This window comes from Rhinoderma darwinii, chromosome 2 (assembly GCF_050947455.1).
Source record: "Rhinoderma darwinii isolate aRhiDar2 chromosome 2, aRhiDar2.hap1, whole genome shotgun sequence".
NCBI lineage: Eukaryota > Metazoa > Chordata > Amphibia > Anura > Rhinodermatidae > Rhinoderma > Rhinoderma darwinii.
Window position 1 is genome coordinate 79,614,829 of NC_134688.1, and position 72,089 is coordinate 79,686,917.

Genomic DNA, 72,089 nt, shown 5'->3' on the forward strand with positions numbered 1-72,089 from the left:
GATCGGCAGCCCCCCACATGTATTTGCGGGGGCTGGCGATCCTTATCATGGCAACCAGTGGCCAGACAATGACCTCCGAGTTGCCATGTACGGAAGCCTCGGAGGGTCAGCCTCCGGCCGGTCCTCCGAGGCTTCCTGTCAGTGTGACTGTCACGTCACAATGACAGTTAGAACACATTACACTACGTGTGTAGTGTAATGTGTTCCAGCAGCGATCAGAGCTGCAAGTCTAAGTGTCCCCTAGTCGGACAAGTAAAAAATGTAAAAAAAAGATAATAAGAATGTTTTTAAAAAGTGTAAAAATAAAAGTTAGAAGTGACATAAACAAAGAATGCTTTTTTTACTATAATAAGTCTTTTATTATAGGAAAAAAATTAACATGTTAAAAAAAGTACACATATTTGGTATCGCCGCGTTCGTAACGACCCCAACTATAAAACTGTAATATTATTTTTCCCACACGGTGAACACCGCGAAAAAAATAAATGAAAAACAGTGCCCGAATCACAATTTTTTGGTTACCAACCCTCCCAAAATATACAATAAAAAGTGATCAAAAAGTTGTATGTACGCCAAAATGATACCAATACAAACTACATCCCGTCCCGCAAAAAACAAGCCCTTACAGCGCTTTTTTGACTGAAAAATAAAAACGTTATGGCTCTCAGAATATGGTGACACAAAAATGTATTTATTTTATAAATAAGTGATTTTATTGCACAAACGCTGCAAAACATAAAAAAATTATACACATATGGTATCGCCGTAATCGTATCGACCCGCAGAATAAAGTATAATGGTCATTTATAGCCCAGGATGAAGGCCATAAAAAAAACGAATAAAAAACATTGTCAGAATTGATGGTTTTTGGTCACCTTGCTTGCCAAAAAATGGAATAAAACGTGATCCCAAAAATTTCTGGTACCCCAAAATGGTACCAATGACAACCTACAGATTGTCCCGCAAAGAATAAGCCCTCACACAGCTCCGGTGGTGAAAAAATAAAACCGTTCTGGCTCTCAGAATATGGCGATGCAAAATGTGCAGAGTGTTCCAAAAGCAGATAAGATCCGACACCATTTATCAGTGCGACACCGGCCACATATCTGCGGATTATTATTTATTTATTTACCTGATGTACCCTGCACAGATAACATGTACCCTGATGTACCCCGCACAGATAACATATGCCCCCACATTATAAACTGAAACACCAGTAAAACCCCAAACAGAACAACTACCAAGCAAACTCTGCGCCCCAAAAGCCAAATGCCGCTCCCGTCTTTCTGAACCCTACAGCGTGCCCAAACACCAGTTTATGTCCACAGATATGGCATCGCCATACCCGGGAGAACCCGGTTAATATTTTATGAGGTATTTGTCTTCAGTGGCACAAACTGGGCATAACATATAGTGCACTAAAATGGCATACGAGTGGAAAATTTTAATTTTCACTCCGCACCATGCGCTGTGCATTAACCCCTTCGTGCACCACAACATAGCATGTCTTAGTGTGGGGGGTGATGTATGGAGCGTCTCACGTGAAAAATAAAGAATTAAAAACTGCAAAATCGCTGTTTTTTTGGTCACCTTCGCTCTACCTAAAAATGTAATAAAAAGTACTCAAAAAGTTGTATGTACCAAAAAATGGTACCAATAAAAACGACCGCTCGTCCCTCAATAAATAAGCCATCATACCGCTCTATTGACTGAAAAATAAAAAAGTTGTGGCTCTTGGAACGCGGGGAGGAAAAAACGAAAAAGGAAAATAAAAAAAATGGATAAGTCCAGAAAGGGTTAATTACTTTCTAATGAAAAACCATTTATGACCACACGTGGGGTATAGCCGTACTCGGGAGAAATTGCTTTACAAATGTTGGGCAGCTTTTACCCCCTTTATCCTTTGTAAAATTGAAAAAAAATTCAACATTTTAGTGGAAGAAATGTTGATATTCATTTTCACGGCCTAATTCTAATAAATCCTGCAAAAGACTTGTGGGGTCTAAATGCCCACTATATCCCTAGATAGATTCTTTAAGTGGTGTAACTTCCACTTTTGGGGGGGTTTCCACTGTTTTGGCCTCTCAGGGGCTTTGCAAATGCGACATGGCACCCAAAAATCATTTCAGCTAAATTTGAGCTCCAAAAGCCAAATAGCGCTCCTTCCCTTCTAAGCCTTGCTGTGGGTTCAAACAGCAATTTATTACCACATATGGCATATTTCCGTAATCGGGAGAAATTGTTTTACAAATGTTGGGGTGCTTTTTATCTTTTATTCCTTGTAAAAATTAAAAATGGCTACCTTTTTTCAGAAAAAAAGTTGATTTTTACCTTTACAGAATAATTCCAATGAATTCAGCAAAACAACCGTGGGGTCAAAATGCTAACTTTACCCCTAGAAAAATTCCTTGATGAGTGTAGTTTCCTAAATGGGGTCACTTTCCGGGGGTTTCCACTATTTTGTTCCCTCCAGTGCAATTCAAATGCGACACGGCACTGAAAACTGTTCCAGCAAAATCAGAATTTCAAAATCCAAATGGTGCTCCTTCCCTTCTGTGGGTCCAAACAGCAGTTTATTACCACATATGGGGTATTGTTATAATCAGGAGAAATTGCTTTACATATGTTGGGGTGTTTTTTCTCTTTTATTCCTTGAAAAAATTAAAAATTTCTAAGTTTTTTCAGAAAAAAAAGTAGATTTTCATCTTCACACACTAATTCAAATAAATTTAGCAAAAAAACTGTGGTTTCAAATTGCTAATTATACCCCTGGATAAATTCCCTGAGGGGTGTAGTTTCCAAAATGAGGTCACTTTTGGGGGTCTTTATTGTTTTTGCCCCACAAGACCCCTTCAAACCTGACATGGTACCTAAATTATATGCTAAAAAAAAGTAGGCCCCAAAATCCACTAGGTGCTCCTTTGCTTCTGAGGCCGGTGTTTCAGTCCATGACCGCACTAGGGCCACATGTGTGGTATTTCTAAAAACTGCAGAATCTGGGCAATAAATAATAAGTTACATTTCTCGAGTAAAACCTTCTGTGGTATAGAATTTTTTTTATTACAAATGAATTTTGTAAAAAAAAAAATGAAATTTGTAAATTTCACCTCTACTTTGCCTTAATTCCTGTGAAACGCCTAAAGGGTTAAAATATTTTCTGAATGTGGTTTTGAATACCTTGAGGGGTACAGTTTTCAAAATGGGGTGATTTATGGGGACTTTCTAATATATAAGGCCCTCAAAGCCACTTCAGAACTGAACTGGTCCCTGAAAAAATAGCCTTTTGAAATTTTATTGAAAATATGAGAAATTGCTGCTAAAGTTTGAAGCCTGGTAACGTCCTAGAAAAAAAAAAGTACGGGAAAAAAAATGATGCAAACATAAAGTAGACATATGGGGGATGTTAACTAGTAACTATTTTGTGTGGTATTACTATCTGTTTCACAAGCAAATACATTTACATTTAGAAAAATGCAAATTTTTGCACATTTTTGCTAAAATGTGAAGTTTTTCACAAATAAATATTTAATTTATCGACCAAATTATTTCACGAACATAAAGTACAATATGTCATGAGAAAACAATCTCAGAATCACTTGGATGGGTAAAAGCATTCCGGAGTTATTACCACATAAAGTGACACGTCAGATTTGAAAAAATAGGCTGTGTCCACAAGGCCAAAACAGGCTGTGTCCTAAAGGGGTTAAGGGGTTTACATATAGTTTTTAAAACACTGTTTGTTTATACTCTTTCAGTTGATGATGTGAAGACAAGATGGCTAAGCACCAAAGATTAATTTCACAGCGAATATGGTGCTAAAGGGAAAAGTGGTGATTGATCCTCCAAGAAGCGAAAATACATGTATACTAAACAGTTAATGTTTTTGAAAGACATCTTGGAGATGAGGCCGTAAGTTTTTTAATTATTATTTAATGTAATGTCTGTTTTTGCCTCTGATACAGTCATTAGGGTTTTTTTTACCCTTTTTTGAATACTTAAATAAAATTTCTATTTTAATTCTAGAACCATTGACAATATGGCAGACTCTGAAGAGGAGGATGGGCAGGACCAGTCGCAGGCAGTAGAGAAAATGTCTACCATATTGCCAAGTACACCAGAGCCCAGAATGGATGAGCCGGTGGCACAGTCATCCTCCCAAATGGATGCGCCACATGCCGAACATTTGCAAAGGTAACCTACAGGCAGGAGGCGTCGGCGAGACATACCTTCAGAAGCTACGAAGGTGGAGTCCCATGTCCTCGAGTAACTGAGCCGCAGCGCCCAGGAGGACTGTTGTGACGCGTTCGAGTGCACTATTGCCTCTTTTCTAAGAAAAGTGCCTGAGGAACGGCTCAATCGACTCCAGTCGGCCATTATCACTTTGATTGAAAGTGCCACCCCACCGAACAATCCATGCCACTGCTTCAATGCTATAGAGAAGTGGTGTGGATTTGCAGAGAACGCCATTGGTTCCAGCACACCATCACATGCTGCTTCCCATCTTGGGACCCAGCTTTCAAGGCAGTATCCGTATCGGCCTATGTCCACACGAGTGTCTCGTGGTCCATATTTTCCACGGGATAGACATTATCAAGGCTACTCCAGACCAGTAGAGAGCTGTCCTCCTCAAGCTAGCCACGTGTTTCATACTCAGCATCAGCACCATTATTCTGTGGCTGAACATCAACATCAGGACCGAGGAGAGCATACTGGTGCTGAATCATACACATGAGCATCCTCGCCCCACTATTTGCAAGACCTGTAAATGGTATAATGTGTGTACCAAGTTTCGAAACATTTATACGTCTGCTTGGTTTTTTTTAGGTTCACATCATGCTGATGTTTGATATTTGTTTTTTTACAAAAATTTTTGGACTAATGTGTTTTTATAAAGGAAAAAAAACATACCCAATATAAAGTTCAAATTCGTTTGTGAAAATGAGCGTGTCTCTTATTTTTCACATGGTTAATAATGTTTTTAATATATACTGGCCTTTAATTATTTTAGCTGTTCTTAAAAACAAAACATTGAGATAAATGAGGTATTAGTTAATCTCTTGGTGTTTGTCATTATTGATATCACAATTAATGCAGGACTTGCGGGGATTTAATCTTAAAAAATAAATAGAAGATCTAAAATAGAAATTTAAAATTTCTTAATGCGATGATAAGTGCAACACAACACTGTATTGTAGATAAAAATAATGATGAAACACCAAAAAAATAAAGCTCGCAACCCACGTCAAGGGTCCTCATGTATTGCGAGTCCCTACACTACAACCAAAAAAACAACACATATATAAAATGAAAACATTCTGCATTATCCTCCTAAAAAAAATGTGCCACCCTAAATACAATCGTGCTGCCATGGAACAGCTCCAGCAGGGCTCACAAAATATTTCGCGAACTCGGAGTCCAGATGTTCCGACCCCCCCCCCCTTGAGGATTTTGTGGAACAATGACTGGTCTGGTTGGCATGGTTTCAATAAAATCATCATCAAATGTAGCATCATGTATGTGTGTAAAATTATCCAAAACTACACAGGCCAGAATGACACGAATAACATTATCTGGATTCATTTGCATCGTTGACAGAAATACCCGCCACTTGTTGGACATAATGCCAAAGGCACATTCCACAAATCGTCGTGCTCTGCTTAGCCGATAATTGAAGATGCGCCTTCGAACATCCAAACCCCTTCAAGGAAATGGACGCATTACATGGGTTGTAAGCCCAAAACCCTCATCTGCCTCAATTACATATGGAGCCGGTGGTCCGGTTGAGCTAGGGCAGGGGTGGGCAAACTTTTTGACTCGCGGGCCACAATGGGTTCTAAAATTTGACAGAGGGGCCGGGCCAGGAGCATTTGGAGGGAGTGTTTGGGCCGGATATACTAAAGCATTAAATGTAGTGTGTGCAAACCTCATAGCACAGTAAGAACACTACAACCCAATTTATTAACTGTCTTTCAAATGTGAAAAATAGCCCTTATCAGTTAATAAATTTGTCTCAAGGAATATGCAAGATATGGCATTTACATACTATTTCGCAGATACTGGGAGAAGGAAATGTAAATAGATTAAAATAACATACGCACTGTGATTTATCAAGAAAAAAGTTCTGTTGACTCTGTAAATTAGCTGCCAACCTCTGAGCAGTAGCCGCCCGTTCTTGTGTTGACTGCTTGCTAGCATAGTTTGCATGCTTCGTGGCAAAGTGACGGCTGATATTGTACTCTTTGAAAACCGAAGGGCTTAATGGTGACGTGAAACGAAGTGAAAATTAAAGTGAAATAAAGAGAAATACGCGCCACATTAACCCCTTAATGACCGGGCCATTTTGCACGTTAATGACCAAGGATTATTTTTTGTTTTTTCATGGTCGCATTCCAAGAGTCGTAACTTTTTTTTTATTACGTCGACATAGCCGTATAAGGGCTTGTTTTTTCCGGGACGAGTTGTATTTTGTAATTGCACCATTTTTAGATGCTTATAACATATTGATTAACTTTTATTAACTTTATTTTAGGAGAGAATTGAAAATAAGCAGCTATTCCAGCATTAATTTTCACGTTATAAATTTATGCCCTTTACTATGCAGCATAAATAACATGTTAACTTTATTCTACGGGTCGGCACTATTATGGGGATACCAAATATGTAAGGGTTTTATATGTTTTCCTATGTTTGCACAATAAAAACCCTTTTAGAAAAAAATTACTTGTTTTTGCATCGCCGCGTTCCAAGAGCCGTCATTTTTTTATTTTTCCGTCGATGTGACCGTATGTGGGCTTGATTTTTGCGGGCCAATGCGTAGTTTTCATTAGTACTATTTTGGGGTACATAGGACTTATAGATTTACTTTTATTTTATTTTTTATGGGGGGAATGGGAGAAAAGAGAGAATTTTGCCGTTGTTTTTTGCGGGTTTTTTGGACGCCGTACATCCGGCGGTTTCATTAATGTGTTCATTTTATTGGTCAAGTTGTTATGATCGCGGGGATACCATATATGTGTATGTGTTATTTGTTTTGACACTTTTACTGAATAAAACCACTTTTTGGGCAAAAAAAGTAGTTTTATTTGATTTTGACTGTAATTATTTTATTTTTTTTCAACAAACTTTATTTAACTGATTGACATTTTTTTTTTAAGTCCCACCAGGGGACTTCACTATGCGATGTGCCGATCGCATATATAATGCTTTGGTATACTTAGTATACCAAAGCATTATTGCCTGTCAGTGTAAAACTGACAGGCAACCTGTTAGGTCATGCCTCCGGCATCGCCAAACAGGCAGTTGCGGAAGACAGACCTGGGGGTCTTTGTTAGACCCCCGGCTGTCATGGAAACCCGACGGCGACCCGCGATTTGTTTGCGGGGGCGCCGATCGGGTGACAGAGGGAGCTCCCTCCCTCTGTCAAACACATTAGATGCCGCTGTCACTATTGACAGCGGCATTTAATGGGTTAAACTGCCGGAATCGGAGCGCGCTTCGATTCCGGCAGTTGCAGCAGGAGCCAGGCTGTGTATAACAGCCGTGCTCCTGCCGCTGATCGCGTGGGTACACTGTCAGTACCCGCGCGATCACAGGACGGATATATCCGTCCTCCTGCGCGAACTAGCAGCTGCTGAGGACGGATATATCCGTCCTTCGGCGTTAAGGACAACGGTCAATGTGTTTTGAGTGCGCCATCTATTGGGAAAACGTGGGCATTGCAGGGAAAGGGGAAAAAAAAAGGAGGTTTTTACTATGATTTGGAAAAGTTTGGCGGGCCGGATTAAAAAGCCTAACGGGCCGTATGTGGCCCGCGGGCCGTAGTTTGCCCATGTCTGAGCTAGGGAGTATGCAGGGCTCACGTACACCAAGCTGGTTGATCATAAGCCGTTGACCAATTTAGGATGTCCTAAATATGTGCGCATCAGCAGAGCTACCATACGACCCAATGTCTACTATAGTAAAACAAGAATTACTGTCAGCCAAGGCCAACAAGACGACGGAAAAAAATGCTTGTAATTAAAGTACCTGGAGCCGGAGTGGGGGGCTTCTTCACACAAATGTGCTTCCCGTCTAGTGCACCAATACAATTAGGAAATTGGGTGACATTTAAAAATGCATTCGAAATCGACATCCACTGTTGTGGCGTGGGATGAGGCATCACCGTGTCCTTTATCCTCTGCCAGATCACTAGATAGGTGGATGTGACAATGTGGGAAATGGTGGACACTCCAAGAAGAAACTCAAAATGTAGGGAATGGTAACTATTTCCCGTTGCAAGAAATCTGTATGAAAGTAAGGAAATAAAAACACAAAACAAAGGGAACATGTTATGTAGGTAAATAATGACACAATTATTCAGATTTAAAATAAAGATGATCAAAAAATACCTCAAGGTGACAATGAGTCGTTCCTCTGGGGAAATGCTGCGCCACATGTTTGTGTCCTGGTAGGTGATTCCTGTACGAATGTCCTCAAGCAGCAGAGAGGAGGTGACCAAAGGTGGGCACAGACATGTGGCAAAATGAGTGAAACTTCTCAGGGTGACGGCGCAGGTCCTCATACAGGGTATGAAAGTGACCTTTTGAGTTGCGTTGAGACATAAGAGGATTTCTGATTGAACAAGTGACATTACCATTTGACTCTGCTAAGCATGAATGTTCTATGCCTGTAACCTTGATATGTGCATGCATGTATGTATGTATGTATATATATATATATATGTATGTATGTATGTAGGTATATAGGTATGTATGTACGTAGGTACGTACGTACGTACGTACGTATGGTTGTGTCATACATCATTATCAGGCATTCAGACACAGTGTACAAACAACTGTAGACAGAAATTTAAAGGCCATTGTGCACCCACCTTCACATGGGTACCTAGGCAGCCTTCTACTCTGCCTACCCCTCTTCTCGACCCTAAATAGAAGCCAGATAATGGGTGGCATAGTGGCTACACCTGTGGTACTTTGGTCTTGTGTATGAATTCAACCAGGGCATCATCTGTAGAGTTTTCTCAACCAATATACAATTTTTTTTAAAGTTTTAATGCAATATATACATGATCAAGTGATCTGCTTATATTAGGATTTAACAATATTAAAGGCTACATCAAACCATATGTGCATACAACCCTTCAGGCAACTGATGCAACATAGCCATGTTGAAATGAATAATATTTCAACTGTATTAGAATATGGATCATAAAACGTTGTTAAAGGGAACCTGTCACCAGCATTTTACCTATTAAACCAGCAATACCTTGTGGTAGTGGGTGAAAAATCATTTCTATATAACCTATAATTGTCTTCTTAGTCGGCTCTTTAGCTTTACTATTCAGCTTTTTAGTGTTCCCACACCATATGCTAATGAGCAGAAAAGAGTAATATCATCATTTGAAAAAAATCATATCTTCATTCCTCAAGCCTTTCCGAGTTAACCCCTCGCCTCCTTACTTTTGACTGACAGCTCCTCGCCTCCCCCCAGTACACACGAAATCCTGCGCTCGCGCATCTATGTCCTGATCTGGTGCGTGCGCACAAGACACCATAGCGGCACATGCGCAGTAACTAGATCTGAGGCCAGGACGAAGAAGGGAAGGGTGTCGGACCATAGATGATTGGCGCATGTATCTCAGACTAGATTTCGGCATTCAGGGCGGGCCAGTTTTCGGCGGTGGGGGGGGTCTTAGAAGGGGAACAATCGAGACTGCCTGATTATGACTACAAGGGCTTGTCCACACGTAAATTTCTGCAGAAATTCCGCAGAAAGTAGCAGAATTTCCGCTGCGGAAAAACCTCACCATTTCCGCCGTTTGGTGCGGATTTTGCTGCGTTTTTCTTTATTGTTGGGAGATGGTGACATCTCCTCTGAAAAATGCAACAATTCATTCCACTTTCCGCAGCAGGGATTGACATGCTCCGTCCAAAAAATACGCACCGCAGATCAATTTCTGGTCGCAATTATTTTGCAGCGTGGATGGGATTTGTTAAATCTCACTCACTTTGCTGCTATTGTATTCTGTTGCGTATTTTCTGTCCGCAATTCGGGACGGAAAATGCGCAGCAATTCCGCTATGTGTGGACAAGCCCTAAAAGGCGCAAAATGTTTGCAGACCGTTATTTGCGGTCGGAGGAGGAGTTTAGGAGAGGGGATAGCGGCAATGAACTTTTGACAGCAGCGGACAGCGAGGGGTGAGTAGACCTCAATTGGTGAAATGCTGGTGACAGGTTCCCTTTAAAAACGGGAGGAAACTCCTCTCATGGAACAAACAGACACAGAAAAAGAATAGTATAATAAATCCGCAATGATGACTGCGCAACATGCCGAGATAAGATACCGGCAAGTAGCGGATAATAAAGACCCCAGTGCAGATGAGAGTAAATGTCCCGCAATGATGGACCAGAATCAAGTCTACATAAATATAGAGCAAATGAAAAAAGTACAAAATATCGAATAAGTATTAATTAACCCAATAATTGCAGGAACTCCTGTGCGCTGCGTCCACTTTCGGCACGAAAGTGCCTTCTTCTCTCGCTGTGCTTTTGTGGTATACCAGATTTAAAAAAATTCCTATAAAACTGAACAAACAGCACAACTAAGTGACCACGCCAGGCGTTTTACTGCCACTCAGAAGCGCACCGGGTATATCTGTAGTTTCTTACCCATCGGAGCGCCACGTAAAAAACGACAAATTCAGGGTACGCAAGGAGCCCGTGATAACTCAAGTGGTGGTAAGCGCCATACCTGGCTACCTTCTGATTTAGACCCCTAACATCTCGCTGGGGCCTCATAGCCCCCCCCCCCCCTTATGCCCCCTCACTTGTACTGGGGGGCAGATAGTGGTTTTTTTTCTGTTTACCTCCTTTAACAGCGATCGATGTGTCCTGACAGACCCGACTGGCAGCGAATAACATCCTATTTTTAATTGTAATTACACATTAATAAATTATTAGTAATGTAATTGTTTCTAGCTTTCCTAGAAACATATATAACGCTAAACTAATTATTATTTATTTTTTTACTTCAAGATTTATTTACAGGGAATTCTTTTTATTTTAGGCACAGCACAGAATAGTACTAGTAGCCTCTATAGATCACACGCTTAGTCCCTTCCTGCACGCACTTACCAGCTTTACATCATTCTATAAGAGCGCTACATGCACACAATCCTGCCTGTTCAGCCACCAAGCTTGAATCTAAAGTAAACGAACTCCACGTTGTATTTGTATAACGTAATGTGGCGTAACAAGACTTCCTCAAGCCAAAAGTGCTGATTTGAATAAGAAGCCTCCTCAGTATCCCTCCGCCTCCACCACGTTATCCCTCCGCCTCCACCACGTTATCCCTCCGCCTCCTCCCTGTTATCCGTCCGCCTCCTCCCGTCAGTCTTTGAGTGAGGCACGAGTTATCTCCACCCCCACACGACGTCATCGCGTTCTCATGGTAACGAGGGCGGGGCTTGGGAATTCAAACTTGAGCGGGAGCGTTTGTAAGGAGTGAGGAGAACTTCGGTCTGTTAGAAGCGCGGTCACCGGCGGAGAGATCGCCGTCCAGACTTATGACCATCTAGCTGCTGCACATGCGCTGTCCTCTGGTATAACCGGGAATCACTCAGCTGGTAAGTGGGGCTAATGGCGTGTATTTAGAGGGGATATAGCCCGGGGCTGTGTAGGCCCCACCTCACATTACACCCGTGAAGGAGGTAGAGTGGTTAGTTAGAGGGCGGTGATGCCCACCACACGTACCGAGAAATCCTGTGGGTGCCACATGTGCGGCACATCCCGCCTGCAGCTGCGTGTAGTCCAGTACTTACAGGTCCTAACCATGTATTGGCGCTACGTAAAATGAGCTGAAAGCCAAAGTCCATGTTCTGCTGAATGACCAGCAGCCTGTGCTATATCCTGTAATGTTATTACCCACTGCCCGGTACTGAGCACTCGTGTTCATGTGATAGAACATAAACTACACACGTATTGACCATATCTAGTGATCACATGAGGGGGACTCGGCCCTTGTTGTGTTCTCCTCAGATATAATCACACCTGATCTAATGTGAAAGGCCTGACGATGTGAAGGAAGGGGTTAAATATCGATATTTCTAGATCCCTTCCAGTGACAGAGTAGCATTTCCACATCTGGGATTGTGGGGCCCGCTGGGTGCAGGATTTGTGGGGCCCGCTGGGTGCAGGATTGTGGAGACTGGGTGCTGTGTGATGGAAAATGAATGGGATTCTATAGACTTGTATGGGTCATTCTGCGTTGATGGGTTTTCCCAGCATTCCATTGGTTTGTGGCGCCCCTATAGTCATTACGTAGCTGAAGTAAACAAGCGGGCTGGGACTGAACTGTCAGAATGGAGCTCGGGTCACCCTGGGGGGGAGAAGAATGTAAGATGCCCGGTCACCTCTCCTGACATGTCTATTTCATGAAGAATTTGTATTCCTCAATTCTGGAACCCGTTTTCTCTACGTTGTACCGTTCCTCTGTTCCTCCATTTATAAATAGACATTGGGTGTTACCGGTCCCCCTTATCAAAGAGGCGTGTCCCTAGTCTGAGACTGAGCACTGATTGGCTGTTAGTCTATGTAGGGGACCGACCCCCAACCAAGTTGGTAACACAATAGAACACTCTACAGCCGACGCGTCAGTGTAACGTGCAGGATACCGCTCGTCTAACCCCTTAGAAGCTGTGGTAAATAGCGACTCTGGCATCTAAGTGGTTAGAAACAGGAGGGAACCCCCCCCCCCCCGCGATGCATCGTGGGGTGTCATTGGTTTCCATGGCAGCTTGGGGGGGCCTACTCATATGAAGCTTTTGGCAGGGCGTTCTAGGAGACTGTCCGTATAACGATATACTATAATACACTAGAGTTGCAGTATATCATGAAAGTGTTCCAACGATCGCTGGTTCAAGTCCCCTCGGTGGACAACTAATCTCTATCTTCAAAAAATGAAACCGCCAGATTTTTTTTATTTTTTTTTTTCTTCTCTCAAAAAATGGACTAAAGAGTAATGTACCCCGAAAGGATACCATAACAGCCCTAGCCCCCAACCGCCAAAAATAAGCTCTCATAAGTTATGGCTCTCCGAGTATGGCAACAAAACATACATTTTTATTTTTAACATTTCTTTTTTTTTCCCCTTGTAAAACGATTCCACAGAATGAAGTTAACATGCCGATTTTACCACATGGTGAACGCCGTAAAAACAAAGCACCCCTTCAAAGATCGAGGAATCGCTGTTTATTATTTCCTATTTCACCCCACAAATAATTTTTCCCCAGTTTCCCGCTACATTAAATTGTGCCGTGAAAATATACAACTCGTCCTGCAAAAAACAAGCCCCCATATGTTCACGCTGATGGAAAAATAAAAGTTATGGCTTTTGGAAGGCGGTGAGGGGGAAAAAAACCGGAATCCTGATTACAGTACGGGACAGTAGTTCCCCAGAGAGGCAGGGACTCCTAGCATCGTACATAACTATGATGCTAGGAGCCCGGCTCCCTGCAGTGTGTTCGGTCCGGGACTTGCGGCCGAAATACGCTCCGTCCTTTACGGACTTAACATGCTCGTGTGAATCCAGCCTTCAAGTTCAAAGATCCCGCTCACTACAATATGTAATGTAACATGTCCTGCTATCTGCGGATGCGCTGTCATTTTCCACTGGAGGACACCCATGGCATGAAAGTGCTGGTGTAAGATTCTGCTCTGCAACAACTTCCTAATATACCTTGTTTCAATTCACACCAATTTCTACATCTCTGCTGTCAGTGAATGGAAGTCTTTGTTTTAAATATAAAAGGCTGAAAAGCATTGAGTTAAAACGAAGTATTTGCTTCATTGTATGAGGGTCTGTTCACCCATTGCAAAAGCCCTGATTTAACGAACTTTTTTTCAGTTAAACAGTATTTAAGTGATTAAACATTGTTTTAATTTTTTTCACAAGTCAGGAAATATTATAAATTACATTCTGATTTATAAAATTTCCATGAGCTGGTCACTAGAGGGAGCAATTCCCAAAACTGCAGCATTGGAATGTGGTAAAGCCACCTCATTGCTTTATACTTCAAATTTTGTGTAGACACACTCGCTCTAGTGTCCTCACACAATCCTCTCTCCCTTATCCTGGCTAGTGCCAGGAGAAGGAGGTGGTTGAATCTTTTAATCCTCCTACACTGTGCATTCGCTCAGAAAATGGCGGCACACAGTGTAGGAGGGTTAGATACAGTGGTAATCAGACAGTATAACACTAACATAATACACACATCACATACACAAACATAACTTACCTGCTCCTGCCGCCGCCTCCGATCCTACTCCTCGCGTCTTCGCTGCCTGGAACATATGTCCGGAAGCCGCGACCGGAAGTAGTCATCTTACTGTCCGGCCGCGACTTCCGGTCCACATGAATATGGCGCCGGATGTCGCTCTGCCGAAGACTTTCCTTTTGGACTGTGTGGGAGCGGCGCATGCCCCATAGTGAAGTAAAAGAGAGAAAAAAGTAAAACACAAATAAAATTTATTTGAATATACTAAAAGCAATATTATATAAAAAAAAAAATTCTGTGACACCTTCCCTTTAAATAAGCACTCGCACAAAAGTTCTGGTGATCCGCTGAGAGCTAAACAGCCCAGCTCCCAGGTTAATGCATTTACCCGTTTTGATATAGGGGATATGCAAACACTGCAGTTGTGTTGGTGCGTTATTTGAAGCTATAACTAGGGCTATTAAAAAGAAAGTATAATCTTTCCTATTTATTTCCCCTCCTTTTACAATCCTCCTGGTTGTGGCTTCAACAACTGCACTATAGTTACCGCAAACAGAACTGAAAAAGATTCAAGTTCCGATGGGGCTTCCGACACAAATGTCAAAGAAGTTTTATGCTTACTACGGCCGTTTGCATCACGTTTTTGTGCAATGTTTGGTGTGTATGCTGGGAAAGCTCCTGACTCTCGAGTTAAACGTGTTCATACGGCTTCATTAGCCCCAAGATATATATATATATATATATATATAATCTCCATCTCATCCTTTCTTTCTTTTTCTTGTATGGAACAGCATAGTTGGCATGGAAGGCTGTGTGTGAAGTATGGTATATGTCACAGGCCTCCAACAAATTTGTACTTGGGCATTTCTATTTTCATGAAGTAAATGTTAAACAGATGCCATGATGATCTATGGGTGTCATCTGTCACAGCCTACGTTGAACGTATAAGTCGAGAGCTTTTTTAGGTGTGTGTGTGCTAAACGTAGGCCAAAAACCGCGGTGTGAATATAGCTCAACAAGTTAGGCTACTTTCACACAACAGTATTTAGGTCTATATTGTGCATCAGTGTTTGTAAGGCAAAACCAGGAGTGGAAAACAAAGTGAAACTCCACTTTGACAAGGTAAATTTTAAAGGTCTATTCATAAATTTCTAGGAGGAATAGCAGAGCAACAGTTACAATAGAGCGTTCTAAGAAATGGTGCTCCAGGATTATTTCATGGAGAATACACAAGTATTTACTAACGAAATGTCAGGAGAGGGACAGTTGGTGTAATGCCGCCTTGCACATCCCAGTTCTATTAATAACAGGATTGTGGGCAGTTAGAGAGTTGGGAGTAGGTAGGCTCAGAAGCTTTTTCAAAGTATATACCTTTTTGTACTATAAACTGTTAAGCCCTGTTCACACGGAGTACTTTGCAGGCGTCAAATTTCTTAAGGCACTTTCTTGCTGCAGTGTTCGCTGCATTTTTCAGTTGCGGCCATTGAGCGCCGCCTGCAAAAAAACAGTTTGTCTGCCTCCCATTGTTTTCAATGGGAGGTCAGAGACGGAACCACGGGAAGAAAGCATGTTGCTAAAAGCGTGAGCGGGGGAAAAAACGCCTCTGCCTTCCATTGAAATAAATGGGAGGTGTTTTCGGTGCTGATTCTGATCCGGTTTCCGCATCCAATCTGCTCCAAAAAAGAACTCTGTGTAAACAGGGCCTAAAGTTTTTTTTTTTTTTTTTTCATTTGTTTCAGTTTTTATAGAGGTCTGTATATTCTTTATAGCCCTAATACTGTAATACCTATTTACTGTATATACCCTGCTTTCATGATCGTATATAGTATTATGGTGTGGTGTTTGCAGTCCGTATTTGTGCCTTCCAGCATGCCACAGTATTTTGCAGGCAGCAAAAATCTGCCTAAAATTACTTCAGGGATTTTGACCTGCCTGCACTTCCTTAAAGTGAATGTGTCGCTAGAATTTTATTTTTATTTTTTTTAGTTAAACAGTGTATAAGTGATTAAACATTGTTCTAATTTTTTCACGAGTCAGGAAATATTATAAATTAGATTCTAATTTATAACATTTCCCAGTACTGGTCACTAGAGGGAGAAATTCCCAAAATTGCAGCATTGGCATGTGGTAAAGCAACCTCATTGCTTTATGCTGCAAAATTTGAGAAAACACACTTGCTCTAGTGAGCTCACAGAATCCCCCCTCCCTTATCCTGGCTAGTGCCAGGAGAAAGGAGGGGATTGAACGGTCAAACCTCTTACACTGTGTCGCCATTTTTTTGAGCTAACACACAGTGTAGTAGGTTTACATACAGTAGTAATCACACAGTAATACACGAACATACACAGAAATAACTTACCTGCTCCCTCCGCTCCTAGTGCTTGCTTCTAATCACATGTCTGGAAGCCGCGGCCGGAAGTAGTAATCTTAATGTCTGGCCACGACTTCCGGTCCACAAGAAAATGGCGCCGGACGTCGCTCGGCCGAAGACCTTCAATTTGGACTGTGTGGGAGCGGCGCATGCCCCGTTCCCACACAGACGGCGTACAGCATAGTGGATGGAACGGGCCCCGTTCGCATTCACTATGGGGCTGTATGTGCCGTATTCCATGTCTGTATGTGTCGTTAATCGACACATACAGAGATGGAAAAAAAAATGGCAGCCCCCATAGACAAGAAAAAGTTAAAAAGTAAAACAAACCCACAAATATATATATTTTTTTTAATAAAGCACTAAAAGCAAATTGATATTAAAATTTTTTTTCCGAGACACTCGTCCTTTAACGTGTTTCTTGTCCATAAGCAAAAGACCACAGGGAACGCTCTTTCTGCATCCTATTGATTTTATTAGTATTATTAGCTCCATGGGCACTATTGTGCCCGTAATCACGGTACGTGATTACGGGCACGGACGGCTGCTGATAGTCTACACATTTGCGGGCTGTTCTTCCATTATAAAGTATGGAAGCACGGGCCATAAAATAAAAACAATAGGACATGTCCTAATTTTTACAGAAGGTTTCTACGGCCCTGACACCTTCCCATAAATATACGGAAGGGTGTCCGTCAGCCATAGAAATAAATGGGCCTGTAATTAGACCAAATCTATGGTGGTGTGCATGAGCCTAAAGAGGACCGGTCACCTCTCCTGACACATCTATTTTAGTAAGGCCGGATTCACACGAGCGTGTGCGTTTTGCGTGCGCAAAAGGCACTTAACAGCTCCGTGTGTCATCCCCGTATGATGCGTGGCTGCGTGATTTTCTCGCAGCCGCCATCATTATGACACTCCGTTTGGATGTTTGTAAACAGAAAAGCACGTGGTGCTTTTCTGTTTACATTCAGAGTTTGACAGCTGTTGCGCGAATCACGTGCGTCCCACGGAAGTGCTTCAGTGTTGTGCGCGTGATTTTCACGCACCCATTGACTTCAATGGGTGCGTGATACGCACAAAGAACGGACATGTCGTGAATTTTTCACAGCGGACTCACGCTGCGTAAAAATCACGCAACTGTCTGCATGGCCCCATAGACTAACAGGTCCATGCGACGCACCTGAAAATCACGCGCGTTGCACGGACGTATATCCCGTTCGTCTGAATAAGCCCTAAATACGTGTATTCCCCATGAAATCACAGTTCTGCAACATATGAATTCTGTTGAGCAGTTCCTCTGTTGTCCCTCCTAGAAATTTATGAATGAATTGATGACTGTCTTACCATACCCCGTCGTCCAAGAACCCTGTCTCTATAGTCTTCGGGCTTGTCCACACGTAGCGGAATTGCTGTGTATTTTCATCCGGAATTGCAGATGGAAAATACGCAGCAGAATACAGTAGCAGCAAAGTGGCTGAGAGTTAACAAATCTCATCCACACGCTGCGTAAAAACTCCATCCAGCAATTGAGCTGCGGTGTCTTTTTCGTACCGCAGCATGTCCGTTCCTGCTGCGGAAAGTGGACTGAATTGCTGCGTTTTTCAGAGGAGATGTCACCATCTCCCAGCACTGAGAAAAACGCAGCAAAATATGCACCATTTTCTGCAGCAATTCCACTATTTGTGGACAAGACCTTACTTTGTCAGCACTGATTTCAGTTTAGTCTGTGTAGGAACAATTCCCCCCCCCACAAGTAACACCCAGATGTCGATTTCATTCACACGTTTCTAGGTGAATAACAGTAACGGCACCATGCAAAGAAATCGGAAAAGATCCTGAATTATATATTTATTTATTTTTCCCGGGGGGAATATAAATATTTACTTAAACAGGAGACAGGTCCTCTCCAATGAAATTGATCTTTTCATGTGTCCGATATGTGAGAAGTTCGCATATAGTCAAGTGGTTTAATTTGTACTACCACTGATTTCCAGGGTGACGGGTCTCTAGATAACTCTAAACACCTTAGGAAACTAGAAGTGTTAATTTCAAGAATCGCAACACTTTAAGCAAATTTCCATTGACTTGAAAAACTTTATTGTGCCAAAAAGGCTTCTAAAACGTTTTTTTCCTGGGAATTGATGCCAATCTGAGATCAGACTTAAAGAGGCTCTGTCACCAGATTTTACAACCCCTATCTGCTATTGCAGCAGATAGGCGCTGCAATGTAGATTACAGTAACGTTTTTATTTATTTTTAAAACTAGCATTTTTGGCCAAGTTGTGACCATTTTTGTATTTATGTAAATGAGGCTTGCAAAAGTCCAACTGGGCGTGTTTACAGTAAAAGTCCAACTGGACGTGTATTATGTTCGTTACATCGGGGCGTGTTTACTTCTTTTACTAGCTGGGCGTTCTGACGAGAAGTATCATCCACTTCTCTTCAGAACGCCCAGCTTCTGGCAGTGCAGACACAGCCGTGTTCTCGAGAGATCACGCTGTGACGTCACTCACTTCCTGCCCCAGGTCCTGCATCGTGTCAGACGAGCGAGGACACATCGGCACCAGAGGCTACAGTTGATTCTGCAGCAGCATCAGCGTTTGAAGGTAAGTCGATGTAGCTACTTACCTGCAAACGCTGATGCTGCTGCAGAATCAACTGTAGCCTCTGGTGCCGATGTGGCCGACACGATGCAGGACCTGGGGCAGGAAGTGAGTGACGTCACAGCGTGATCTCTCGAACACGCTGTGTCTGTGCACTGCCAGAAGCTGGGCGTTCTGAAGAGAAGTGGATGATACTTCTTGTCAGAACGCCCAGCTAGTAAAAACGCCCCGATGTACGCACATAATACACGCCCACTTGGACTTTTGCAAGCCTCATTTGCATAAATACAAAAATGGTCATAACTTGGCCAAAAATGCTCGTTTTTTAAAAATAAAAACGTTACTGTAATCTACATTGCAGCGCAGATCTGCTGCAATAGCAGACAGGGGTTGCAAAATCTGGTGACAGACTCTTTAACTAACCTATCTTTATCATCTCGCATGTATCTGACAGAGTAACATTCCAATTGGATTTCCACAGTAAATATCTATAGAAACTTTTACTTTGTCTTCTACCACAGCAACGCTAATGTGTTTGTGTGTTCCACTGATTATATGATCAGTGACCTGACAATTCAGAACGCCCCCAGTATCTGCAGCTGCAACTCTTCACGTCTCAGAATATTGACTTCCGATGTGTCTGAACAGCTACAGTTAGTGCTACCGGCTTATAGGGGAGAATAATAATCTTTATTTACATAGCGCCAAAATATTACGCAGCACTTTACAATTTAGAGGGAACATGTACAGACAATATCAGACATTACATAGTGACAAAGCTCATTTACAATTCAAACAGGAGTGAGGACCCTGCTCGCAAGTGCTTACAATCTATGAGGAAATAAGGGAGACACAAAGTGTAAGTCTTTGTTCTGTACAATGGTCCGGCCATTTTTTTTATATTTTTTTTTAATGGTGTTTTTCACGCAGCTATCGCCCATTGAAAGTCAATGGGTGCCTGAAAATGAGACTGTACTGTGCATGATTTACGCATCAATTCAATTGAAAATAAAAAATTATGTGCTTTGTGAGTGCGTGAATAACGCATGCCACTCGCAAAGCACGGATGCAATAACGCAGCACACACACGGACCAGATTCACGCGCGTGAATCTGATACGCTCGTGTGAATGTAGCCTAAGGCCGGATTCACACGGGAGTGCGTTTTGCGCGTGCAAAAAACGCGATGTTTTGCGCACACAAAAGGTCCGTGTGTCAGCACCATATGATCGCAGCCGGCATTATGGCACTCTGGTTATTATGTTTTCATCCATAGTTTTGACTACTGTAGCGCGCCCGGACGTCGTGTATTCAGAATCCTGACACTTCTGAATCTTTTCTTTGAGATTTCTAGCAAGGGAAACGAAATATCGCGAGATTTTGTTTCCCTTGCTGTAAATCTCACAGAAAAGCTTCAGAAGTGTCAGGATTCTGAATACACATGACATCCAGGCTGGATGATCATGTGTATTCATTATCAGGACACTTGATTAACGTTAATCTCTGTGTATGTGGCTGCACATCGCTGCTTGTAAATGAATGGAGAGGAGTGTATGACGCTGACTGGTCACTGATTGGTCAGCGTCATACACGTAAACACGCCCAGTTAAAAACACAATACACGCCCAGTTGGACATAACGAAAAAAAAACGCCCAGTTGTCCATTTCAAACCTCATTTGCATATATATAAAATAGCTCATAACTTGGCCAAAAATGAACGTTTTAAAAAAACAAAATGTTACTGTTATCTACATTGCAGCGCCTATCACATGCAATAGGAGATAGGGATTTGAGAATCTGGTGACAGAGCCTCTTTAAGGGGTCTAGTTTTCTAAATGGGGTCATTTGTGGGGGTTTCCATCACTCTGAGACCTATGAGCCTCTGAAAACCTGGCTTGGTGCAGGAAAACAAAATGTACTTACAAATTGAATAATAATTTTATAAATTTTGAAGTCCTCTAAATTGCTGAAAATTGTTATTTTTTCAAAAGTGCTGCCAAAATAGAGTGAAGAGATGGAAATATATATTTAATTAAAAGAATTGTACAGTATGTGACATATTGCAGTTAAAAATAGGGAAAAATTGTAATTTTTACAAAATTTCTTCTATTTTTCTATTTTTAAATTAATTTCCACAAATCGGATCAGTCTACTTTTACCACTAAAATAAAGTACAACATGCGACGAAAAACAATGTCAGAATTACTTGGATATTCAAAACTTTCACAGCGTTCTTCTCTGATAAAGTCAGACATACCAGATTTGACAAATCTGGCTTGGTCATTAAAGGGAATGTGTTGCCAGCAAAACATGTTTTTTTTTTTTTGTTTTTTTTTTTAGTTAAACAATTAGTGTATAGGTGATTAAACATTGTTCTAATTTTTTTTTATTTTTTTTTCACGAGTCAGGAAATATTATAAATTTAGATTCTAATTTATAATATTTCCCAGTGCTGGTCACTAGATGGAGCTATTCCCAAAATTCCAGCATTGCATGTGGTAAAGCAACCACATTGCTTTTTGCTGCAAAATTGGGAAAAACTCACTCGCTCTAGTGAGCTCTCAGAATCCCCCCCTCCTTTATCCTGGCTAGTGCCGGGATAAACGAGGGGTTTGAACGGTCTAACCTCCTACACTGTGTGTCGCCATTTTTTGAGCTAACACACAGTGTAGTAGGTTTACATACAGTAGTAAACACACACTAAAACACGTACATACACAGAAATAACTTACCTGCTCCAGTCGCCGCCGCTCCCTCCGGTCCGTCCGCTCCGTCTGCTGCCGCTGCTCCATGTGCACAAGTCCGGAAGCCGCGACCGGAAGTAGTAATCTTACTGTCCGGCCGCGACTTCCGGTCCACAGGAAAATGGCGCCGGACGGCGCGCATTTCAACTTGGACTGTGTGGGAGCGGCGCATGCGCCGTTCACACAGACGGCGTACACCATAGTGACTGCGAACGGGCCCCGTTCGCAGTCCCTTTGGGACCGTGGCTGCCGTATTCCATGTCTGTATGTGTCGTTAATCGACACATACAGAAATGGAAAAAAAAATGGCAGCCCCCATAGGGAAGAAAAAGTGTAAAAATAGAAAAAAGTAACACACAAACACACAAATAAAAACGTTTTTAATAAAACACTAACATAAAACTGACATGAAAAAAAAAATTTTGGTGACACTGTTCCTTTAAGGTACAAACATGCCTGGTCATTAAGGGGTTAAACCCTTAATACCAAAGGCATTTTAAACCGTAATGGCCGAGCAATATTAAGTTTTTCCATCGTCTCATTCAAAGAGGTAGAACTTTTTTTATTTTTGCATCGACATAGCTGTATAAGGCTTTTTTTTTTTTTTTTTTGCGGGAAAGGTTGTATTTTATAATTTTGGGGTACATATAATTTATTTAACTTTTTAATAACTTTTTTTTTTTTTTTTAGTGGGGTACTGGAAAAAAACAAATCTCGCCACTTGTTTTGCGTCTTAATTTTACGCAGTTTACCGTGTGGTATAAATATCATAATCACTTTATTCAGCGGGTCATTACGATTGCGGCGATACCAAATATATATGGATTTGTTTTGTTTTCCTACTTTTACACAGTAAAACAATTATTTTTTTTCAAAATTATTTGCTTTTGTGTCGCCATATTTTACGAGCCATAACTTTTTTTATTTTTTGACCGATGCAGCTGTATGCGGTCGACTTGTAGTTTGTATTGGTACCATTTTGGAGTAGATGTGACGGTTTGATCACTTTTTTTTTTTTTTTTTTATCAAATTCTTTTGAAGGCAGGATGAACAGAAAACAGCAATTTTGTCGTTTATTTTTTTACGGTGTTCACCATGCGGGTTAAATAATTGTTTTATAGTTGGGTTCGTTACGGATGTGGCGATACCAAATATGAGTAACTTTTTACTTTTTTTTTTTTTTTTTTTTCATTAAGTATTTTGCAAGGGGGAATTTTTATTTTTTATTTTTTTAACTTGGGACATTTATTTATTTCAAACTTTATTTAACTTTTTTATTTTTAGTCCCACTGGGGGACTGTACTGTGCAGACTTCTGATCGCTATTATAGTACTCTGCAATACTTCGGTATTGCAGTGTATTATTGCCGGTCAGTGTAAAACTGACAGGCACCTGCTGGGTGATGCCTCTGGCATAGACAAACAGGCAATCACTAAAGGCAGACCTGGGGGCCTTTGTTAGGCCCCCAGGCTGCCATAGAACCCATCGGCACCTGTCGGCTACACGCGGGGATGCCAGTGTGATGAGAGAGGGAGCCCCCTCCCTCTAAAATCACTCAGATGCGGCGCCCGCTATTCAGCACCGCATCTGAGGGGTTAAATATGATCGGAGAACATTGCTAGTGGTCTCCGATCGTTGCCCTGAAGCCCGAGGCGGTTACTAACAGCACGGGCTTCAGCAGCACCACGCACGATGCGGGGAAAGTTCTTCTGAAGTGCCGATGTGGAAACACGTCGCTTCAGAAGAACTAACCTGAACGGCCGATGTAAAAACGCTAAACGCCGGTCGTTAAGGAGGCTCTATTATCAGATAAGTGCCCGATCTCCTACATAATATGATCGGCGCTGTAATGTAGATAGGTCAGTGGTTTTTATTTTGAAAAACAAGCATTTTTGAGCAATTTTAGATTTATGCTAATTAGTTTCTTAATAGCCGACTGGGCGTGTCTTTACTTTTGACCAACTGGGCGTTGTTCAGAGGAGTGTATGAGGCTCACCAATCAGCGTCATACACTTCTCATTGTTCCAGCCCAGCTTCTTTCACTGCACAATCTCACTGTAACAATGGGCTGGAACAACGAGAAGTGTATGATGCTGATTGGTCAGCGTCATACGCTTCTCTGTACAACGCCCATTTGGTAAAAAGTAAAAACACGCCCAGTTGTCTATTAAGAAAGTAATTAGCATAAAGCTAAAATTGCTCATTACTTGCTCAAAAATGATTGTTTTTCAAAATAAAAACCACTTCTGTTCTCTACATTACAGCGCTGATCATATGTAGGAGGTAGGGCACTTATAATCTGGTGACAGAGCCTCTTTAAGGGGTTAATGCCAGGTAGTTAATATGGCTAGAAACGTGCTTTTGGCAACTAACATTTTGAGCTGTTTTCTATGTAAGTCTCTGGGAGTTCTTATTGCCCGGCCACTAAGGGGCAGTTTACACGGAGTATTTTGACAAGTTTTTTGGCACGGAAGCCGCTCCGCAGAACTCGTCAAAAACCGGCTGAAAATGCCTCCCATTGGTTTCAATGGGAGGCAGAGAAAGTGTGTTTTGCAGAGATTTTTGCCCGTAGCACTCAATGGGCGTGAGTGAAAATCGCAACAAACTGCGTACTGGAAGGTCAAAATCTGCCTTAAAATCCCAAACGGAATTTGGAGGCAGAATTTTCCTCCTGCAAAAAAACAGTGTGAACTCAGCCTTAACAGTCATACTGGCTAACTCCAACCTCCCCCAGTTTTTGTTTTTCATGAAATGTTGTATAAATATCTCTATTTTCCACTGCAGGGAGATGGCGACCACAATGTTGAACTTGCGCAATATTTTTGAACAGTTAATTCGCCAGGTGGAAGGACTAAACGAGGGGATAGAACCGCGTAAGTATTCAAGCAAACTATTGTGTAAATATTAACCTTTCTGACAATTGTGGAGGGATCTCTTGGAAGTGTTCGAGAGCTCTGAATGTGCTCTAGGGGCATGTTCAAGCAAATTGATATTTTACTTTTAAATCAATATATACATTTACAGTGGGGCTGGCGTGCATCAGACATCTTCAATATGAACCTACATTTAATTGGAAAGGCGAATGCTGTTAAGTCAGAATTTACTTCCTGCAGCGTAATTGATTTTCTGGAAAGATACTCTGCCTAAAATAAAGTCCTTGCATTGTTAGAAAAATATATATTTTGATACGCGTTTGGCAGATGACTTAATAGACCGTTAAGAACCTACTTTTCCATTTTGATTTGCAAGACGGCTGCTGTCACAAGCCACAATTCTCATTTAAATAATATCGGTACCAGCATGCAGAGTTTACACGGTTATGATAAATCTGTTTTGAATGCAAGTGGTAAGCTTTAGATTGGTTTGACCGAAGATTCTGGAGTAAATTAATTCTGAATCACGCACCCTTTTTTTGTATTTATTTATTTTTCCTTAAATGATCAAGTCCTTAACTCCTTAGTGACCAGCCCATTTTAGGTCCTAATGACCAAGCTATTTTATTCGGTTTTCTATAGTCGCATTCAAAGAGCTATAACCTTTTTATTTTTTCGTCTACATAGCTGTATGAGGACTTGTTTTTTGCGGGATTAGTTGTGCTTTTTAATAGCACCATTTTTGGGTACATATAATTTTTATATTAACTTTTATTAACCTTTTTGGGGGGGATTATAAAAAAAAAAACTGAAATTCCGCCATTGTTCTATGCGTTTTTAAATTGCCGCCGTTCACTATGCGACGTAAATAACATGTTACCTTTATTCTATGGGTCGGTACGATTACGGCGATACCACGTATGTAGAGGTTTTTTTATGTTTTACGACTTTTGCACAATAAAAACACTTTTGAACTAAAATTATTTGCTTTTGCATCGTCTCTTTCCAAGAGCCGTAATTTTTTTTTATTTTTCCATCTATGTAGTGATTTTTTGGGCTTGTTTTCTGCGGGACAAGACGTAGTTTTGAATGGTACTGTTTTGGGGTGCATGGGACTTATTGATTGATTTTTTTTTATTCTGACATTTTTGGGGGGCAATGGAAAAAAAATTGCAATTTTGCCATGTTTTTTTTTTACGGTGTTCACTTTGCGGTTTAAATTACATATTAACTTTATTAATGGAGTCATTACGGTCGCGGTGATACCACATATGTGTACCTTTTTTTTTTTTTTTTTACACTTTTACTAAATAAAACCACTTTTTATGGAAGAAAATGGTTTTATTTATTTTTTTACTGTACTTTTTATTAATAATCTTTATTTCACTTTGATTTATTTTATTAGTCCCACTAGGGGACTTTACTGTGCGATCTTCCGATCGCTGCTATAATGCTTTGGTATACTTCGTATACCAGAGCATTATTGCCTGTCAGTGTAAATCTGACAGGCAATCTGTTAGGACGTGCCTCCGGCGCGTCCTAACAGGCATATGTCCAGGGCAGACCTGGAGGCTTTTATCAAGCCCCCGGCTGCCATGACACCCCATCGGAGACCCGCTATTGCATTCGCGGGCCGCCGATGGGTGACAGAGGGAGCGCACTCCCTTTGTAAACAAAGTTAAATGCCGCGGTCGCTATTGATGGCGGCATTTAACGGGTTAAACGGCCGCGATCGAAGTAAACTTCGATCGCGGGCGTTGGAGCAGGAGCTCAGCTGTCATCAGACGGCAGAGCCCCGGCTCCTGCCTGCACGGGAGACCCGTGCAGGACTTAGACTAGGCTGACGTGAAAAGGCGTCAGCCTAGCCTAAAGCCCATTAGTGACCGACGTAAAAAGGCGTATTAGTGGTCACTAAGGGGTTAACTGGTTGCCGACACAGGACGAGTATGCTCGTCCTGTGTGACAGCCGTCCCTGCGCGCGTCTGTGCGCGCGATCGAGAGCGGGGCAACGGCTGTAATACACAGCCACGGCCCCGCTCTGACAGCGGAGAGGAGAGAAACATCTTCTCTCCGCTGTTAACCCTTTGAACGCCGCGATGACAGCTGATCCCGGCGTTCAAGGAGAGGGGACTGCACATTGATCGCGTCACAGAAAATAACTGACGCGATCAAAGCCCACAACTCGTATGGCCAGACAGCCCAAGGTCCAGTGAAGGACCCCAGGGCTGTCTGAACATATTTCCTGTTAGGGCATACTGAGGTATGCCCTAACAACTGCCTGTGTACAATCAGTAACAGGCTAATGTACTGGCAAATAGATCTATGCCAGTACATTATAGTTACAAAATAAAAATGATAAATCCCTTTATGGGATTAAAAAAAAAAGTTTAATGAATGTCAAAAATAAATAATGATAAATAAATAAAAAGTAAATAAAATACACAAACACACTTTTTATAATAAGCTTTTTAAAATATAAGTCCCAAAACATGAAATAATCTAGACATATTTGGTATCGTCCCGACCGTAACAACCTGTACAAAAAATGTATAACATTATTTATGATGATCGGTGTATGGTGTAAAAAAAATAAATATTAAAACTGCTGAGCAACTGCTTTTTTTTCTGCATTTTAATCTAGTTAAAAACTTCTAGAAATTAAACAATGTATTTGTACCAAAAAATGGTACGTACATAAAGTACAACTCGTCCCGCAAAAAACAAAGTCTCATACAACTACGTCGTACAAAGGGGTTAAAGGGATCGTCACACACAGAAAATTAATGGGAAGGTGTCATGAAATTAAAGCAAAGTTCATACGTTTGTGATTTATGCTCACCATTCTGAGTTTTGTTTTAGAATTCATTCAGCTGGCGACTAATTTTGATGATTTCCGAAGAAAATGGCAGAAAACCGAGCCTGAGCTTGCAAAAAGCCGAGAGCTGCTGATGAAGACCGAGACTGAGCGCAGCGCTCTCGAAGTAAAGCTGAAACATGCTCGAAATCAGGTGGACGTGGAGATTAAGAGGCGGCAGAGAGCGGAGGCTGAATGTGAGAAACTGGTGAGAACTCTGACGTCTCCTCTTATATTCCATGCTATACATGGACTATCATTTGACTGATCTTATTATTCTTTGCATTAGGAGCGTCAGATTCAGTTGATAAAAGAATTGCTGATGTGCGATACATCGGGGAGCATTCAGCTTAGTGAACAGCAGAGAAGTGCTTTAGCTTTTCTGAATAACAGAACACACGTTTCTACAGATGGCAATGGGACTAGAAGGTAGGACCATCGTTCTATTCATATCCATGTCCACGCTTTGCTTTTTCCTTGTACATCTATTGTTTGAAAAAATAAGTTTATTTTACTAAATTGATTATAAATACTACTGTACTGCATGGAGGTTGCATGAACATGTAGCTTTTAGTAGTTGGGTTTATTGATGGCTCTTGTAAAATCCCCGGACGCATGTACGCTGCAGTAATAAAGGAGATTCCTAATATTGCTGTACATTCTTCTGCCCTCCCCTGTGAATTGTTCCCCACTTTTCTGATCTTTACTTTTATTTATCCCCCCCCCCTCCAGGCTATCTACAATAGATGAATCTGGATCCATCCTCTCCGACATCAGCTTTGACAAAACAGAGGACTCCTTGGTAATGAGCAGATTGAATAGAAACCTGAAGTGTCTTGCTGTTTTTACTGTGTACTTAAGGCCTAATTCACACGACCGTGTTTGGTCCGAGATATACGGTCTGCATGTCGGCCGCATTTCCCAGATCGAACACTGAGCCGGAAGCCGGGCTCCTAGCATCAGTTATGTATGACGCTAGGTGTTCCTGCCTCGCCGCGGAAGTATTGTCCTGTGCGTTAAAACATTGTTACAGTACGGGACCATTTTCCCGCAGTGACATCTATGATGCTAGGAGCTTGGCTCCCTGCACGGTGTTCGGTCTGGGAAATGAGGCCGACATGCGGACCGAACACTCGTGTGAATTAGGCCTAAAGGCTATGTAAACCATTTTTTATCTTAAACAGATTTTTAATATACATTTATTTAAAAAAACTTTACTTAGTTTTTGCACTGCATCTTCTATGTATTTACTATAATGCTGCTGAATGTCAAGTCCGTCAGTCAGCTGAACTGATGTCTCTGACAGATTTGATCAGTATTAGGGTATGTTCACACGCAGAGTCAAAAACGTCTCAAAATACGGAGCTGGTTTCAAGATTTTCAGACGTTTTTCGTGACGTTTTTTGGAGCTTTTTTCAATAGTCTACGGAAAACTGCTCAAAAGGTCCCAAGAAGTGTCCTGCACTTTTTCGCGGCTGTTTTTGTACATGTAAAAAAAATGGCATGAAAAACGCTCTCCTTTCTCGGGCGTAAACGGCCGGAAATAGGCCGTGTGAACATACCCTTAGGGTGATATTGTATCAGAGCCACACAAGCTTTTGTCAGTCCAGCTGACTTGAGAGATTTGACTTACAGCAGCGTTGCGCAGCTTCTGGGTGTAGTGGAAACAAGCTGCAGCTCAAACCAAATACTATTTTTAATGCATAATAGAAGTGTTTATAATCACACATACATTAAAAAGAGGCTTCAAAGGTTTGCGTAGCCTTTAACTGCAGCTAGCCATACACATTAGATAGATATTGCCCTAACCCTATGATTTCGGAGGGATCCGCTGACAACATAATATTAGGGCAGACAGAATGTGGTATGTTGTATCTCTCGATCCTCAGGAGGTGAGCATTGCCGAGGATCACTTCCCCTTGAACTAAAAAAAAAAAAGTACACCTGGGTCAGATGGTTTACTGTTCAGGCAGATGCGCTACTACCAGCCACCTGGCAGCGCTGATTTACCTTTTGGAGCGTCAGCAGAGATGGCTGTTGGTAACTTGTTTCTAGCTGGCATTAGTTAAAGGGGTTGTCTCACTAAGACAACCTCTGTCCATATATTGTAGAGGGATGGTCCTTCACTTAGAACCTCCTATGAGCCAGAGCGGCCATTCATAAGCATACATAATTTCCCCTGAAGCTGTTTCATCAAGCATTGCATAATTTGTTGCATCAATGTATTGGCTTGATACACATTTATGTTCGGAATATGGTCCGCAACCAACTCTGTCACATCAGTGAATTGTACTATACACTTGTGCTGAACATTTGAGTTTAGAGGCTCTGTCACCAGATTATAAGTGCCCTATCTCCTGCATAATCTGATCGGCGCTGTAATGTAGAGAACAGCAGTGGTTTTTATTTTGAAAAACCATCATTTTTTGAGCAAGTTATGAGCAATTTTAGATTTATGCTAATTACAACTGGGTGTGTTTTTTACTTTTTACCAACAGGGTGTTGTACAGAGGAGTGTATGACGGTGACCAATCAGCATCATACACTTCTCATTGTTCCAGCCCATTGTTACAGTGGATTGTGCAGTGACAGAAGCTGGGCTGGAACAATGAGAAGTGTATGACGCTGATTGGTCACTGATTGGTCAGCGTCATACACTTCTCTGTACAACACCCAGTTGGTAAAAAGTAAAAACACGCCCAGTTGTCTTTTAAGCAACGAATTAGCATAAATCTAAAATTGTTTATAACTTTCTCAAAAATGATCGTTTTTCAAAATAAAAACCACTGTCACCTACATTACAGCACCGATCACATTATGTGGGAGATAGGGCACTTATAATCTGGTGACAGAGCCTCTTTAAATAAGTTTTCATGACTCTTTATTTCACTTGAAATAAAATACTTGTGCCTCTATCAGCATGTATTTGGACAACTTGTGTAGAATATTTTGTTCTCTTTAAAATGTTGAATTTTTATTTTATTAGGATTGGGATTCTTCTTTTGTCAGAAATGTGAGACTGAAGAAAAGGGAAAAACGAGTAAGTTGGCCAAAATCATTTTAGTTGTATTTGTACTATTTTCAGCCACTCTTGAGTAATTGGGTTTTGTTTGTCTAGCGATCCTCTAGGCCGCAAACAGACGGTCCCCCAGTTCCATCAAAGAGGACCCGATCATTTGGGTTGGCTGTGGATCCGGTTAGTCACTTCTCACTGAATCTCCCATTACATTTTTCCTGTACTAATTTAAGGGTTTTTGAGCAAGTAAGGCTGCTTGAATTTGTGCTTAAACTGTTCATGGTTGGGTATGTTTCTTGGTAGAAATTGAGCAAAAAAACAGTGCAACAGTAAGTGAAATTACGGGCAAGACTAGGACATGGTCTGTATTTTATATATCAGACACAATCTAAAAATACGGGAAGGTGTCCATAGCCCATATAAAAAAAAATACGGTCGTGTGCATGGGGCCTTAGCGTGTAGTTTTATGCGTGCTACTGAAACGGATCTTACAGAGAACACAAGTGGTTATGAGGATGGGGCTTTCCCAGGTGGGTGGGGCTTAGCTTGTCTCCTATTGTATACAGAGCATTGGGGGAAACTAGGTTGGCAGCCAGCTGTCTTCCAGGAGGAGAGGTGGAAATAACTAATCTCCTGGGACACACATAGAAGAATTTTTTTTATGGTTGTCCATTTTGAACGAAATATGATCAAAGGCGAGAAGGCAATGAACTGCCTAACGGTCACATTAAAACTGGAAAAACCCTCTGGAAATGTCACTGAATATGTCTAAAGTAATTGTAGTTAGCGAAGAACTTGGGTTCCTCAAGTGTATTTTTAACCCTTTAGGCCAGGATCACAGACCGTTTTGATCCAGAAGTGGATCCAAATGAAGGAAATGTATAAAGAAAATGATGCATCTCAGTTTTTTTTTTTGAGCCAAACACAGAAATGGAGCCAAAAGCTGCATCAAAACTGTGTGTGATCCTGGCCTTAGCGCTGTAACGAACTTCAGTTAAACTTTCCCACCTTTTTATTCAATTTACTTATTTTTAAATCTTTATATTTTCTATGTTCAGCGTTTCTAAAGTAAAAAAAGAAATGGCGAATTCATATTTTTTTTGGGTTCCCCCCCCCCCCCCCTCCCCTCTTTCATTATTTGTCTCCTAGGCCAATGAGTCCATAGTGACAAAAACAACGGTAACTGTTCCAAACAATGGCGGTATTATTGAAGCGGTTTCAACAATTGAGACTGTGCCATATTACACGCGTAGCCGTAAAACTGGTGAGTTTGTGTTGGCGTTCCATTTACTTGTTTTTACTCATTTGTCTAAAGCTACAATCTACCTAGCTGCGTTTTTCTGTTTTATTAGCCCAGCTACAGCCCTGGAGTAGTGACTCTAGTTTAATGAGCAGACAGTTTGAACGAAATGAGGCAGATATTTGCAGAACTCCACAGAATCACGGCATGAGACTTCATGACTTTGTTTCAAAAACAGTAAGTTTAAACAAAACCAGGATTTTTCTTTTCTTTGTTTTTGCGGTTTCTTTTCTTACTTTTTTTACATTGTTTTTTTGCTTACAGGTGATAAAACCAGAGTCCTGTGTTCCTTGTGGGAAAAGAATCAAATTTGGAAAACTTTCTTTAAAGTGTCGGGACTGCCGTGTTGTCTCTCACCCAGAATGCCGCGACCGTTGCCCTCTTCCATGTATCCCTACTTCCGGAAACACTCCAGTTCGTATTGGAGAGGTAAAGTACATTCTGTTCAGGATACTTTGTCTGAAATACCCATTTTCAGAGCTGTAAAACATTACTCTAACTTCATATTAAATATAAAGATGAAACCACTTTTTTTGAACAGGGTCTAAATACATTCCATATTTACGGTCCTCAAATATATTTCTCTTGTCGTCCCTCTATTAAGCTAGCCTTAGATGGCCTGCTTTTTCCACTTGATCTGTTGGGTCAACTACTTAGGCCCCATGCACATGACAGTAGAATGTGTCCGTAATTGCGGACCATGATTAGACTCATTCACTTCTATTGACCACTGACACCTTCCTGTATATTGACAGGAAGGTGTCCTGGCCATTAACGGCCTCCGCAAAAGATAGGACATGTTCTAACTTTTACTTTTTACGGACTGCTCCCATACTTTGTATGGGAATACGGGCCTAAACTGCAGGTGGCTGTCTGCGGCCGGCCATACCTGTGATCACGGGCACAGCCATGTGCGTGGGGCCTTGATGTGTGCACTCCTTTTTCTTGAAATAAGATGCAAGGAGACAATTGGTATTTCAGTCGACAATAATAACGCGTCCATTAATAAAAAATCGTCTCTCCTCTTTTATAGGGTACACTTGCAGATTTTACTCCACCAACATCTCCGATGATTCCTCCCTTAGTGGTTCACTGTGTCAGTGAAATTGAACAGAGAGGACTTCATGAGGTAAGACCGCTTGCAAGGATAATTTGCAAATAAAACCTATACAAAAATGTGACAGTTTGTTTACTTCTGCGTCCTTTACTGTTTACCTGAATGAATCTAAAGTGTGGCTGTTCAACAATACATTTCTTCTCCAATTAACCGGAATAAACAAGCCGGCTCCACGTTGGCGTGCACACAGCAGTAAACTTTATGAGCACTGACCTTTTTGAGTAAATTGGTTCCAGTCCAATGAACCAGCGCTGCATCATTGTGTGAATTAAGCCATGATCTATTGGAATGCCGACTGTCGTTATCGTTTTTTTTTTTTTAGACTGGTTTGTACAGAATTTCTGGCTGTGACCGTACCGTGAAAGATCTGAAGGAAAAGTTTTTGAGGGGGAAGAGTGTGCCTTTATTAAGTAAAGTGGATGACATTCATGCTGTCTGTGGATTCCTCAAGGACTTTTTGCGTAACCTAAAGGAACCACTTCTTACCTTTCGCCTCAATAAACCTTTCATGACCGCAGCTGGTAAGGACCTTTTTAATAGCTTATCTGTTTAATAGAGAATTTAAACTCCTTAAGAACGTCAAATGAACTTGTGACTCCTCTTTGGTTTGATGGTTTCCTAAAATCGACTTTATTTACCAGAAATATCCGATGACGATAACAGCATTGCTGCCATATATCAAGCAGTGGATGAGCTTCCAGCAGCCAACAGGGACACGCTTGCTTTCTTAATGATCCACCTTCAAAGGTTGGTGTTTAAGCTTTTTTTCGTTCACTACGTCACCTCCTTGTTCACTGCCTCTCCTCCTCGTTCACTGCCTCTCCTCCTCGTTCACTGCCTCTCCTCCTCGTTCACTGCCCCTCCTCCTCGTTCACTGCCTCTCCTCCTCGTTCACTGCCTCTCCTCCTCGTTCACTGCCTCTCCTCCTCGTTCACTGCCTCTCCTCCTCGTTCACTGCCTCTCCTCCTCGTTCACTGCCTCTCCTCCTCGTTCACTGCCTCTCCTCCTCGTTCACTGCCTCTCCTCCTCGTTCACTGCCTCTCCTCCTCGTTCACTGCCTCTCCTCCTCGTTCACTGCCTCTCCTCCTCGTTCACTGCCTCTCCTCCTCGTTCACTGCCTCTCCTCCTCGTTCACTGCCTCTCCTCCTCGTTCACTGCCTCTCCTCCTCGTTCACTGCCTCTCCTCCTCGTTCACTGCCTCTCCTCCTCGTTCACTGCCTCTCCTCCTCGTTCACTGCCTCTCCTCCTCGTTCACTGCCTCTCCTCCTCGTTCACTGCCTCTCCTCCTCGTTCACTGCCTCTCCTCCTCAAGTAACCATTTTCTTACACTGTGTATTCTGCAGAGTGGCTGAAAGTCCAGACTGTAGGATGGATGTAAACAACCTGTCTAAGGTGTTTGGCCCAACTTTGGTGGGACATGCAGTTCCTGATCCTGATCCTATGACTATTCTAAAAGATACAAAGAGCCAACCCAAGGTCTGTTTGTGCTACCCCCTCTTTTCCCTCAAACTTAACTGAGGAAATTGTCCAGTTATTAATATAGTGCAAACATATTCTGACGCGCCGTACACTAAATATATTCAATCACAATCATTCCTGTCCCCAATGTGCTCATGAAAGACTAACTCTATTATGGCATAGATGCAAGCATACATATCTCAATGGTTAATATATATATTATCTATAAATTAGGTTGTGGAACGATTAATGTCACTACCAGCAGATTACTGGAATCAGTTCATGATGGTAGAAAATATGGACCCTTCTCATATAATTGAAAATTCAAACGTATTCAACACTCCTCAGACTCCTGATGCTAAAAGTAAGTAGTGTTTGTTTTTTTTTCTCCTCTCCACTAAATGTTTAGGTACAGAAAAATAAGTGTTCTGTTATCAACCTTTTACTCAAATCCTCAACTATTCTGATGGTTCCTTTGTGAACCTTGAAAACGAAGCCACATTAAGAGTTCCAGCTAAAACATTCTTCAAGTAGAAGTATGTAAATAGAAGTCAGAACTGAAAATAAGGTTATATTACTCCTCGATAATTTATGACGACCCCCCCCCCCCCCCCTAACTTAAAGAGAACCTTTCACCTCCCCAAACATGTGCAGCATGTTATAGGAAAGGCTCCACAAACACAATCCCACGTAAAATTATTTTTCTAACTCCCTCCGTTATTTACATATCGGTCCCATTATATTTGGCGCCCGATACGTAAATAAGCCCCTGAATTGTCAATGGGGCGTTTCTAACTAAAAGGCAAGGGGGCGTGATGTCTTCGCTCTGACACTGTCTAATCAGCTGCGGACAATGTCAGGGCGGCTTGCGCTGGGTTCCTTCCCGCGAGAACACACAGACTTGGTGGTTGTGCTGCAGATGGCGTTCGCGTGCCCTCACGGCCGTTTGCTTGCACATCGACGTCGCCACGGAACGAGAAGAGACTAGGAGGAGATCTACTCGCATTCATCTGTGTGCACTCACACAATCTGCAGCACAACCACCAAGCCTGTGTGTTTTCTCCCGGGAGAGAACATAGCGCAAGCCTCCCGACACTGTTCTCAGCTGACAATTCAGGGGCTTATTTGCGTATCGGGCGCCAAATATAACGGCACCGATCTGTAAATAACGGAGGGAGTTAAAATTATTTTTCTAAGTGTTACGGGAGGTGAAAGGTTCTCAAAGTGTAGTTGCCATGGTTTGTCACCACAGACACTTATGGTATATCTACAGAATATACCATAAATGTCTGCTAGATGCTTTTCCCACCTCTGGGACCCGGACTTATCTCCTGAATGGGGGTCCCCTGACCCGCCTGGTGAGGTTACTGCTGCATTAAGGTGGAAAATAGGTGCACAGAAGGATAGGAATCCGGAAGCAGCTGATCAACACTATTTCTGTAATTCCCAATCACTATAATGGGAGTTACAGAAACTGAATATCTTGGCTATTTTGGGATTGCTGACCTGTTGTGCACCTATGCTCCACCTGGATGCAGCAATTACCTCTGTGTGTGCTGGGGGACCCTGTTCGGGGGAGAGGTGCAGGTCCCAGAGATGAAAACCGCATCTTTTATACATCTATGTTCTATCCTGTGGATACGCCATAAATGTCTGGTGATGGGATAAAATCTTTATAGTAGAATGTGCTTATCTATACTGCTGAAATAATGCTGTGAATGACCGACATGAAGTACTTAGGATAAATCAAACCTTGAATTCCAGAGAAAGTAACAAATTATTATTAATCATGGGTTAATTTGCGATTTGTACTACAAAACCTAATAGCCTACAGCTGTTTTTTAAATATTGAGTTTTCAATCTTCATAAGAATAAATTGCATGATACTCCTAGTAAGATGAGTTCTAGTGTTTTATTGGCTGTTTAAACCATGTCGGGGAGGCACTCTCTATTTCTATCTCTGACCTGGATGTAACGGTCACTGCACCTTTACTCACCCACCCGACCTCGCATCTGGCGTGGAGAGATGCAGGTAAGATTCTGGGTGGTACAGTCCATTCACAATGTAAGATCAGGTGGGAAGGTGAAGTGACATAGTGCTGACAGTGGGGCTCACCTCCAAAAGCAAACTGTTCCCCCTCAGCAAGCAGTCGCAGCATGACCGCCCAAAACCCTGACTGCTATGAAGGCAACACTTTCCAATGTGTTTTCTGCTCCTGCAATGCAGTCGACAGGGGGCTACATACAAGCAGCGTTTTGGCAGCTGCTAAATATCTCTCCTAAACGAGACAAAACAAGGTCATAATGGCCGCTGTATGCGGTCTCTTCCTGCCAGAAATAGAGCTTGATGCCAGTGACTACATCTAGCGCCATCCTTCCTGCGCCAGTTGAAAGTCACCAAATGCATTAGAGGACCTGGCACTAGGTCATGTAATGCAAGCTGTTTATCTGACCTGAATCCTGCGGTCTCCCTGATTCCAGCACCTTTCCTCTTGTCCCTGAAGTATGTGCCCCCCCAATTGTGTCAGCGCCCTATATGCCAATTCCCTGCAGTCAGCCAACAGAGCGTGAATTTATTCAATGTAGTTCATGCCCTGTTGGCTTACCACAGGGAATTGACATATAAGGCGCCAACACCACAGTGGGCCATGTCGGAGAGGGGGCCCCAGGAGCAAAAGAAACTGCGCTGGAATCGGCTGGGATTCAGATCAGATAAACCGTTTGCATCATGACCTAGTGACAGTTCCTCTTTAAAGAGAATGTCACCACATTATACGTGCCCTATCTCCTACATAAGGAGATCGGCGCTGTAATGTAGGTGACCGTAATGCATTTTATTTATTTTTTAAAAAGATCTATTTTCACCACTTTATTAGTGATTTTAGATTTATGCTAATGAGTTGCTTAATGCCCAAGTGGGCGTATTTTTACTTTAGACCAAGTGGGCGTTGTACAGAGGAGTCTGACGCTGACCAATCAGCGTCATGCACTCCTCTCTATTCATTTACTCAGCGCATAGGGATCCTGCTAGATCCTTATGTGCTGTCTTATACTAACACATTAACGATACTGAAGTGTTTAGACAGTGAATAGACATTCCACGGGATGTCTATTCACAATCTCTGCACTTCGTTACTGTGTGGTAGTTACAGCAGAGGACGTGTAATCTCGCTGTAACCTGTCATTTACTGCGGGATTACACTTTGCTCTGCTGTAACTACCATAGAAACCGTAACGAAGTGCAGAGATTGTGAATAGACATCCGGTGGAATGTCTATTCACTGTCAACACTTCAGTATCGTTAATGTGTTTGTATAAGACAGCACATAAGGATCTAGCAGGATCCCTATGCGCTGAGAAAATGAATGGAGAGGAGTGCATCATTCTGATTGGTCCGTGTCATACACTCCTCTCCAATGCCCACTTGGTCTAAAGTAAAAACACGCCCACTTGGGCATTAAGCAACTCATTAGCATAAATCTAAAATTACTAATAAAGTGGTGAAAACAATCGTTTTATTAAATAAAAAGCACTGCTGTCACCTACATTATAGCGCCGATCTCCTTGTATAGGAGATAGGGCACTTATAATGTGGGGACAGAGCCTCTTTAAAGAGGCTCTGTCACAACAAGTGCCCTATGTCCTACATAATCAGATCGGCGCTATAATGTAGGTGACAGCAGTGCTTTTTATTTCGAAAAACTATCAATTTTCACCAAGTTATGACCTATTTTAGATTTATGCTAATGACTTTCTTAATGCCCAACTGGGCGTGTTTTTACTTTGGTCAGCGTCCTACACTTCTCTCCACAGCGCCCACTTGGTAAAATCCGTGACCAATCAGCGTCACACTTCTCTCCATTTATTTACTCCGCACATAGTGATCTTGCTAGAACACAAACGCACGCATGAATGGAGAGAAGTGTATGAAGCTGATTGGTCAGCGTCCTACACTCCTCTGTACAACGCCCACTTGGTCAAAAGTAAAAACACGCCCAGTTGGGCATTAAGAAACTAATTAGCATAAATCTAAAATAGGTCATAACTTAGTGAAAATGTATTGTTTTTCTAAATAAAAACCACTGCTATCTACATTACAGCGCCGATCACATGTACGATATAGGGCACTTATAATGTGGTGACAGAGCCTCTTTAAGGGCAGGGAGTTTAGGTTTTGTCGGTCACTAAATGAATCGGAAGCTAGAGTGAAGTTTAGTAAATATGTAATTTTATGTTTATTCCAGTTAGCATGTTGGGACCCCTGACAACTCCTGAGCTACAAATTACCAAAACGCCTTCCACAAGTTCCCTGTCAAAGAAAGTTCTATCTACTATTGGCAAAAATACACCGAAGTGAGTATTCAAAAATCCTTAAAGGGAATGTGTTGCCAGAAAAACATGTTTGTTTTTTTTTAATTAAACATTTAGTGTGTAGGTGATTAAACATTGTTCAAATTTTTTTTTATTTTTTTCACGAGTCAGGAAATATTATAAATTAGATTCTAATTTATAATATTTCCCATTGCTGGTCACTAGATGGAGCTATTCCCAAAATTGCAGCATTGCAAAATTGGGTAAAAAGCCCTCGCTCTAGTGAGCTCTCAGAATCCCCCCCTCCTTTATCCTGGCTAGTGCCGGGATAAACGAGGCGTTTGAACGGTGTAACCTCCTACACTGTGTGTCGCCATTTTTTGAGCTAACACACAGTGTAGTAGGTTTACATACAGTAGTAAACGTACACGAACATACATTGAAATCTCTTACCTGCTCCTGCCGCCGCGGCTCCCTCCGGCTCGTCCGCTCCGTCTGCTGCCGCTGGTCCAAGTGCACAAGTCCGGAAGCTGCGACCGGAAGTAGTAATCTTACTGTCCGGCCGCGACTTCCGGTCCACAGGAAAATGGCGCCGGACGGCGCGCATTTCAAATTGGACTGTGTGGGAGCGGCGCATGCGCAGATCCCACACAGACGGCGTACACAGAAGTGGATGTGACGGTAGCCGTTCGCAGTCCTTATGGGACTGTGGCTGCCGTATTCCATGTCTGTATGTGTCGTTAATCGACACATACAGAAATGGAACAAAAAATGGCAGCCCCCATAGGGAAGAAAAAGTGTAAAAATAAGAAAAAGTAAAACACAAACACACAAATGAATATAAACGTTTTTAATAAAGCACTAACATCTTTAACATATGAAAAAGAAATTTGTGATGACACTTCCTTTAAATCTCCCTGCTTTCACTCTGGCCACTGGGCCTCACAATAGACTGACTCTTCCTGTTCTGTAGAGATCACTTCTCAGCACTCCTCATCTTTCATTGTAATCATACTGTGATAACCTCTGTATACAGATAATACAGGACCCACCATTGTCATTATGTGATAGACACCGCTCCTCTACGCCCACCCTCCCTGCACAATGACCTCTACACCGCTCACAGATCGTGCCTAGAAAACTCTCCCATAGATGTCAATCATTCCCTCCTCTTCATAGGTTGCTATGGTCCAAGTGGCTGCTGTAAAGCATCACTCTTAACAGAATTTAAAGCCGCTCATGCAAGATGGCTGCCCCCTAATCATGTACAGAAAATACAATAAAAAGTTTAAAATTGAAAAAATAAAATAAAATTTGAATTTTTTTTTTCACAATCTGCTTTTTAATTAAGAAACAAATGATACATTCCCTTTTTGAAATGCTTCATAACAGCTTTTTTTTTTTTTGTCCTCTTAGGTTTGGCAGCAAAAGTAAATCGTCTAGCAGCATCGCACGACATGGCAATTTCTTTGCCTCTCCACTATTAAAATGAACTGCGAGCTTTCAACAAATGAGATTGCACATTTTTATATAATGGTTTTTGGTTTATTTTTATTTTTAATTTTCTTTCCAATGGGGTTTTAATAGTGGTAATCCAAGATCCCTACAATACTGTAACATTGAAAAGGTAACACTGCGCAACTAACGTTTTTTGTAAGTCTGCTTTTATTGCTACCTATCGAATGCAGAGTTTTAAAAATAGAACATTTAATTTTGACTGTTTTAATTACTCTTGTTATAACCTTTTTATAGTATGACATTAAGCCGCTCTCTCTTGCTGGAGACGATAGTAACAGTCGTTTTTACGCTGGGATGTTGATGACCCACAGACCTTGTGTATATATGCATATTTTATTTTGTATTTTGGCTACTATATCTTGTGTATCCTTTTTTATTTTTTTTTTATTTATTTTTTTTCTCCCTGATATACACTTCCTTTAATAGCAAACATCTCACTGAATGGAATACCTGTTTGTTAGGCTAAAATGTTAAACCTTGTCCGCGGTCAGGTGAGCAGGTATCTCTATAGCATTTATCATTTCTGTAAATACCACACTGATAAATTATCTTTATCCCAAATTTTGCCTCATGTTTTAAATATTCCTATTATTCCCTCTACCATGAATCTAATACACGTAAATATTTTATGTTTCTAGAGATTAAGGGGGAGGGGCAGAGAAATCTATCAATCTTTAACCCCTTCCCTCTTTTGACCTTCCTGACAGCCTCGTTTTTCAAATCTTACATTCTTCGCTTTGTGGTAATAACTTCGGAATGTTTTCACCTATCCAAGCGATTCTGAGATTTTCTCATGACATTGGACCTTGTTACTGGCAAAATGTGCTTGATACATTCAGTAATTGTGAAAAACGCCAAAATTTAGCAAAAAATTCGTATTTTTCTAAATTTAAATGTATATGCTTGTAAGACAGGCCGTTATACCACACAAAATTGTTGCTGCTTAACTTCCCTCCCCATATGTTTACTTTAGATGGGCATCGTTTTTTGAACACTTATTTTTCTAGGACATCACAAGGCTTAGAACTTTAGCAGCAATTTCTCACATTTTCATTAAAATTTCAAAAGGCTATTTTTACAGGGACCAGTTCACTTGTGAAGTGGCTTTGAGGGCCTTAGATATTAGAAACTCCCAAAAAGTCACCCCATTTTAAAAACTTTACCCCCTCAAAGTATTCAAAACAGCATATAGAACAGTAAGGCCGGATTCACACGAGCGTGTGCGTTTTGCACGCACAAAAAACGTGGCAGTTTGCGCGCGCAGAAGGTCCATAACTGCTCCGTGTGTCATCACCATATGATGCGTGGCTGCCTGATTTTCGCGCAGCCGCCATCATTATGACTGTTTTTATGTTTGTAAACAGAAGAGCACGTGGTGCTTTTCGGTTTTCATTCATAGTTTTGACTACTGTAGCGCGCATCGCAAAGCCTCTAAGATAAAGTGGAGACTCTCCAAGTGACTTTATTCACAGAACTACACCCCTTGAAGAATTCATCTAGGGGTTTAGACAGCATTTGACACCCCACAGATGTTTCATAGATTTAATTAAATTTGGGCAGTGAAAAAAACCAAAACCTTTTTCTTCAAGAAGCTTTAGCTCTTTTTTTTTTTTTTTTTTATCAACAAATAAAGGAAAAAATAACCAACATTTGTAAACCAATTTTTCCCGAGTACGACAATACCCCATATGTGGTCATAAACTGCTGTTTGGACACACAGTAGGGCTCAGAATTGAAGGAGCGCCATTTGTCTCTTTTGGTACAGATTTTGCTGGATTGGTTTCTGGTCGCATTTGCAAAGCCCCCTGTGGGACCAAAACAAAACAAGTGACCAAATTTTAGAATCTACACCCCTCAAGGTATTCACCCAGGGGTGTAGTGAGCACGTTAACCAACCCTGCAGGTGTTTTGCAGAAATTCGTGTGCACTCGCTGTTTCGGAGTGAAAATGGGATTTATTTCTTTTTCCCATAGATATGCCAATATGTGGTGCCCAGCTTGTGCCACCATAAGACGGCTCATTATTATGCTGTTTCCCGGTTTTAAAAACACCCTACATGTGTCCCTAGTGTTTTGCCTGGACTATCGACAAAGCTCAGGAGTGAAGGAGTACCATGTGAAGTTGAGGCCTAATTTGGCAACTTATACTGTATTGGTTCACAATTGCAGGACTCAGATGTGAAGTAATAAAAGAAACCCCCCGAGAAGTGACCCCATTTTGGAAACTACACCCCTCAAGGTATTTATTAAGGGGTGTAGTTAGCATTTTCACCCCACAGGTCTCTTCCATAAATGATTGCTGCGTATGGTGCAAAGTAAAATTTTCCCTGGATATGCCTTTTCAGTGGCAAATATGTGGTGACCAGCTTGTGCCACTGGAGACACACACCCAAAAAATTGTTAAAAGGGTTCTCCCGGGTATCGTGATACCATATATGTGGAAGTAAACTGCTGTTTGGGCACACTGTAGGGCTCAGAAGGGAGGGAGCGCCCTTTAGCTTTTGGAGCGTGGACTTTGCGTGGTTTTGGTCGAGTATTACGGTTTGTTTATAAAGTGGGGGTACACGTAAGCTGGGCAGAGTACATCAGGGGCATAGTCAGCTGGTATAATTGGGTAAACCATAAAATAATCACATATTTGTTAGGCTGTGAAGCCTTTTTAGACAGGCCAATGTCGCAATGATAAGTGGTGTCCTTTCTTATCCCCTTTTGGTCCACACTCCCCAGAAAAATTCCTCAACCTGCAAAGGTGCGAAGTATTGTCCTGGTATAATACGGGCACCCTCGTTTGGGCCTTCCCGGTTCCCTAATTTTAGGGCCTTGATAAATTGTCACTTGAAACAGAAGAAGTGTTCCCCCTTGGGCCTGCACAACTGCATATTTTTCTTTCCTGTCTTATTGGAGTCTTAACTTATTTTATTTTTTCATAGACTTAGTGGTATGAGGGCTGTTTTTTTGCGAGACGAGCTGTAGTTTATTATTGGTACCATTTTTGGATACATGCGACTTTGTCTTCCAAACATTGAAATAAAAAGTGATCAAAGTGAACAAAAAAAAAACAATTCTGGCAGTGTGTTATTTTTGTATGGCTTTTTTTTTTTGTTTTTTTTACACTTGGAGACAAATAACATAATAATTTAATAGTTCAGGTTGTTACGGATGCGGCGACACCAAATAGGTATGGCTTTATTTTTTTCAGTATTAAATGACTTGATAAGGGAAAAAGGGCGATTTGTTGTATTTTATTACTTGAAGCTTTTTAATCTTATTACAGCTTTAATTTACTTTTTTTTTAATTTTAATTTCTTTAGTCCTACTATGGGACTTGAAGGTCCAACTGCTTGATGTTCTAATACATTGCACTACCTAATAGAACTGTCAGTTATTCACTGATGGTAAGCCGATCAGGCTCCGCCTCCAGGGCCTAATCTGCTTCCATAATGGCAGACAGGAAGGCTATTGTTAGGCCTCCTGTGGCCAACGTAGCAGTCGGCAGCATTGCCATCGCATGGCAGGACTGGCTATATTCTATAAACAACTAAGATGCAGCAATTGCTTTGGATCGCTGCATCTAAGGGGTTAATGGCAAGAATATGAGCTAGCTTTGGTTCCTGCCGTTACAGCGGGGTGTCTGCTATAACATACAGCGGGCACCCACTGCTAATGATGCCGTCTCCGCTTCTGAGCTGCCGAAGCCTTTTAGGCCCTGCCTCCAAGCGTTGCATATTAGGTTTCCGTTTCTGGCAGACCAGTATTAGGCCTCCAGGTACCACTTCAGCCACCGGCAACACAGCGATCATGTTGCTGGGGTGCCGGTGGCTAAAAACATCACATGCTGCGATCTCTGAATGCAGCATCTGAGGGGTTAATCGGCCTGATTGGAGGCTAGCTCCGGTCCTGGCCGTTACATCGGGGTGCCAGCTGTAACATACAACTGGCGGTGATGATGCAGCCTCAGCACTATCACAGTGTCGTAATAGTACTGCGATTAGCGGGAAGCCCTGCCGACAGCGGTGTGTGTATAAATCTTGCTAAAATAGTCGGCAGGGCCGGGGCCCCTGACCGCTCCTTACTTAACCCCCTTCCGACCCGTGATGTGCCGGCACATCATGGAACGGGGAGGTGATAATGTATGGAGCGGGCTCACGTGCTGAGCCCGCTCCATACACTGCAGGTGTCCGCTTCTGACACGCTGCACTAACTGCTAGGAACAGTAGTGGCGCTGTTCCTGGCCGTTTAGTTAAATGCCGCGGTCAATAGCGACCGCAGCATTTATATTGGTTTTCCCATGAAGGACATATCCACAGGATATGTCCTAAATCTCAGATAGATATGAGTCCCAGAGGTGGGACCCACATCTATCTCTAGAACAGGGCCCACTAAGCCCCGTTCAATCTTACCCGGCTCTGCTGTCTTCCGGCCACTTCCTGCTTACATGGTCAAGTTACGGAAACAGCGTAGCATGTTACGCTGCTTCTGTAAGGGTATGTTCACACGACAACGCAAAATATGTCTGAAATTACGGAGCTGGTTTTAGGAGAAAACGGCTACTGAACTTCAGACGTTTTGCATGTACTCGCGTTTTTCGCGGTGTCTTTACGAACGTAATTGGAGCTGTTCTTCATTGGAGTCAATGAAAAACCGCTCCAAAAACGTCCCAAGAAGTGTTCTGCACGTCTTTGATGCGGGCGTAATTTTGCGTGCCGTCTTTTGACAGTAACGCGTAAAATTACACCCAGTCTGCACAGAACATCGTAAAACCCATTGCAAGTGATGGGCAGATGTTTGCAGACGTATTGGAGCTGTCTTTTCAGGCGTAATTCGAGGTGTAAAACACCTGAATTACGTCTGAAAATAGGTTGTGTGCACATACCCCAACTGCCATTCACTACTATGGGAGTTACGGAAATAGTGTAGCTCAGTCACGCTGTTTCCGTAACGCATCTTTGTATTGCAGTGTATTGTACCAGCGATCTGTTGATCGCTGGTTCAAGTCCCCTAGGGGAGCTAATAAAATGTGTAAAAAAAAAAAAAAAAAAAGTTAGGGAAAAAGGCTTTTTGTTTTTTCTTTTTTTCTCCAAGCACAATGTAAAAATAAAAAAAATACTGGTATCGCTGCATCCGTAAAAGTCAAACTATCACAATATAGCATTAATTGACTCACACAGTGAACGGCGTATGAAAAAATAAATTTAAAACCCCAGAATCGTTGTCTTTTGGTCACCATAGCGCAAAAAATAAATAGTGATTTTAAAAAAAAAAATCGTATGGTGCCAATAAAAATCTACAGCTCGTCTTGCAAACACGAAACCCTCACATCGCTCAAATGATGGAAAAATATAAGTTATGGCTTTCAGAATGTGGTGAAACGGAACATTTTTTTTTTTTATTTATTTTTTTTTAAACAAATAGTTTTTCTCAGGAAAAAATTTTCATAATTTACTTTTTATAATTTTCTGTTGTCTAAAAGCGGAGTGCGTCTTAGGCCTCATGCACACGACTGTATTTTTTCCCACCCGTAAATACTGGCGTAAATACGGGTCCGGTGTCACACGTATTCCACCCGTTTTGCACCAGTATTTACGAACCCGTGCCCGTAAATATGGGTCCGGTGTCACCCGTATTTACGGGCACGTTTTTGGCGGCAAAATAGCACTGCACTAATCGGCAGCCCCTTCTCTCTATCAGTGCAGGATAGAGAGAAGGGACAGCCCTTTCTGTAATAAAAGTTAAAGAAATTCATACTTACCCGGCCGTTGTCTTGGTGACGCGTCCCTCTCTTCACATCCAGCCCGACATCCCTGGATGACGCGGCAGTCCATGTGACCGCTGCAGCCTGTGATTGATCTGTGATTGGCTGCAGCGGTCACATGGCCTGAAACGTCATCCAGGACGTCTGGCCGGATGTCGAGAGGGACGCGTCACCAAGGCAACGGGCGGGAGACCGGACTGGAGGAAGCAGGAAGTTGTCGGTAAGTATGAAAGTCTTTTTATTTTTATTTTTTACAGGTTTATTCTGATCGGTAGTCACTGTCCAGGGTGCTGAAAGAGTTACTGCCGATCAGTTAACTCTTTCGGCTCCCTGGACAGTGACTATTTACTGACGTCGCTTAGCAACGCTGCCGTAATGACGGGTGCACACATGTAGCCACCCGTCATTACGAGAGCTCCATAGACTTCTATGGACTGTCCGTGCCGTTATTACGGCCTGAAATAGGACATGTTCTATCTTTTTCAACGGCACGGGCACCTTCCCGTAAGAAAACGGGAAGGTACCCGTGGCCAATAGAAGTCTATGAGCCCGTTATTACGGGTCGTAATTACGACCCGTAATAACGGGAGTTTTTACGGTCGTGTGCATGAGGCCTTATAGTCCGAAAAATAGTGTGTGTGTATGCACACACACTTAAACGCAAACATTTTTTGTTTAACAAACGGTTAGTGGTTGGATGTTATAAAGATTATTCACCTATTAGATTTGTCAATCATAATAATGGCAGATATGAAAGTAGATCAAGACACGTTGCTATGGTGCAGGTTTAGCCTTGGCACCCACCAAACCTCACCCTGATGTTTACCCCTCCGCCCCCTGATAGAGCTTTTACAACCCAGTGCATTAGTTTCTTGCTGGGCACAGTACTTCAGTAATTCCCATCACCAACAGGTTTTCCAAAATGCGCCTCGATAGTGTTGGTAAACATCTGCCCATTCATTAGAATGGGTCTTACGATGTTCTGTGCACACGGGCATTTTTTTTAAGCGCCGCTGTCAAAAGGCGGTGTGTAAATAGACGCCCGCGTCAAAGAAGTGCCTTGTCACTACTTCAGACGTAATTGGAGCCGTTTTCCATTGACTATGGAAAAGTAGCTCCAATTACGTCCGTAATGGACGCAGCGAAAAAGCGCCTCAATGTGCCGTTACGGCTGAAATTACGGAGCTGGTTTTGCCTGAAAACAGCCCCGTAATTTCAGCCGTTACGGACGCTGCCGTGTGAACATACCCTCAAAGGGAAGGTGTCATGAAATTATTATTTATTCTTTCATATTGCTTTTAGTAGGATAATAAAAGTAGAACACAAAATAAATACATTTTAACTTTTTTCTTACCTTTTACGTCTCTCTGGCGGCTGGCATATTTATTTATTTTTTTTTTTATCAAATCTTTGTTTTATTGAAAATATACAACAAGATGAACAGTATAAAAGAAAAGCATCCGCACATAGATCACGGGAAATCGCAGATAAATCTCACGGCACGCAGGCCGAAGTTCTGTTCAATAATGATCATGCAGGAAGAGAAACAATAAACAATAAAGTAGTAACGTTAGTAACAATAAACTGGGTACCCATGACAGAGCGTGAGAGAAAATGAGATACGAAAGAGATACAGAGAGAGAAAACCAATGTCTTGCCAGGTTTGAGAGGGAAGGGGTATTGTTACGGTCTCCCCATGTGGAGGAGGTCTGTACAATCTTAAGAGCAACTACACTAGCCACCTCCCATAGATCCTAAGGGGCTAGGGAAAGCTCAGTTTGGGAGGGGACGAGAGGCCCGAAAAGTCAGCCACGGAGACCACACCTTCAGATAGTCTTCATGCTTTCTGAGTTCCCAGCTCAAGAGCTCCTCCATCCTGCCAACAGAGTCCATCTTATCTAACCACTCACGGAAAGTCGGGGGTGCGGATGATTTCCAGTGGAGTGGAATCAGTAGTTTCGCCACTGTAATCATTTGAGTTATCAGATCATTACGCTTCGGGCGGAAGTTTTGAGATGGAGCCCATAGGAGGACTAGAGGAGCCCCGAGGGGGAGCGCTTGTTTCGTTACTTTCTGGATTGTGTCAGACACTTTATCCCAGAAGGGCTTGATCGAGGGGCAGTCCCACCAAATATGCGATATGCTACCCACGCCCACATTGCACCTCCAACACTGGTTGGTTGGAATCAGATTGATTTTGTACAAAAAATCTGGAGTTCTGTACCACCTGGTTGTGGTTTTAAAGGAGTTCTCTTGAATTTTAACGCATCTAGAGAAGCCAAATACGTGCTTTAGAATAAAAGACGTATCTTCCCTGCTGAAGATAACTTCCAGTTCCTTCTCCCAGGCCAGAAGAAAGCTGGGTTTGGCAGGAGAGCCATCTAAAACCAAGCCAGAGTATATTTTAGAGACTAGGCCCTTAGGAAGAGCAGGTAGCAGCAAATATGTCTCCAACCAGGAGGGCTCTGAGATATCCGGAAACATCTTCAGGAAGAGGCTGCTTGTTTCTTTGAAACCTAAGGAGTGTAAGAAGGGGATGGGTGGATGAGTATCTGCAGGCAAAAGGGATTGTAAGGTGGGAACTTGCCCCTCACCAAAAGTATCGACTACAGTATTGTATTTTAAAGAGGACCAGTAGGTATCAGGGACAGCTGTGCAATTAGTGAGTATCGGGAGTAGGTGGAGCGGTGTAAGTGGTAGTGTTTTTTTCACCGGAGTGCAGTCGCAGAAAAATTTCTGGGATACTAAAACGGTGCCTTTAATTGTGGGACTTATGGAGTTTGTAAGTCCCGTTTTTAAAAAAGGGCACCAGAGTCGAGCTTGTAGACCTGGAGAAAGAAGAGCTCTTTCCGCAGCTAGGACTGGAGACATGTCTCTGGTCCTGTTCAAGGAAACCCACCTACCCAGGTGTATGGCTTTATAATAGGTGAGAATGTCCGGAAGGCCCATACCCCCGGAGCTGGATTTGAGAATCAGGTGTCTATGTGCTAGTCGTGGCTTTTTAGAATTCCAGAGAAATTTGGAGAATAGAGACTTGATGGAGCTAAAGAAAGTATTAGGTAGGTGAATGGGCATGGCTTGAAGCACGTATAGGATTTGGGGAAGAATGTAAGTCTTCAGGTAGTTTTTCCTGCCCACCCAAGATAGGAAGGGGATCCGCAGGGAATGTAGCTGGGTTTTAATCTTATTTAGCAAGGGGACGAAATTTGCGGCATAGAGTTGGGAGGATTTTTTAGTGAGCTTAACGCCCAGATATTTGATGCTATGTTGCGGCCATTGGAACGGGGCTAGCTTTTGTACCTCACATATATCCGCCAGTGGCGCTGAAACATTGAGGACTTCTGACTTGGAATAATTTATTTTGAAGTTTGAAACATAACCGAAGGAGTTAAAGGCTTGCAGTATTAAGGGGAATGCTTGTTTAGGGTTAGTGACCAGCAGCAGGAGGTCATCTGCAAAAGCAGCTGTCTTGTGGATGTGGTTCCCCAGTTGTATGCCTGAGATATCAGTAGTCTGTATGAGTTTCTGAATGAGTGTTTCTAAGGTGAGGATGAATAAGGCTGGGGAAAGGGGGCAGCCCTGCCTTGTTCCGTTATTTATGCTAAAGGAGGGTGAAATTGTGCCATTCAAGCGTAAGTTAGCCTTGGGCGTAGTATATAGAGAGAAAATCGCAGATATAAACTTGTCAGGAAAGCCAAATTTATGTAGAGTGGCAAGCATGAAGGACCACCTGACCCTATCAAAAGCCTTCTCGGCATCGGTCCCTAGTAAGACTAAAGGGATCCCCTTCTGTGTAGCATGATGAATTATGTTAAGAAGTCTGGTGGTGTTATGCTTGCCTTCTCTCTCGGGCACAAACCCCACTTGTTCGGGGTTGATTAAGCGGGAGAGGAGAGGATTGAGTCTGTTGGCCAGAAGTTTTGCCCACCACTTGAGATCCGTGTTAAGGAGGGAGATGGGTCGATAGCTTCCACATTCAGCACTATCCTTACCCTCTTTATGTATCAGGGTAATATGTGCTTCCAAAGCCTGTGGCGGTAGCGTAGAGCCCTCCAAAAGGCTATTGCATACATTAAGGAATTTGGGTAACAATACCTGTTTAAACTTTTTATAGTAGCTAATGGGGAAGCCATCAGGTCCAGGACTTTTACCATTGGGTATGGATGAAAGAACTTTGGACAGTTCGTCTAATGTAAAGGGCTGAGTGAGAGCGTCTCTATCTACGTCCGTGAGGGAGGGAAGATTTATATGCTGGAGAAATTGTTCCGTGAGAGCGTGCGAGTCCGACGGTTCGGGCAAGTTGTATAAGGATGTATAGTATTGCAAGAACTCCCTTGTTATATCTCCAGTATCAGAAGATAGAGAACCAGAGGAGGTCTTGATGTCTTTGATAAAGGACAGTTCCGTACGTTTTTTAAGAAGTTTGGTCATGACTTTGGAGCCTCTATCCCCGTGCGCATAAAATTTGAAAGAGCAGCGCTGATAAATTTTTGCTGACTTAATATTAAGTAAATCCTTCAACTTCTTCCGTAAGTCACTCAAATTCCCCTGTATCTCAAGCGCTTGTGAGCGTTTACCCACTCTCTCAAGAGCAGAAATCTGCGAGAGTATGGAGTCGAGCTCCTTCCCTCTTTGTTTTTTTAAATAAGCACCAAGGGCAATGAGCTCCCCTCTGATGAAGGCTTTGTGCGTTTCCCACACAATTGGTATTGAGATGTCAGGAGTTTCGTTTCTCTGAAAGAAGTCGACAAGATGGGCAGATAGGGAAGTTACATTGCGGGGGTCATCTAAAAGGGTTTCATTCAAGGACCAAGTCCACGCCTTGGGGGGCAGGTTCTCCATGTTGAGGTTAAAGGAACAGTGTCATGGCAAATAATTTTTTTATATGTTAAAGATGTTAGTGCTGTAATAAAAACGTTTATATTCATTTGTGTGTTTGTGTTTTACTGTTTCTTATTTTTACACTTTTTCTTCCCTATGGGGCTGCCATTTTTTGTTCCATTTCTGTGTGTGTCGATTAACGACACACACAGACATGGAGTACGGCAGCCACAGTCCCATAGGGACTGTGAACGGCTCCCGTCCCATTCACGTCCGTGTACGGCGTCTGTGTGGGAACTGCGCATGCGCCGCTCCCACACAGTCCTATTCGAAATTGGCGCCGTCCGGCGCCATTTTCCTGTGGACCGGAAGTCGCGGCCGGACTGTAATATTACTACTTCCGGTCGCGGCTTCCGGACTTGTGCACATGCGGCAGCAGACGGAGCGGATGGACCGGAGGGAGCCGCGGCGGCAGGAGCAGGTAAGACATTTCAATGTATGTTAGTGTTTGTGTGTGTTTACTACTGTATGTAAACCTACTACACTGTGGGTTACCTCAAAAAATGGCGACACACAGTGTAGGAGGTTAGACCGTTCAAACCCCTCGTTTATCCCGGCACTAGCCAGGATAAAGGAGGGGGGGATGCTGAGAGCTCACTAGAGCGAGGGCTTTTAACCCAATGTTGCAATGCTGCAACATTGGGAACAGCTCCATCTAGTGACCAAAAATGGGTAGTATTATAAATTATAAATAATTTATAATATTTCCTGGACTCGTGCAAAAAAAAAAAAAAAATTTGAACAATGTTTAATCACCCACACACTAAATGTTTAATTTTTTTAAAAAAAACATGTTTTTAGGGCAACACCATGCCTTTAAGGGAGATGGGGGCGTGGTCAGATAGGGTTATCGAGCCTATGCGAGGGGCAGTTGCCATAGGTAGATGTCTACTGGAGATAAAGAGATAATCGATCCTATGGTGGGACCCATGGACATGGGAATAAAAGGAGTAATCTTTAGTAGTAGGGAAATGTAGTCGCCAGACATCTATCAGGTTCAGGTGCTGGAGGCAGCTTCTAATTCTTTTGAGGGAAGAATGCGCAATGGGTGACCTGGCAGAGGACGTATCTAGTAGGGGATCTAGTGAAACATTAAAATCTCCCCCCACCACCATAAGTCCCTCTGCAAATTCTTTAAATAACTTTAATGTTTTAATTAACCATTGGGTCTGACCCTGATTAGGAGCATATAGATTCGCAAAGGAGATGGGCGAGCCAGCAAGAGTTCCTTTAATGAAAAGGAATCTACCTTCTGGGTCAGATTTAGACACTGAGTGGATGTAGGGTACATTCTTCTTAAAAGCTATGCTAACCCCTTTGGAGGAGGAGGAAGGATGAGTGCTATGGAACCAGGTTGTGTAGTGGTAGTGTGTGAGCGTGGGTAGTTTTTGGGGTTTAAAGTGGGTTTCCTGTAGAAGAATGACGTCAGCCCTCTCCTTTTTCAGGAGCGCTAAAATTTGACTCCTTTTCCTGGGGCCATTCAGGCCTTTGGTGTTGAGGGAGGTTACACAAATATCTGAACTAGTCATAGATGAGCATAAGTGGTGGAGACAGAGGGAGAGCGCCACCAGGTGGCCAAGTGACATAGCGGTGAGAGATAGACAGTTGGAGGACAGTAAATAGAGGCATCACCTTCTTGTATGGAAGTTTCAGTATCTCAGCGGGTACAAATAACATCTCGAAAATTTGGAGAGACAGGCTTAAAACTGGTATCACAAAACAAAATGATATAACAAAATAAAAGCCTGGAGTTAGGCAAAGTATGTACCATAATAACAGTACATTTCAGATCGGCAAACCAAAATAGTAGGTTTGGGATAGTGCTATGCAATGATAACATTCAAAATAACATTAAAGCTAAGTATGTAATGGTCTAACATTATAAATCACTCTGGAAAGGGCGTGAGCCCGCAGGTTGCATATAACGAGGTTACAAAAAAGTGGCGGTGCGTAACTGCGTATACAAGGAAACAAGAGCCTTATTATGAAAAAGGACGAAAAAGGATACATGCTCCTGGAAATCGAGGGGTTCAAGTAGTGTCCATGGAGACTCTGTCAGGCGCCGATTTCCCAGATCCTTCAAGTAGTGTCCATGGAGAATCTTTCAGGCGCCGGCTTCCCAGATCTTTTGCGATTCCTGTTCGTCTTGCGTGGGTTGGCGGTTTCCCAGGGTGTGTGAGGGGGCAACGGCGGCAGGTCGGACAGGTTCTGAACCACCGCCCAGTCCGGAACCTCCAGGTCAGGAATTTTCAGGGCCACCAGTGCGACCTCTAGGTCCGCATGCTTCCGAACTGTGAATCTTCTACCTTCAATCATGAAGGAGATGCCGAAGGGGAAAAGCCATCTGTATGCGATGTTGTTGCGTCGGAGGACCTCCGTGAAGGGTTTCAGAATTTGACGTTTGGATAACGTGGTTCTTGACAGATCTTGGTAGACGGAGATCCTCGAACCCTCCCACAAGAGGGAATCACAAAGTCTCGAATGCTTCAAGATGTCATCTCGGACTTTTGAGCTAAAAAGGCGGCAAATAACGTCACGTGGAGGCTCTTGGGGCTTAGGTCTGGCTCGTAGAGCCCTGTGAACCCTTTCCATGTTGATTTCATCCCGGTAGCTGTCGCCAAGTATTTTAACGAAAATTTGTTTGATCGAGGTATACAAGGATTCGTCCGGAATTGATTCAGATACGCCCTTCAAGCGCAAGTTATTACGGCGCCCTCTGTTGTCTTGGTCTTCCAGCCAGTCCATGACCGAGTTCAGGTGGGTCTGACAGGCGGTAAAAGAGGACGTGGAAGCTTCTGCGTGGTGGATTAGGTGGGCTTGTGTAGACTCCAATTGCTCGACTCTGTTGCCAATCTGGCGGACTTCTTGTTTGATGTCACCTAGCTCTTTGACGACCGGTTCTAGTGCCTTGTTCAGAACCCTGCTAATAAAAGATCTGGAGACGGGCAAGTCCCTGGTAGACGCGGTGTCATCTATGTCGCTGTCAGCATCTGCTACGTTTGCAGCTTGGGCCTTAACAGACATGACTTTCTCGTGTCCAGCGGTAATGGAGAGGTGATCTCTGGCGTTTGGAAGTTGAGGCTTTTTAACAAAGTTATCCAGACTTGTTGCTTTAGACTGTACAGAAGCGTCTCTTGCTTTTTGTTGCCCAATCTTGACCATCATACAAGCAGCTAGGTCTGCGGGTAGGTAGAATCAGGTAGTTAGACCATGTGTAAGGTTATGGAGGTTTCATTGCTGATGGTAAAGCTTTTTGGATGCCGATCCGAGAAGAGTGGACAAGTTAATGCAGCATAGATACGGTGGTATGTCCCCTACTCAAGAGGTGCAAATCTGTGGGCAAGAGGGCTTCCTCAGAAATTAGTACCATCCATATAATAGTATAGTGACAATAACAGTATGGTTCCAGATGGCAATGTGCTGGGGAGCTGCAGGGATATTCCAGTGCAATATAGGTGGAGCAGGGTGCAGATGCGTAGGATGCCCCTTGTGTTTCCCGGTCTGGCCCAGGTATGGCAGTTAAGGGCCTGATATGTGTGGGCACGCTGGCTACAGCAGCTGGCCCCCTCAGCCAGGTGCAGGGTATAAGTAGGCCAGAAGGGTGGTGTTTAATTCTGGTCCCCTCTCACCTCCAGGTCAGCTCAGCCACAGGTGCCCAGGATTCCCCCTGTGAGGCCTCCAGCGGGGTGTCCGTTATCTGGGGACTGGGGGGGGGGCTCGTCCGTGAGCGGGGAGGCCCAAATCGAGGCCGCGGCTTCTCCCGCGGTAGGCCGCAAGTCCAGCGGCGGGACACGGCCGAAACAAGGTTGGCAAAGCAGCCTTCTCCAAGTCCTCCACACCAGGACGAGGGTGGAGGGCTGACAGGCAGACCTAGAGGGGCTCCGGTGAGTGCTCCGGGCGGGGATCTCTGATGCGCGGCCGCCGCGCCTCTAGTAATCGAGGCCGCGGCTTCACTCGTGTCGCTAGGCCGCAAGATGTCCGGCGGCCCAGTGAGGCCGGGGAGGTCTGAATCCGAGCGTGGCCGTGCGGGGGTGTCGATACACCTACCGGAGAGCCGCTGTCCGCGGTCAGAGGAGGGTAATCCCCGGTCTGCACTCGGCGTAATCAGGAGCTCTGCAGCGATGCGTCCGGTCCACGGCAAGCCACGCCCCCCGCCATATTTTTTTTTTCATCTCTGTATGTGTTGATTAACGACCCATACAGAGATGGAATACATCCCCATAGAGAATGCAAATGGAAGCCGATACATTCACTTCAGGGTATGCGCCACTCCCACACAGACCAAAACGAAGGGCGTTAGCAAAGCAAAATCCAGCGCCATTTTCGATGTGGACCGGAAGCCGCTACCGGACAGTAGGATGATGACTTCCGGCCATGGCTTCTAGCCATATGTTCAAGAAAGCGAAGGTGCAAGGAATAGGAGAGGAAGCGGCAGCAGCAGGTAATTTCTGTTTGTGTAGGTGATGTGGGTATTATGTTTGTATTATACTGTATCTAATCTTCCTACATTGCAGTCGCTCAGAAAACGGCGGCACAGTGTCGGAGGTTTTGAAGATTCAAACCCCTCCTCCTGGCACTAGCCACAACAAGGGAGGAGGGGATTGTGTGAGGACACTAGAGAGTGTGTCTACCCCAAATTTGCAGCATAAAGCAATGAGATTGCTTTACCACATTGACCATGCTGCAATTTTGGGAACTGCTCCCTCTAGTGCCCAGCACATGGAAATGTTATATTATAAATTAGAATCTAATTTATATTTCCTGACGTGTGAAAAAATTAAAACAATGTGTAACCACTCAAATAGTTACTAAAAATAAACATTTCTAGCGGCACATTCCCTTTAAGTACAATTCAATTGGGCCAAATACCCAGGCCGTGCCATTGGTGCTGATGGTAGTACTTCATCATATGGCTGGAAACTGGATTTAGGCTTACCCGCAGGAGTCAAGTGTGCACATGGTCACCTCTTCAGTAACCTAAAAAGCATCTGGAGCGGTTGAGGGAGATCTTTTGAGACTGGTCTGAAAAGTTGCAAGTATAGCCATAGGATTGACCAAGGGAGCTGGACAAAGAACAGCAGGACAAATTGGCAACATGAGTGCAGCATGTAATGGGGAGGGCTGCACAAACCCTGGGGCACTTTAAAAAAAAAATTCTACCTGCCTCCGTTATTAAGATATCGGTGCTGTTATATTTGGCGGCCGATATTTAAATAACCCCCTAAACAGTCAACGGGGTGTGTTTCTATGGCTGTGACACTGTCCAATCAGATCTGGACAGTGCCACAGCATGAGAGAATGTGCGATTGCATTTTTGTTCACCTGAACAGGCAAGGGGGCGTGTCTCTGCTACGGACAGAGCTGTGGAGAGGAGAGCGCATGCATGCTCTCAGCTCCTGTGAGAGATCAGTCTACTTTGTCTGCCGAACTGGCAAGGGGGCGTGTCATATCTGATTGGACAGTGTGACAGCCATAGTAACACGCCCCCTTGACAGTACACACCCTGTTGACTGTTCAAATATAACGACACCGATATATAAATAGCGGAGGCAGTTAGAAAAAATATGTAAAGTGCCCCAGGGTTTATGCAGCCCTTCCCATTACATGCTGCACATGTATGGAGAGGTGAAAGGTTCTCTTTAAAGTGTGTATCTACTTTTTCAAGGCTATATAAAATCGGACTCTACATCAGATTGAATAAAAATTTTCAGTTTAATCGTATGTGCATAGATTTGCATTTCTTTATCTATTTTCATTTCTTTAAGTCCCCATACAGAACGAGCAGACGTCTATTTTAGGGTGGAGTGTTTGAGGGATGCCTCCATCCCATTTCATTTTTCACACTCCTTTTTTGACTTGTCTTCAGAAGGTCACAAATGTAGCACCTTGTGTATGGGAGGCCATAACTGTTAGGGTATGTTCACACGTGCACGTCCGTTACGGTGAAAACAGCTCCAGAATTTCAGACGTAATGGCAAGTGCAGGTGTTTTTCGCAGCGTCCATTATGGACGTAATTGGAGCTGTTTTTCTATGGATTCAATGTAAGATGGCTCCAATTACGTCCCAAGAAGTGACCGGCACTTCTTTGACGCGGGCGTCTTTTTTTTTTTACGCGCCGTCTTTTGACAGCGGCGCATAAAAAAAATGACCGTCGGCACAGTACATCGTAAAAAACCCATTCAAATGAATGGGCAGATGTTTGCCGACACTTTCAAGCACTATTTTCGGCCGTAATTCCAGGCGTGAAACACCTGAACTACGTCCGTAAATAGTGCGTGTGAACCCAGGGATATTTTACTTAGCCATAAGAAATTGCATCCAGAAAAAAACCAACTTATTTTCATCTGTTCATACATTAAATGTTCAGGCTGACAAATGTGAAGCGCATTTCAAGGGAAAGCAGCATGTGGTGTTTTTTGGAGCTGATTTTTAAAAGCAATTGTGAGCTGTATTTTCGAGGCGTCTTTTGAAATGTCCCTTGGAAATGTGATGAATTAGCTTGAAGTGACGTTACCTTTTTACAAACCGTATTTTCGACTAGGTTTTTTTTTTTTAGTTCAGCGGTGTAAAAATATGCCTCATATGAAATATACAGTCTATTTGCCAATGAAATCGATGGGAAGCTGTTTGCAGGCGTATTTCATATACATTTCAGCGCAAGCGGTTTTATGTTGTCCTAAGTGTGTCCACATCACGGGTGTTTGTTCACTGTGTGCCTAATATATCCCAGTCCATTCAGGAAAAGTTTAAGGAACATGACATGGAGTTCAAAGTATTAACTTGGCCTCCCTAATTCCTATGTAAGGCTGGATTCACGCAAGCACATTACATCCGTAATTGACGGAAGTATTTCGGCCGCAAGTCCCGGACCGAACACAGTGCAGGGAGCCGGGTTCCTAGCATCATAGTTATGTACGACGCTAGGAGTCCCTGCCTCTCTGCAGGACAACTGTCCTGTACTGTAATCATGTTTTCAGTACGGGACAGTAGTTCCACGGAGAGGCAGGGACTCCTAGCGTCGTACATAACTATGATGCTAGGAGCCCGGCTCCCTGCACTGTGTTCGGTCCGGGACTTGCGGCCGAAATACTTCCGTCAATTACGGACGTAATGTGCTCGTGTGAATCCAGCCTTAAGGTACAAATGTTGGATACCGCCGTAATTAATCCTCCGTATCGGTGCGACGCAGCCCTGGAAATATTGCGTTGATAGAAGATTGACTTGTTTAGCACAACAGACCTGCAGCATTTCTTTTGGATTGTCCCGCCAAAACAACTTCTCATATGTCCACAGGTGTTTGATTGTTGGGGGTCCTACTGATCCAGAGAACGGGGTTCCCAAGTATGAACATGGCCGCAGGTCATGCAGAAGTGCTGCTGCTCTATTCATTCTCTATGGGACTGCCAGGGATAGCCGAGTACAACACAGTTTTTGAGACTTATTAGTGCCGAGAGATAAAGTAATTATTTTTCTTGAAAATATTCCTAACTCAATAAAATGATTTTTTTTCCCCAAGAGTGCATTAATATACTTTGCTTTCAATTGAAAGTTTATTTATTCATTTCTAATGCACTTCTCTTTTATAATGCTTTATGATAATCTATTTACCCTTGAAGAGTCACCTCTTACTTGTATCCATTTGCCAATATTTCATACATTATACAATGTGATTCATACTATATATATATATATATATATATATATATATCTATCTATCTATCAGTCTTCGTGATATCTACTTAGATCAGTTTACTTGGTGAAGGCTTCATTTTAGGCCCCATGCCCACTTCTGGTTTTTCCTTCAGGGTGCTAGCGGTTTGTTTTGACGGCTAGCACCCTGATCCATTCATTTCAATGGGGCCATGCACACTTCAGGTTTTTTGATGGTTCCATTCCGACAAGAGTAGAGCATGTCCTGCTGTTCAAGGGAAAACAGCTCCTGATTTTCAGATGTCGTTTAAGCCAATCACGTTTTTCGCGGCCGTTTTTGCAGATATTTTCAATAGTCTATGAAAGACGGCTCCAAAAACTTCCCAAGAAGTGACCTGCACTTTTTTTCATGGCCGTTTTTCCTATTGAAATCAATGGTCAGATGTTTGGAGGCGTTCTGCCTCCAATTTTTCGGGCGTTTACGGCCGAAAATTGGCCGTGTCAACATACCCTCCTAACACTACACCCATGGACTTCTATGGCACCCTGCTTCACCTCCATATGCCACCGATTACATAAAAAGGCATATCTTTTTTTCAGTTTAAATCTGTATGAATGCAACAAAAATAATTTGTGGCATGTTCCATCAGATGCCATATCTGAGATATTCTCGGTGAGGAGAGTCTCTCTCTGTAATATGGTGCCATACATAGCATTATATGGCGCAGGGGCCTAGTACAGCTCTGCTGTGTACACGAGGCATCAGATTATTTTTTTTAATGCCTAGGAACGTCTATAGACAGCAGAGTCTGGAAACATTCTGAGACGGTGTCACAACAGCTGGAGAGACCGGTTACCGATCTAGTGTTTACTACACTGGGTAATGGGTGCTGCATAAAAAAATAGCATAAATTATACACTAGATTAATAAACTAGCTATAGGGCTGCAGACCTGTTTCTGCAATCTCTACAAATGGAGGCGATCCTTGCAGAACAGATGTGATGATCGTGAATGTCACAATTTTCTTTGTGCTGATAATCACAGATTGAAGTCTAACCTCTGGCCTGTATTGCAGAAATAGGAGCCAAAAACCCATCAATTTGGCATGAGCTCAGCACCATTAGCAGAAAACTTCTCTAAAGCCCCTGACAAACAGATGCAGTCATTTAAGTTTGCATTATCCCATCTTCTCCATTTTTAGCCTTTAGTACAATTGATGTAAATCATTTACCACATGTGCATCAGAAGAAAATGCCAACAGGCTTTAACTGTCCATTTAGATGAATTGAAATATTTAGTACAGGAGTGTTAGAGAGAACAGCCAAATCCAACTAGATTTATACGCATTGCTTAAAGAGCATATTCCCTACAATCAAAACACGGCTGCAAATTAAAGTAATTCTCGTGTCACTTTATATTTTATTAAGCTTTCTGCTGGGTTTCCAAAGATGGCAACCATTACAGGGTCCATAGAGGATGTCAGACAGCTGTCCACAGACCTTGATTATAGGGGTTATTCATAACTCCGTGTGGTAGCTGTATATATTAAGAATAGGGATCAGACCCCATCTTGTTTTTTGGCCCATAGTGAAGACCCAGTACACATGAAAATTGCAGGTGGTCATGGATAAAATGTCACCCCAGCGAGCAGTGATTGGCTGTCCTAATACGGTTATGCTATGGACGACACATCATCTCGCGAGATTGTATACAGACAGCAGTGAAGGACTGAGCAGACCAATTGCTTGAAAATGGGGCAGAGTTTGTAAGTTATTGTAATAGTTTTCTATACCGTTTTTAGCCAATATTCTACTTTTTTGTAAATCCCAGAAAACCCCTTTTAATCCATTTGCTCCTATTCTACGACACTGCCTCTATAAATGTCAGTCTGTATCTTCAGGAAGCTGCGCAGCCCTTGATCATTTAATTTCTTGACCCAATAATTAGATCAGGTTGTAAAATAAGATTTGTGTACATGTAGGGAGTGACCTGCTCCTCAGAATACATAGACCCTCTATAGCTGCACATTATGGACCAGTAGGCACACCCTGTGCCCCATATGGCCCCTGTATTCTCCCCCAAAAGTAATGCGTTTAGGGGAGAATACCTGTGTAATACAACAGCTGACGCTGCATGCCACGATTTTGTTTTCGCACAGATTTATATGAAAAAACAAAAGTGCCTCTGTAGAACACCAGAGGTGCATGGAGCTACAGTATGGACCCATATTAGCAGTCTATAGGCTCCATACTACTGAGAAGTGCAACAGATCTTTAATACAGCAGCGCATGAGACCTAAGGGTATGTTCACACGCTAGCTGTCATTTACGTGTGAAAAGGCAGACTGTTTTCAAGAGAAAACAGCTGCCTCGTTTCACACGTAAATGCTCCTCGCATTTTGCGAGCCGTCTGAGACGCTCGTAAATCTTGAGCTATGCTTCATTGAGTTCAATGAAGAACAGCTCAAATTACGTGACAAAGAAGTGCCCTGCACTTCTTTGCCGAGGCAGTCCATTTACGCGTCGTCGTTTGACAGATGTCAAACGACGACGCGTAAATTACAGGTCTGCACAATACGTCAGCAAACCCATTCAAATGAATGGGCAGATGTTTGCCGACGTATTGCAGCCCTATTTTCAGGCGTAAAACGAGGCATAATACGCCTCGTTTATGTCTGAAAATAGGTCGTGTGAACCCAGCCTAAGGCAGTTTTCAGACCGCTGTAATATGGGCGCATATGGTGATCTAAGCTGTTTCAGTATAACTGCGGGAGGCCCAGGTAATGTGACAGTAATACAGACATTAGAATGCGCCCAATATTACGAACATCGAAAAGCAGCCTTAGTATCAGTTCGCAATGATAAGAACGTTAATCTGCAAGAATGTATAATTTGCCATAAATAATGTAAAAGACTTGACTTCCGGTACGGCACAATGGGTCAGGCTTTACCACAGCACTTAAAGTGTAGCTAAACGTTTGACAAATGTCTGACATGTCAGTGTTTGAATTGGTGGGGGTCCAAGCACTGAGACCCCCACCAATTGATAGAACAAAGCAGCTGCTTCGTGTCTTTTCGGCTTTTTTGGGAAATAAATGTATCTGTGTGCGGACTCAATAGAAAGTCTATGAGCCCGTACTCCGATACGGAGAAAGCCGAACAGACACAAAGCGGCTGCTTCGTTCTAGCGATTGGTGGGGGTCTCAGTGCTCGGACCCCCACCAATCCAAACTTCTGACAAGTCAGAAGTTTGTCAAACGTTTAGCTACACTTTAAAGCATTCAAAATCCATGAATGTACATAGTCTTCATTGCATAGATCACTGTTCCATTATCTTCATTAGATTTTTCTCCTGACAGATGTTTTGCCCCCAGCACACTAGGAGTTGTTATGCCATTGATTCACGATACGGACACACGTTCCTTCACAAGTATACAGCATCAATAGCTAACTCACTACCTAGATACAAAACGAGGACATGGTATCCTTTACTCTCCTATACTCATAGTTCGAATTCCTTAAAAAGTTCTTCAAACATTTTATACACAATGAAGGTTGCTTGTGTGGGAACTTTTTTTACAAATATTTGATGCTGCAATGCAAAAAGCATATTGTAATATTTTGTGGAGCACATAGCACAATGTAGATAAGGACCATATACAAACAAACACTGTGATAGCTCATTTCTCATTACTTGGTTAGGTTTTTTGCACAGCATATTTGGGGAAGGAGAAATTGACCACCAATCCAAGGAGGAATTTAAATTTCCACTTGAGATAATCTGACTACAGATTATACCTGGGAGGGGAGGGGGAGGCCTGGCCAAAGTTTGAATGTTTTTCAGTCATTCTGGTATGATTTACTTGCCCAAATGTCATATTGATGTCCAGACCAAAACTGCAATGCATCTAAGGGTTGATAAGATTTTCAAGTGGAACTGTCAGTATTAGTCAATGGCTTTATTATATATATATATATATATATATATATAGATATAGATAGATAGAACATGTAAAAAAGCGGTGAGATGGAGAAGCAGACACCCCCAGAAATGTTTTTCGATATATAGACATTGTGTATAAAAACAGATTGAAACAACAATATCTGGATCTCCTTTGGTGGCAGAGGTTAGAGTTTCAATGGCCAGAGAACAGGTGTTTGCTGGATGTAGCTCTTATATGCTGGATCCTCTCCCCATCTTTTCATTGCCTGACTCTCAAGAAAGGGAACACCACTTACATAATTGAGCAGGAACCACACAAATATTGGGGATATAACACTTAGGTACTGATAACCACTCAGCACAGACGAGGCAGAAAGAAACAGCCCGCTCCAAAGCAGGATCTCTCCCAGGTAGTTTGGATGACGACTGTATGCCCACACACCAGTTTGGATAAATTTACCCTATGGAATTAAAAATAACAATGTCATGTTACTTCAGTTGCAGTTTAAATATGCAGATATTTATTACAGGGGTTACCCCAAAAAACATTTATCACCCTTCCACAGGATAGGTGATAAATGTATGACCGTTGGGAACCTCTACCGCTGAAACCCCCACGATCACTAGAACAGGGGTCCTGAACTCGCATACCCCCCTTAATGTACGATCGCAGTGAGGAGCTTGAATGAAGCGGAGGACAAGCATGTACCCAGCCACTCCATTCACAGTCTATGGGACTGACGGTGACAGCCGGGACACAGCGGTTTCTTGTCAGCCCCATGGATATATGCCCATGGCTGTTGAGTGGGCAGGCTTTTAGCGGTGTAAAGTCAGAGCTGTGCTGTGAGCCAATCAGATGTCTCCCCTGCTGCCCTACCTCCCCTATCACCGCATTCGTCTCATACAGATGCAGAGAGACTAACAGGATTCCTCCCTCTTTCCCTCTCACAGCAGGAGTCTTACACAGCCACTTAGGGACAGATACTGCTGCAGCATCCCCCTACTCTATGTCTAGTATCTACAAGAGGTTTCAAGATGTGAAAAAGGCCATTTTCTCCTAGTACAATTTATTACAAAGCTTCCACATATACCACTACTTCTAATGATAGGTATGCTTTAAAGGCTAGATAAACGAGGATTGATTAATACAATTATCTCCGCTTCCTAAATTAAGTTTGGACTCCGCAAAACCAATTGTTATATGGGAGTTGCACAACATGAGCATCTGTATATCACAGGTGAAGCAGCAGATCCCCTCTCCACTGCTCGAGTGCCTGTATCTTCACTGCTACTTGTTTTAGCGAAGTCGTCTTGTAATACTTTACTTCAAGCAGTATCTATAATTCATGATTGCTTTTTTATATCACTCCTAATTACATATCTATGGCTGCATAATTCACTTTTATAGTTAACTATATAACTAAGGAGAATATACTGAATATCAATAAGTGGTCAGTGCAGCTTTGCATAGAAATCTACAACCTACAAATATACGTATAGAATAAAAAGGGTCATCAGTCAAGGATGAACACGCGGAGCCAGGACTACAAAACAACACTCACTGCATTATCAGGGTCAGCTTTAAAACTCCACTTCTGCTGATCTGCAACCGCTTGTATGAGAAATCCAACAGCCCACAAAGTCCAGCCCAAGTAGTCAGTCAATCCCAATGGCTTGTTTCTTTTCTCAAGGTTTAACATTAAAGATGGAAGTAATGTTACAAATAGCCATATGCCTGGGGAAGAATAAACAGACATATCAGATATTGGATTATGTGAAGAATTTATGAAAATGTATGTACTTGTGATGTCACTAAAGACTCCTATTCCTGTCATCCACACTTTAGGTCTAAAGATCACAAAACACTATACTATAGTCAAATTAGGATTTCATGGCATGCTCCAAATACATTATACGTTTCTATACCTATCATGACAGTTTTGAAAAGTGTCTGAAAAAAGGAGCTCATTTAAGATGTGTATATATTTGGTGTATATACTGATGCTCTGCCCGGGGACTTCAGCGTTAGGAAACCCCTGAAGTCACTGACCATATATGGACCGTGAAGTCGGCAGCAGTACTGGAGTCCCCGAGCAGAGCATCAGCTGATGCTCTGCTCGAAAACTCCAGCAATAGGAAATACCTGAAGTCACTGACCACATGTCAGGAGCAGTGTTGTAGTCCCGAGCAAAGCGCTAGCTGATGCTCTGCTCGGGGACACCAGCAATAGGCAATGTGACAGCCCCTTCGGTCATGCCATTGATAACACGCCGACATGAACAGCACAGGAAGCAAGCCCTCAGTCACGTGGGGCCGTGTCGATGTTAGAAAAGCTCCCGGACTTCCAGAAACAGTTCACCGGGTTTGTACTGCACAATTTAATACCGAATTTTAAATTAAAGTACATTAGTAAGAGATTTCTTTTTACATAAAAATATTAATGCAATGCAATTTTTGGCCCCCGGATAACCCCTTTAACACTATTGATAAATCTCACATGTTCAATTACATTTATTTCTCTTTCATTTGGTATCAGTTTGCCTGTGTTCCACTAGGTTTTTTTTTTTTTTTCACAGAAACAATAGCGTAGTCGGCTACGCTATTGTTTTCGTAAAAAAAAAAACGGCAACCTAGCGGAACTAAGGAAAACGGATACCAAATGAAAAAGAAAAAAAATCCATGGAAATCAATGATAATGCAAACAGTAGTGATAGTTTCCGTTTGGCTTTCCGTTCATCTGCTCCTCTGACGGAAAGGTTGAACAGAACAGATGAAGGAAGCCGGTGCTGATGTGAACACACCCTTAGTAGGTTTGTGAAGGGTAGTCTATTTAATGGGGTTATCAGGCAGCATGTCCCTAGCAACTTGTCTACCAAGAGCCAGGTCTTCTGTTCAGTGGTGTTTCTGCATTGTGCTGAAGGACGAGAAATGAGGCTTAAATGGAAGTACATTTTTTAACTAGAGCGCCATTTTGGTTTTCTTTTAATCTAATTATGTCCAAAATTTGTTGCTGATCAATTTCTTAATATATCTTCGTAGCAGTCGGACCTCCATTTTGTTTCATACAGATCGGTAAATCTCAGACATATAGTTAAAGAAGTTCTCTAGTGATCTTTTTCCTTTTATTAAAAAGCCAAAATGTTTAATGATGTGGATATTACCTTGATTTATTGTTCCTTTTTATGTTAAAAATCTGGATTCTATGGCTTCCGTTGGATCACATGACAGCACGGTGACCCCTGTGATTTACTGGCCTTTCTGTTCTAAGAAGGGGTCACCATGTCACAGCACGACCCACTTCTTGTTGCATGGAACAGATGGGTGAGATTAATTTGCGTAACGCTACAAGAGGGAACACTGCCTGCACAGAAGAGGAGACGATGCTACAAAGCCCAGAATTCAAGGAGTTACTGGAAACAAAAATACTCCTGGAATCAGATAATTGATTGGACTCCAAGTGTGATTTCCAGTTTCTGATCATCTTGGCTAACAAAAAAGTGCTTCTTTAAATAAGAACATTCAAGTTGCCGGCAGCCTCCGCTAGTGGAAGCTTAGAACCTTACTGCATAAAACGGTACGCAGTAAGCTCCCTCTAGTGGTGGCTGCAGGCAGTTAGAATTTCATCATTTCACTATATGCCTAAGCTGATTTGGAGATCAGTATCAGAAAGTCGACTACTACAAAGAATTAATCAGCAGAGAATATTGGAAGTAGTGTTAAAAGATAGACATTCATCTTGAGTCGTGCCTTTCTCGATCTCTTGCAGCCATATTGAAAAAGGTGGTCGAAATTGTTGAGAAGTGAAGTAAAAATATGGACCAGAAAACTCAGAATTACGCCTGAAAAAACACCCCTAGTACGCCTACAAACATCTGCCCATTGCTTTCAATGGGTTTTACGGTGTTCTGTTCCCACGAGCCTTAATTGTACGCGTCGCTGTCAAAATACGGAGCGTAAAATGAAGGCTCGTCAAAAGAAGTGCAGGACACTTCTTGGGACGTTTTTGGAGCCATTTTTCATAGACTATTGAAAACAGCTCCAAAAACGCAGCGAAAAACGTGAGTTGCTAAAAAATAGCTGAAAATGAGGAGCGATTTTCCCTTGAAAACAGCTCCATATTTTCAGACGTTTTTGGTCACTGCGTGTGAACATACCCTTACTGTGTTTCCTAAATATGAGCAGTGAGAAAGGTGCTTGCTACCTCTTTATTATATACATATGCTCAAATAGGGTATATGGAGAGGGGTTATCTACTGCAGACAACAGTTTTAACCAATAAACGTCCAGTCACTGGTGAACCGGCCACCTCGAAAAGCCCCTTCCCATGCCCCAACCTAACGCAAAAACATAATTATCTATGAGAACAATATTCCACTAATTTCATGTATATTGATATCTTTGTACTCACCTTGCAGTGTCCAATATACTAAAAACGTTCCTGGATTATCTCGCACTTTATTAAATCTCCTGTCATGGCCATCTCGAAGAATTCGTAGGAACAAAAATGTACCAAGACTAAATAAAGAAAGAGCAAATTATTGGTGTTTATTTATGCAAAATAGCTCTCCTCAATAAGGAAGAAAACTGTCTCTAGTGCCACCTATAGGTGACTTATTTTTTTAATATGTGCACTTACCGTACTCCCCATACTGTGATCAGGCCAGTCTGGACTTGCTGGCGAAAATACTTTGTTCCTGTCCATCGGAGGCTAAGATGTGACAGGAGTATAAATGTTCCACTACCTATTTAGAAAGTTCCAACAATTAGCCATACAAAAGAAAAAAGGAAAACACCTTTATACCTAAACACTAATATATATATATATATATATATATATATATATATATATATATATATAAAAACATATAAACATTTGCAAGCCAACATATGTGAGGGAGAAACTACCCTGTATCCTTTAAAAAGAAAGTCATCTGTAATTCATGAACTTGATTATATATTTTTTTAATGTAGCGATTGTCTATTTTTAAAAACTTCCCCGGGTGGCGGCCACATTGGAAACACAGACGTCTTTCCTGAATTGTCGGTATAGACAGTGCAGCAGGAGGTGTGCGCTTTATGGCAGCTGGAATGGATGAGAGTCAATTGATAGAGAAATGTCATAGATTATTACAGTCTCCAGGAAGTGATGAGTGCAGCCCCTCCGTCAAAGACCAGGGTGAGAGCTCTATCCTTGCGTATAGTGTAAGGCTACATTCACAGGAGCGTGACAGATTTACACGCGCAAAGAACGCGCGTAAATCTGGTCCGTGTGCGTTGCTTTATTGCATCTGTGCTTTGTGAGGGACATCATGCACTCGCAAAGCACTTTTTTTTTTAAATGGAATTGATGCGCAAATCACGCGCAGCACACAAATGTGCATCCATGTGCTGTGCGTGGTTTTCACTCCTGCATGTGTGAATGGCCCCATCTAAATCAATGGGTCCGTGTGCTGTGAGTGATTTCCATGCACAGCACATGGACGAGATTCACATTCGTGTGAATGGGCCCTAAAGTGTTACTATCCTGCCATACGTAGGCATCCAGTAATACAATAGAGCTGTCATTATCCACCTGCCAATGATAATGAGATGACTCAACTTATGCTGTCCCCATCTATACAGCAAAGCTGACAAGTGATCTAGAGTGAACAGGAAATATTAGCTTTTTGTAACTGCTCTAGTGTCAAGTGTGAAAGCTGAAATATTTCAAGGTTTTTTTTTATGTCACAAAGTATAGTCACATAAAGAACAATAAAAAAAAAAAGCACCACCAAAATAAAGTATGTACTCCGCTATTGATTCCGTCGTTAAAACGGAAACCTGCCGGAATGGTGACAAACGGAAACCATTAGCGATGTTTCCGTCACCATTGATATCAATGGTGACTGAAACGGAAGCTGTGGTTTCACTTTCCGTTGCGGGGTTCACCCGACGGAAACTTCCGACAGAACCCGGAACGGAAAGCGAACGGTGATGTGAACAGGCCCTAACAGTGGACCAATACTGCTGCTCAGTGTTCAAAGTCCTATTTTCAGATGAAAGTAAATTTTCAATTTCATTGTGAAATCTCGGTCCCAGAGTCTGGATAAAGAGTGGAGAGGCATCAATCCAAGTTGCTTGGGGTCCAGTGTGAAGTTTCTACAGTCAGTGATGGTTTGGGGAGCCGTGTCATTGCCTTTTTCTCAGACTGTGAGTATTTACTGTGTCATGTACAATCAGCGCAAGATAACTGGGTGGTGGTTGGGTGACCCAGGTTTTTAGCTCTAGAAGGCCTGAATAGGGGTTGGAGATCCCAGGTTTCGGGCCTCCTATAGCAGCCCCATGGATGATATAGCCATGGTGTGGCTTGGGGGTCCCACTATGATGTGGGGGAGATGTGCCTAGCATATATTGTTGGACTCATCCTTCCTGGGGACAAAATACCCATCTGTTGGGACCTTGGCGATATACTCGGTCACTAATATGGTCCCTCGTCATTTATGACAGTGTTAAAACACAGTAGGGGTCTTTAATTGATAGCTTTCCCCACTGTATTCCCAAATTTACTGATTGGTACAAGGATGGTGTCAGACACTTGTATGTATACATATGAGGGTAGAGGTTTTGGTATGCCCATGATATGCCCATGATAATAATAATCCCATGTATTGAAAGAATATGGGCATTTATTCCCTGAAACAATATGGCATCATGGGGATATGTATCCTAAGTTGTCATGAGCTGGATTTTAGAGTGTGTGACGTAATATAAGAACCACCACGCATTGGCGAGACTTTTTTAATCTCCCGATATCCTGTGCGTTCCAACTGACTCGGATCACATGGTTGGGTGTACCCAATGAACAGTCTTGTTCAGTGGACATGCGCAGTGCAGCGGCAAGAACGCCGCCATGCACTGTATACATCCCATGCGGGGTCCAGCTTGTCATGCGGAATGGTGAGCGCTATGCGTGTTTTCTTAATGAGGCACTTAACAAGTTTTGGAGTTTTAATAACTTATGTTCTTAGAACACATGAAAATTTGGAATATGACACATTGCACTTTATTATTATACGGTTTACAGGTTTACTTGATACATTACCTGTTGAGATTGTACCGTGATACTGGTTTTTTAGATAATTGATCACTTCTATTGTAAGGCTGGGTTCACACGACCTATTTTCAGACGTATACGAGGCGTTTTTTGCCTCGTTTTACGTCTGAAAATACGTCTCAAATACGTTGTCAAACATCTGCCCATTACTTTCTATGGGTATAACGCTGTATTGTTCCCACGACGCGTAATTTTACGCGTCGTACGGCAATTACGACGCGTAAAATTACGCCTCATAAAAAGAAGAGCAGGACACGTCTTTGGACGTTTTTGGAGCTGTTTTCTCATAGACTCCAATGAAAACAGCTCCAAAAACGGACGTAAAAAACGCAGCGGAAACGGCGCGAAAAACGAAGCGAAAAATGCGAGTTGCTCAAAAAACGTCTGAAAATCAGGGGCTGCTTTCCCTTGAAAACAGCTCTGTATTTTCAGAAGTTTTTGGTCACTACGTGTGCACATACCCTTACTGAGCTCTCTGCTCCTGTACACAGTGGGGTTTTTATTGCTTGAATAAACTCTCATTGAGAGAGAAACGCTGCTGCTATTTGATGTTCTGGTGAATAAAGTCCTTTATACCTGAGTGCTGCTTCCCTGCTCATCGATAGATAGATAGATAGATAGATAGATAGATAGATAGATAGATAGATAGATAGATAGATAGATAGATAGATAGATAGATAGATAGATAGATAGATAGATTTTTTTTTTTTTATGTCTGCTGTATGTCTGCAGTCATGGGTGTTCTTGCACCTGCATACATTTTGTATCATTTAGTTGGAATGTGCTGTTCAATTTTTGTTGTGTTTATGGTATCCATATATGTGGGGTTAGTGACTGCCTCCACTTGTTGTTCTTGCACTCCTCCCACTCTGCCCTGGGTGATTTTAATCAGTTCAATGCTGGATCCTACCATCCCCAGGTATATATGTAGGCTTAGTCCCAGTTCTGGGTGTATGTGCAGCGTAGGTTCCCACCTTACAGAGGTCGCCTTGTCGCGGCAGGTGGGCTAACACTTTTTGATCAAAATGTGCACTAAGAACCTCCCTATTTGTAGGTAGATTTAGCTTTAGTGCATATCTATTTATATTTAGTGGTTTAGGTGGCATTAGTGTTGCAGGGTGCTGTCACCATTTTTTTTATATCTGATAGATAGATAGATAGATAGATAGATTTAAAAAAAAGTTACACAAAAAGTGTTTTTTTTCACATTTTTAGGGCGGATTTACACGAACGTGATATACGTCCGTGCAACCCGCGTGGCTTTCACGCGGGTCGCACGGACCTATACAAGTCTATGGGGCAGTGCAGACTGTCCGTGAGTTTTGCGCAGCATGAGTCCGCTGCGTAAAACTCACGACAGGTCCTATATTGCAGTGTTTTTCGCGCATCACACACCCATTGAAGTCAATGGGTGCTTGAAAATCACGCGCAGCACACGGAAGCACTTCCGTGGGACGCGCGTTATTCGCGCAACAGCAGAAAAAGAATGAATGTAAAGAGAAAAGCACCACGTGCTTTTCTGTTTACAAACATCCAAACGGAGTGTCATAATGATGGCGGCTGCACGAAAAGCACACAGCCGCGCATACATATGAACATGACACACGCGCAAAACGCACACATTCGTGTAAATCCGCCCTTAGTGAGTCGTCTGCTGATAATAAAAATTAAAAACATGGAAATAATTAAACTGATGTAGAAAATGAAAGCCCCATAAGTCTTGTAAAAAGAAACGAAGTAAAAATATTTATGGGGATGCATCGCAATGACTATGGATAAGTATGGTTTCTTTGTACTTGACAGCTCCGTGTGTCATGTTCATGTGGATGCGCGGCCGCGTGGTTTTCGCGCAGCCGCCATCATTATGACACTCCGTTTGGAAACAGAAAAGCACGTGGTGCTTTTCTGTTTACATTCATTCTTTTACAGCCGCTGCGCGAATAACGCGCGTCCCACGGAAGTGCTTCCGTGTGACAAGCGTGATTTTCACGCACCCATTGACTTCAATGGGTGCGTGATGAGCAAAAAACGCACAAAGAACGGACATGTCGTGACTTTTACGCAGCGGACTCACGCTGCGTAAAAATCACGCAACTGTCTGTACGGCCCCATAAACTAATATAGGTCCGTGCGACGCACCTGAAAATCACGCGCGTTGCACGGACGTATATCACGTTCGTCTGAATAAGCCCTTATCCGTATAGGCTGCAGCAGTCACATGGGATGCAACGTCATCCCTGGAGGCCAAGCTGGACGCAGAACCAGAGAGATCTGGGCTAAGTATAGACTTTAGTATAGATTTTCTGAGTTGCGATTATTGTGGCAGAAAC

General features: G+C 42.6%; 2 protein-coding genes across 2 annotated transcripts in view; one reads left to right on the top strand and one right to left on the bottom strand.

Annotated features, from left to right (window-relative positions):
- Positions 1–11,386: 11,386 nt before the first annotated feature.
- Positions 11,387–41,001, top strand: RACGAP1 (Rac GTPase activating protein 1). Its single transcript, XM_075851809.1, has 17 exons — positions 11,387–11,623; positions 24,778–24,866; positions 27,726–27,928; positions 28,010–28,149; positions 28,453–28,522; positions 30,707–30,760; positions 30,839–30,916; positions 31,886–32,000; positions 32,089–32,213; positions 32,301–32,465; positions 33,070–33,165; positions 33,476–33,674; positions 33,795–33,900; positions 34,497–34,629; positions 34,846–34,975; positions 38,856–38,964; positions 40,339–41,001. Exons 2-17 carry the CDS (start codon positions 24,782–24,784, stop codon positions 40,412–40,414), a joined length of 1,884 nt encoding a protein of 627 aa, XP_075707924.1. The 5' UTR covers positions 11,387–11,623; positions 24,778–24,781; the 3' UTR covers positions 40,415–41,001.
- Positions 41,002–60,120: 19,119 nt separating this feature from the next.
- Positions 60,121–72,089, bottom strand: part of LOC142742251 (uncharacterized) — a 12,760-nt gene continuing 791 nt past the window's right edge. Inside the window, exons 2-5 of the mRNA XM_075851811.1 lie at positions 67,303–67,408; positions 67,075–67,181; positions 64,229–64,401; positions 60,121–63,127 (exon numbers count right to left, since the gene is read on the bottom strand). Of these exons, the coding sequence (XP_075707926.1) occupies positions 62,852–63,127; positions 64,229–64,401; positions 67,075–67,181; positions 67,303–67,408 (662 nt within the window). The 3' untranslated portion in view covers positions 60,121–62,851. The remainder of the gene's footprint in view (positions 63,128–64,228; positions 64,402–67,074; positions 67,182–67,302; positions 67,409–72,089) is intronic.

Excerpts from the sequence above, each read along its gene's own strand:
- RACGAP1 (XM_075851809.1), top strand. The coding sequence starts at position 24,782 with ATGGCGACCACAATGTTGAACTTGCGCAATATTTTTGAACAGTTAATT. Across the intron at positions 32,466-33,069 it reads CTCCAGTTCGTATTGGAGAG|GGTACACTTGCAGATTTTAC; the intron begins GTAAAGTACATT and ends CCTCTTTTATAG. Across the intron at positions 33,901-34,496 it reads TTAATGATCCACCTTCAAAG|AGTGGCTGAAAGTCCAGACT; the intron begins GTTGGTGTTTAA and ends TGTATTCTGCAG.